At 44.3% G+C, this 72,089-nt stretch overlaps 1 protein-coding gene across 1 annotated transcript; it reads right to left on the bottom strand.

Annotated features, from left to right (window-relative positions):
* Positions 1 to 10,741: 10,741 nt before the first annotated feature.
* Positions 10,742 to 45,196, bottom strand: SLC38A11 (solute carrier family 38 member 11). Its single transcript, XM_056861539.1, has 11 exons — positions 45,151 to 45,196; positions 40,599 to 40,673; positions 35,732 to 35,866; positions 34,992 to 35,057; positions 32,505 to 32,611; positions 31,947 to 32,026; positions 23,703 to 23,773; positions 21,341 to 21,502; positions 16,757 to 16,869; positions 12,053 to 12,184; positions 10,742 to 11,034 (listed from the first exon to the last, which is right to left on the bottom strand). Exons 4-11 carry the CDS (start codon positions 35,053 to 35,055, stop codon positions 10,768 to 10,770), a joined length of 996 nt encoding a protein of 331 aa, XP_056717517.1. The 5' UTR covers positions 35,056 to 35,057; positions 35,732 to 35,866; positions 40,599 to 40,673; positions 45,151 to 45,196; the 3' UTR covers positions 10,742 to 10,767.
* Between the last annotated feature and the right edge of the window lie 26,893 nt (positions 45,197 to 72,089).

Genomic DNA, 72,089 nt, shown 5'->3' on the forward strand with positions numbered 1-72,089 from the left:
GATCCTCAGGGAAGGAAGGGAGGAAGGAAGGAAAACAGAGAAATGGAGGGGGAGAAAAGGACAGAAGGAGACAGACAAAGAAAGAGACAGGGAGAAAGGAGAAAGAGTGACAGAAAAAGAGGAAGAGAGAAAAGTCTTCCCCCACACACACACACACACGACGGCCCCACGCAACCGGGCCCCAGGTTCCCCACCTCCCCCAACACACACGGCAGCACACGCAGCCCCGCGTGACCGGGCCCCAGCCTCCACGCCCTCCCACCCCGAGTCCACAAAAGGCCCTCCAAGCCTGATCGGCTCCCGCACACATATTCTGCCCCTGGGAGCCACCGGCACTTCCCCTCTCCTTGCCGCTTGACAGGCGGCGAGAGGGGCTTAGTGTGCCACGGCTTTCCTGCATGCCGCGACTGTAGGGGGCAGCCTTGGAGGAAGCATCCCTCCCCCTCCCCTCGCTGACCAACAGTCGTCGAGAGGAGGTCCAAAGAGCACCACGGCCCCAGGAACACCCTCGGGGAGGGCCGCGCTGTGCTGTGCCTCCGCAGCTGAGCCCTGGAGCTTCCGAGCCACTGAAAATGTCCTTGGGGGCTGTATACGGCCCCCGGGCCGGACGTTCCCCATCCCTGCTGTAGAACAATGAAATAAGAGGTACGGAGGCACAAGTTCTCCACACTGCTTGGAATAACCCCCAACTCAATTGCAAGGCAACAGTAGTGGAATGAGATTTTTTTTTTCTTTCAGAACTGTACATCAAACTGGAACTCATTTCAGCTTCACTTTCATTTATTCAGTATCCCGCTGATTTATTCGATTTGCAAGAAAATGTTAATTCAGGGCGATATTTAATGTCACAAGCAATCAAATGAATAAAAACAGACTCCCAGGTTCCCAGAAGAACAAAACTAAGCACACAGTATGAAAGCCTGTAATCTTTAAAAATAACCACACATCCCTTAAATGCCACAGCCTTGCAAACAAAGAAAAGTACTGTTAAACTTTTTCCAAATCCTGAACAGCAGTTCATTCACCCTGTGATTAAGTCTGGTGCACCATCTAGTGGCCAGTTCCTGTACAAGCAACCAACCCTTTGAAAATTGCAGTTAATTTCGAAGGTTATTCAAAGTCAAAGGGTCATCCCGTTGGCCGTCTAAGACAATCGATGTTTGCCACATTTATGATTTTGGCTCAACATTTTATAAATCCAGTGTCAAGTGTGGTCTCGCCATAGATTTGTACAAGGGCAGTAAGAAACCAACTTTGCAGACCCAAATAGTCAAGTTCAAAGTTATAGTCAGGCAGGAAGCAGATTGTCAGAAATTATGACATCACATTAGATTCCAGCCACCATTAATTAATTAATGTTGCCAACTCTCCCAGTGCTGTTAGGTACTGTGTTTCCACTTATGGTGTGCTTGGCACAGATTGACAATTAACTTGGAAGAAAAGTTTTGATCTAACAAGTCAATGCATATATTTAAAAGGGCCATTACGCCACTATGTCCCACAACACCTTTAAAACGTATATCCTTTTGATCATGATGAGTCAATTGGACGAACACCCCAAAGCTGGAACTACTGCCAGCTCTCAGATGATCTAACACAAAGATACTAATCACTTTTCCCCAACCAAAAGGATTTAAAATGGATTATAACTGAGAACACTGTTGCCAGTATTTTCCAGCCAGGCCACAGACAAAACTGTTATATAGGGAATTTAGAGACCGTTGAAGAGATTTGGGAATAGGCCTAAGACACCTCTCTAATGAAATCTTCAATAGAAGGTTCAGGAATAATGAAAGTCAAAACTTTCTAAGTTGTCGTAGCAGTTCTAAGATTATAACACTGTGGTACATTGGCTGTCTGCTGTTTCACGTAGAAAGCTGATCCTTTCCCCTACCCTACATACTCATACAGAGTTTCACAAGCCTCCAGAAAGAGAATGCAATTCCAATTGTAAAATCTACTGGAGGGCAATGTCTTTATTAGGAATAATGAAAACTATGGCAAAAATAGAGAACAAGCTTGAAAGTTCTTCAGATCAGATCTGATCTCTTCTTTGGGATGTTTAGCAAAAAAAAAAAAAATACTAGGATGTGGGGGAGGGAGATAAAAGATGTCTCTGGGGATGGTGGAAAACCCCACTCTGCAAATTGTAATAGTTCCAAGATGGGAGGAGATGTTATGGAGACTTAATGAGGTTAGACGGGGCCAGGCACAACAAAAGATCTCAGGTTGCACCAAAGGCCACCAGAACAAAGACGCGATGCTAGCTCTGCCTTTGAAAATGTAAAAACCAGCAGTTATTCAGATCTTTCTGTAGACTTTCTGTTCAGGATAACAATGGTCAGCAACAAGCGCCAGTCACCTTTCAAAATCACTGTAGGCCCCTTTTCAGAAATGTGGGGCATTCCATATCAAAGATCCCTTGCGTTGTTGTTTAAAAAAACAACAACAACACTGTACATACACTGTGGAGGAAAAGATTAAAAGCATTTGTAAATTTGTCCACGTGATCATGGACAGGATAACATGACAGAGGGTCAGTAACTTTGAGAACAATATTCGCTGTGTTTTGAAGCTCTCAGCTCATTCCTAGCAAGTCAGTTTGTGGAATTCACTGCCAGCAGGCATAATAATAGCAATGAGGATAGGTGGCTTTAAAATAGGGTTGCCAACCGCTATTACAAGTGATCTCCAGCTGATAGAGATCAGTTCACCTGGAGAAAATGGCCGCTTTGGCCATTGGACTCTATGGCACTGAAGTCTCTCCCCTCCCCAAAGCCTGCCCTCCTCAGGCGCTACCCCAAAAATCTCCCTCCAGTGGCAAAGATGGACCTGGCAACCCTACTTTAAACGGAGGTTAGGCAGATTCATGGAGGAGAGGTCCTTCAATGACTGAGGCAGCAAACCTCTGAGCACCATCGTTGGGAGGCAACATCACAGGAAGGCCTTGGCCTCTGTGGTGTGTTCGTTGGCCCTCCAGGGAGAATGTTTGGTGAGACAGGATGTTGGTCTAGATGGACCACTGGTCCGATCCAGCAGGACTCTACTGACGTTCTTAAGTCCATATCATCCCGCCCAGTGATGAAAAGCTCTTCACACTGCTGCCTCTGATCAGAAATCTGGAGCGGCAAGAGAAAATTCTCATCTTCTGTCAGGACAGCACAGACCACACAGGCTTAGCAAGTGGGACACTGTGGTCAATTATGATTATGTTTGCCACAAAAAGGCCCTCAGGTTTGTCCCCTGTGCCTTCTCTCCACCAATTGATATACAGAGGTATACTGCCTCTAAATATTTTGCAATCACAGTCAATAGCTATTAAGAAACCTATCCTACATGAGCACTCTGAAACTCCCTTTAAAGCCATCTAAGTTAGTGGCCATTGATGCATCCTGTAGCAGCAAGTTCCACAAGTTAATTGTGCGAAGGAGCACTCTCTTTCGTCTGTCGTGGAGCTATCATCCAGCAACCTCACTGGCAAAGCCAGCATAGGGCCAAATTAGACACAACAAATTTTAAAACGTTGAGTTGAGGTTCCTCAGTCGGTTGACTGCTGTGGGCAACTATGGGCACGGGGCAGAAGGGCCTTCGGCCTTCCCCTGTGCACCATTTTCCTGACCCAAAATGGGTCTGAAATGCATTATTTGCCTGGCTCCAGGGCTGCTTGCACACCCTCCTCAAAGGTTTGTGAACAGACTCAGTAGACGGAATAGTTAAACTATCCTAAAGAGTAGCCCATGGCCTCGGGAGGAGGAAGTGCAAAGGTACGGGAAACATTTAAAGAGGAGTGCCAAGTCATACAAAATGACTACAATTAAGAGGTGTAACAATGAGAGCCGTGGTGCGGAAATACAAGAAGCAGACTAGAACAAGCTAATGACAGAGAGCTCCTTTTCAAAATGGCGACAGGGAGTATTTCAGTTGCCTCAATTTACTGGACGCCTAAGTGAAGTGTGAGTCCTGCATAGCCTCCTCAAATACGCCTTCTCGAAGTTAGTTCAGTATAAATCTTTGATCAAAAGTCATGATCTAAATCTTAAACTTGGCAAAACCGAACCTTTGCCGTGTTAATATAGGAACACAGAAAAGATTTTCAATCCCCCCCCACCACCACCACACACCCTGAAGCCATTTTAAATGTTCTTAATCTCATTCAGCCTGAAGGTTTTTGCTCGTTGTGACTAAAGCTTTTCGCCCGTCTGTTGAGGAAAATTACAATTTTGAGTGAACTGGGGTGTGAAATGAAAGGAGGTCAGAAACCAGACAGTCTTCTTTTTATCAGGCGCCATATGATCCCAAACTTGCCTTTCACAATTAACTAATTAGGTCTCTCTGGAGGTCATGACAGGCATTTGAACACATTCTGTGTAGTCTTTATGTGTTAAATATCCTGCTTCTATTCTTTTATCGCAGGAAGGATTTCCACCACCACCCTCACAAACTGGTATCGCAGGCTAGCAAAACTGGGAATATAGGTTAACTTTTTGTGCATTATGAGAAGGTGCAGAAAAGAGCAACCAAAATGATTAGGGGGGCAGAGCAACTGCCCTATGAGGAGCGGTTAAAACGCTTAGGGCTGTTTAGCTTAGAAAGAAGGCGGCTAAGGGGAGACATGATAGAGGTCTATGAAATTATGCATGGTTTAGAGAGTGGACAGGGAGAAGCTGTTCTCCCTCTCTCATAATACTAGAACGCTAAGTTATTTGTTGAAGCTGGAGGCCGAGAGATTCAATACTGATAAAAGGAAGTATTTCTTCACGTAACGCATAGTGAAATTGTGGAACCCCCTGCCCCAGGATGTGGTGATGGCTGCCAACTTGGAAGGCTTTAAGAGGGGAGTGGATATGTTCATGGAGGAGAGGGGTATTCATGTGGCTACTAGTCAAAATAGATATTAGTCATGATGCATACTTATTCTCTCCAGAATCAGAGAAGCATGCTGAATATATTAGGTGCGGTGGAACACAGGCAGGATGCTGCTGCTGCAGTCACCTATTTTGTGGCTTCCTAGAGGCACCTGGTTGGCCACTGTGTGAACAGGATGCTGGACTTGATGGGCCTTGGTCTGATCCAGCATGGCTTTTCTTATGTTCTTATGTCTTAAAGGCTTGCACCGAATGCTTAGAAGTCCAGTTTTAACATGGATTTGTTTTTTGCAGCCCACCGAAGCTGCAATGGCAGGTTCCAATTTGTAATTAACCGCACAACAATCAGACCAACAGCAATAAAAGATCTCCTGCTCTTACAACTGATCTCTAGCCGATAGAGATCAGTTCACTTGGAGGAAATGGCCGCTTTGGCTATTGGACTCTCTGACATGGAAGTCCCTCCCCTCCCCAAGCCCCACCCTCCTCAGGCTCCGCCCCAAAAACCTCCCGCTGGTGAAGAGGAACCTGGCAACCCTAAGGCTAGGATCCAGCAGCATCTCTAAGCTTTGAATATATGTTCCAGAACGGCCCAGTCTGACAATGATGGAGGAAGGAACCATTTCATTCCTCCACTGTTATTAGAGTGGCATCGAACTAGACCTTGGGGAAGCAGTTCCCACACAACATATTAATTGGGCCAACTCTTTAAAACTTACAGCAAAAAAAAAAAGTTATATGGGCAAGGAGAATATATTTATGGTGAGAGGCATCGCAATTCAACCTAAAATTTCCCCCAAAAATTCCTCACGAGGGTTCCTAATTTGTATTTCAGGAACTGCCAGCGATCTCTAGCTCATTTGCTGAGCTCTGGCTCTTCCATCTTGGCTTCTTTTCCTTGTTTCCGTCAGTTAAATCCCATTAAACGTAACAGAAATGTGCTCTATTTTTCCTTAACAGCGTTTCATGGCATGAGGAAGCTGCCTCCCGGGCTTTCATCTGATTATTTAGCCAGTGTGAGGGAGGGAAGCTGTTCCAGTCTGAAACAAATCTGAGAACGGTGCAGAAAAGAATCATAATGCTGGAGTTGCTCGGGAGGGGTGGGAAACGTGAAACTCTTAGTTTTTAGACCAACAATAACTAAAAACGCAAATGTAAACAATATGCTACGGATGATTCCAATTTGCGATAAGAAGTTATTTCCTGAAACTGTTAAAGTTAGGCTTGATTTTTTGAGGCTGACTTAAAAAAAATATTTATAGCGTTTCAGACAAGATTTCCTGTTTTGGGTTCTCTCTATGTAGCGCTGCCAGCTTTTACTTCTGCATTAAATGAATTGGAATATGTAACTGTTCCGTATTGTAGAATCTCTCTTTGGTGTTCTAAATGGGGGTGGGGGAGAAACAAGGCTGCGGTCCAATAATATTCCCTTTGAAATTATTATTATTTTTTAAACGAATGAAGCTCATTTGTGAGTTAAATATATGCTGGGCAAGGGACTTTGAGGCAGCCCAAAAAGAACCTAACATCAGCACATTGCCAATGTGATGCCCGCACCTCTAGTCAGCAAGGATCTTATGCCTGTTCTGCAGAGGGGAGGAAAAGTGACAAACACATCCTTCAGTAAGATGCACAAATTGTACCACAAATTGTACCCGAGTCCATAGCAACCCTGCCACAAGACACCAGTTATGGGGTGGTAGGCCACCAACACTGGGCTGACAGACAACCTGCGTCTGCTGATGTGGCCAGACACCCCTGTTATCAGGGCGCTGCTGGCTATACGCACAATATACCAAGGGAAGCAACAGATGGCACACACCCACCAACGGAAGGAGTGCCATCGGGTGACCCTGAGAAACCTTGCACTGAACATATTCCTTGGAGCTTTGCAGATGTGGACTTGAGACCCTGCCTGCCACCCTATTCCTTTTTACCAGGCACGCACGCAAGAAAGGAAGCATGTCTATCCACATAAGAACGTTGAAATGAATGGCTTAGACTGGAGTAACTCTCCTTAGGAATACACTGTCAGGAAGCGAAGTCCTCCTCTGCTCAAAGCACACCTCAGGCACCTCCAAATTCTACACCAGCAGGGCTTGCCACCAGCATATCTACTCCCCCAAGATATGCCTGATTGGGGTTATTTACTATCAGTCTGAACTGTTTGGGGAAGGGCTTTAAGTCTGTGCTGTATGTTTGTTCCTGACTGCTGCAGGGCCAGGGGCCAAAGAGCACTCATTCTTGCCCTTACTCACAAAAGGGGACATAACGAAATTAAAAAGACAAGCTGCTACCTATACAATGGAATTCTTGGCTTAATGGACTGATTGATAATATTAAACTACTGTCAAGTAACAAGCAGTCAATTGTATCTCAGGAGTATAATGACTTAGTGTTCTGGGTCTAAATATCCTAAATACCCAATATTTGACTGGTCAACTGACACACCAACCCTATGTTTAAAGAGACATTTGAAGGTAATGTGACAGAGGCAGCGTTCCACACCTTGAATGATCGTGTCTAATAAACAGGCCTTGCAGATTTTTATAACGCTAGGAAAACCTGCAGGACCTGTTGGACCAAAGATGGCCACTGACTATGTGCCTCATGGGAAATGATGCCTCTATCCTACCATGTCCAGTGCTCTTAAAAACTGTGGCCTGTCTCCAGTCAAGGTTCTGTAGAGGTAGCAGCAACCATCAATGCACATGTGGGATTTTTAAGAAGAAATGTTTGTGAGAACGAACCAAGATGCTGGGCTGGTTGGCAAAGCACCTTATGTGTTTGGTTCTTACAAGCTGCGACATCAGGCATTGGCACAATCTTGCCCTGGCAAGAAGTTCTGATAAGGAGACTTCCTACTATAGTTAGAGACAAGCGAGGCAGAGCTGTCCAGGTCTGACCTGCACTGAGTAGCACTTCTAGCTCTCACAGTTCAAGCACAGGTCTGGGACGCTTGTATCTTCGGCACCGCCACTTCTGGTACAACCCCCAAAGAACATTACATTTGTCAGATAACAACTTACTGGTGGTCCCCAGCCCTAAAAGTGTGTCGCTGTCCTCAACAAGAGCCAGGGCCTTTTCGGCCCTGGCTCCGGTCTGGTGGAACTCCCTCCCAAGCAACATCAGAGCCCTCAAATTGTTCTGCAGGGTTTGTGAAAAGGGGCTGTTCCACCAGGCCTACAATTGAGGACAGCCACGATGTCATCTGTGCCAGCCTCCCTACTTCCCCCCATGTTTCTCAATTAGGTTTATGATGTATGGGGGACTGTCTGGCTGCAATAGTTTTAGTGGTAACCATTTGTTTGGTGTCATCTCCTACTTTAAAATGATTATTTGTGAAAGTTTTAATGATGGGTTTAGTGTTTTAATGAATATTTATTGTGTCTGTAGGCTGGTTTTAATGTTGTTACCCGCCCCGAGCCTGGCTTTGGCCAGGGAAGAAAGGATAGAAATGGTGGATGATGGATTCTGATCTGGAGAACCGGGTTTGATTCCCCATTCCTCCACATGAGCGGTGGACATTAATCTGGTGAACCAGATTTGTTTCCCCACTCCTACACATGAAACCAGCTGGGTGACCTTGGGCTAGTCACAGCTCTCTTAGAGCTATCTCAGCCCCACCTACCTCACAGGGTGTCTGTTGTGGGGAGGGGAAGGGAAGGTGATTGTAAGCCAGTTTGATTCTTCCTTAAGTGGTAGAGAAAGTCAACATATATTCTTCTTCTACTTCTAATACATAAATAAATCTATGACTAAAGCCTTGGATAGGCTGACATTTGGGAAGGGGCTGAAGCTCAGTGGAAGGGCCTCCGATTTGCACACAGAAGGTGCCAGTTCTATCCCCGGCATCTCCCATTAAAAGGTTCAGGCAGTAGGCGATGTGAAAAACCTCTGCTTACGACTCTGGAGTTTCAGTCACTGCCAGTCTGAATAGACAGTATTGACCTTGATGGACCAAGGGTCTGATTCAGTGTAAGGCAGCTTAATGTGTGTTCAAATAGCCAGTATGTGCTACCTAACTGGTCAAATTATGGATGATAAAAATAGATAATTCAGTCTAAACACTCCCTCCAACAATCCAATGACATCCTGTAGTTTGGTTATTCGACTCATGGCGACCCTATGAATGAAAGTCCTCCAAAATGTCCTATCTTTGACAGCCTTGCTCAGATCTTGCAAATTGAAGGCTGTGGCTTCCTTTATTGAGTCAATCCATCTCTTGTTGGATCTTCCTCTTTTCCTGCTGCCCTCAACGTTTCCTAGCATGACTGTCTTTTCCAGTGACTCTTGTCGACTCATGACATGACCAAAATACGACAGCCTCAGTTTAGTCATTTTAATTCTAGGGTCAGTTCAGGCTTGATTTGATCTATAACCCACTGATTTGTTTTTTTGGCAGTCCACAGTATCGGTAACAATTTCCTCCAACTCCACATTTCAAAGGAATCTATTTTCTTCCTATCAGCTTTCTTCACTGTCCAGCTTTCACACCCATACATAGTAATAGGAAATATGATGGCATGAATTAATCTAGTCTTGGTGGCCAGTGACACATCCTTACACTTAAGAATCTTTTCTAGCTCCTTCATGGCTGCCCTTCCCAGTCTCAATCTCCTTCTGATTTCTTGGCTGCAGTCTCCCTTTTGGTTGATGGTGGAGCCAAGGAATAGAAAGTTTTGAACAATTTCAATTTCCTCATTGTCAACCTTAAAGTTGTGTAATTCTCCTGTAGTCATTACTTTTGTTTTCTTGATGTTCAGCTGTAGTCCTGTTTTGGCACTTTCTCTTTTAACTTTCAGCAGTAGTCGTTTCAAATTTTCACTATTTTCTGCCAATAATGTAGTGTCATCGGCATAATTCAAATTATTAATCACAATGTGATTGCGGTGTATCTAGTGAATGGTCAATTATTATAACTATTATTGTTTATTGTATTATATCACAGTCTGGCTGGACGGGCAGATTATTTTAACCTTTTGCTTGATTTCAATAATGTGGTATATTTTATATTTATTTGTATTGTATATATTCTGTATATTTCTGAGCCTGATAGGGGCCCTGGTTTGTTCATCTTGGGTTGGTGTGATTTGATTTTGATCGTGAGAATCTGTACGAGATGTCTTTTGAACTATGCCTATTAAAGGTTAATGATATGACATCAGGGGTTCTTCAGGTCCTTCCCTCATCACAGCCCTCCCCTCCCAGCAAAAAGCAGAGAAATCAGATCTCTGACATAGTGGGAAAAGATCTGCAAAACGTCTGGTGTGTATGGGGGTGTTTCAGAGCTATCGTGGTATAATGGTTAAGAGCAAAAGACTCTAATTTGGAGAAGTGGGTTTGATTCCTCACTCCTCCACATGAAGCCTGCTGGATGACCTTGGGCTAGTCACCGTTCTCTCATCCCCACCTACCTCACAAGGTACCTGTTGTGGGGAGGGGAAGGGAAGGTGATTGTAAGCTACTTTTGAGACTCCTTAAAGGTAGAAAAAAATCGGGGTATAAAAACAAACTCTTCTTAAGTTTAGGATGTTTTTCCTCTTCACATCGAAAGCCCCGTTTGTACACTGCACCCTTTTAACCAGAACAAGTAACAACACTTGTTCTGTGTCTGCACGGCACTGATATTTTTAACTACTTCAAGATCAAGGCCTACCCTGCCTCTTCTTTCCTGTTGCCAAAACATGTTAAAAGCACTTCATGCAGTTTCACGTTTCAGTATACAACACCCCCCCTTCCCTGGCTTTAACTTTTGTGTTTAAAAAAGGGTGGCAGCGCAAAATCTAGTTTTACACAGATCTAACCAACAAGTATTTTTAAAAAAACTAAATTTACAACAGGTCTTGCTAAAATTCACATTTATAACTGACCATCCCTGCTAAGAAGGCTTTGTTTAAATTCAGGGTTGATGAGCTGGCTGAGAAGATGGAGGTGTGTTATTGTAGAGGGAATAGTTTCCAGGTAAGCAGTATGGCATTTCTTTTCCGTGGCCACACTCCTGGGGATACAGGACAGTCATCACAAAGCCAACGATCATCACCAGCACGCCCACAGCAAGGATCAGTCCAGACAGAAGGTTATCAGGATGGGTCCATCGCTCCTCAGACAGCTTCAGGTAACAGGCTGCCGGCAGGATGAAGACCAGAGGAGTAGCACTGAGGACTCCCTGCAGAGGGGAAGAGGAAGTCTGAATGAAATTATGCAGCAAGTCTGGTGGGGGCACGCCACTGCAGTTAAGTATATGCAAAGCACATCCAAGCAAGCAAAACTAAAAAGGAAACACAACAGCTTATGAGTAAAAAGCCAATAGGAAATCCTTGCAGACGTCTGCAAGAGAAACAGAAAAGTCTTTGTGTGGAGGGAAATTAAATAAATAAATAAAGCACCCCGTTTTTGATTGGAAAAGCAACGCAGGAGAAGAGTTAACACACACACCCCTTTCCCCAGTGCCATGGCCCTGATCCAGATTGCCCCCACCCTGCAGATGGTTTCCAGGGGCAAACCACACCCCTAGAGCACCACGAGGCTCCGTCATCATGTATTGTTTGGCACTGAGAAATCATCACTGGCCCAATCAGCCACTGAGCTTCATAGTGGAGTATTTGGACCTGGCCCGCCCTGGTCTAAGCTGAACTCTTTAGCCCCTTACTACAATACATTTGATTTCTGGTTTCATGTTGTTACTTCAATAAGGCAAGGATGGCAGGCCTCGTTTATTCATGTATCTGAGGATCAAGAAAGCTGAACGTAAACAGTATTCTTGGCCAGTTAGGAGACTACAAGATTGGAAGCATCAGCTTTGCTTCAGCCAGCGTAGCATAGTGGTCAGAGTGTCAAGACTACAACCTGGGAGATCAAAGTTCGAATCCTCTGCCATGCAAGTGTCTTGAGCGGTCTGGGGCTGGTCACAAACTGTCAGCCTAACCCACCTCACAAGGCTGTTGTGAAGATAAAATGGAGGCGGGAGAGAATACTGTAAGCCACATTGGGTCCCCACTGGAGAGAAAAGTGGGGTATAAATGAAGTAAATAATAAAAAAGAAAATTCAGACTACTAGGTTCCTTGCTTCGGCACTTTGCAAGGCAGCACATGACACCTTCCTTGGTTACATTAAATACTCCACCTTTGTAAATTGATTTTTTTTAAGCGATTTAGTAGTTAGGTTAGCACTCGGGGCCACTTACGTTCAGCTCCAAAACAATTCCCAGGCAGTCATACGCTAAAGAGATGCTTGTAGCTACAACCACCACCACGATTGTCAAGGTGGCATGCCAAAGAGTCGTGAGTTTACCATTAAAAAACACGTTGGAGATGACCTAAAACAGAAACAGAGTTTTCAACACTGTTGTGACAGGCGTCTTATTTTAAATGAGTGGCATCTCTTAAACTTAAGAATTTGGTGAAATGTACCCCCCCAAAAAAACTATATAATTTCTCATAGTATTTCTTTTTTCAAATATTATTCCAGGATTGCACATAACTGGCTTTGACTTGGCCAAGCCTGGAGTCTTTTCATGCATCTGGAAAAGAAATCAATAGTTAGACTTTAAACACCTTGCTCACAATCCAACAGGGTGTTAACAGCATTTACACCCACTGAAATCAATCCCACTCAACAGTCGATTTCTATGAGTTTATCCAGATCGAGGCCTGTGAAAGGATTACTAAGAGATTCCTGCATAACCTTCATTTTTGGGGGGTTTTCAGCCTGGTCCTTGCAGTGTGTAGTTTGAAGTACCAGTGTGTGTGGTACTATGTGGCACACACAAGATACACAGCTGTTATTCACAGCTGTTATACTTAGCTAGACTCTCAGAGCTTAGAATCTGTGAGATTCCAGTACTAATCCTCACCCTGCCATGGAAGATTGCTGGATAACCTTGGGCCAGTCACACAGAGCCTAACCGGCCTCACAAAGATGCTGTAATGATAAAAAGAGGGGAGAACAATGTTGTAAGCTTCTTTGGGGTCCGCAATGGGGTACAAGTATAAATAAATAAATATTAGCCCAGATTTTTAAAAAAGCTGCCAGGGACAGAACATAAGAAAGGCCCTGCTGGATCAGACCAAGGCCCATCAAGTCCAGCAGTCTGTTCACACAGTGGCCAACCAGGAGCCTCTAGGAAGCCGACAAACAAGACAACTGCAGCAGCATTGTCCTGCCTGAGTTCCACAGCACCTAATATGATAGGCATGCTCTTCTGATCCTGAAGAGAATAGGTATGCATCCTGACTAGTATCCATTTTGACTAGTAGCCATGGATAGCCCTCTCCTCCATGATCATGTCCACTCTCCTCTTAAAGCCTTCCAAGTTGGCAGCCATCACCACATCCTGGGGCAGGAAGTTCCCCAATTTAACTATACATTATGTGAAGAAATGCTTCCTTTTATCTGTGTTGAATCTTTCACCTTCAGCTTCTGCAGATGACCCCGCGTTCTGGTATTATGAGAGAGGGAGAAAAGCTTCTTCCTGTCCACTCCCTCACACCATGCATAATATTATAGACTTCTATCATGTCTCCCCTTACCCGCCTTTTTCCTAAGCTAAACAGCCCTAGGTGTTTTAACCGCTCCTCATAGGGCAGATGTTCTAGCCCTCTGACTATTTTGGTTGCTCTTTTCTGCACCTTCTCAAGCTCTGCAATATCCTTTTTTAGGTGTGGTGACCAGAACTGTACGCCAGGGCAGTACGATAGCAGCAGATTTATTCATTATTCCTTGTCTAATTATGGCCAGCATGGAATTTGCCTTTTTCAGAGCAGCCACACACTGGGTTGACATCTTCATCGAGCTATCCACTACCACTCCAAGATCCCTTTCTTGGTCTGTTGCTGCCAGCACAGATCTCATCAGTGTATATGTGAAGTTGGGATTTTTTGCCCCAATATGCATCACTTTACACTTGCTCATGTTGAATCGCATTTGCCATTTTAATGCCCATTCCTCCCATTTGGAGAGATCTTTTGAAGCTCTTCACAATCTGTTTTTGATTTAACCATCCTAAATAATTTGGTGTCATCCGCAAATCTGGCCACCTTGCTGTTCACCCCCAGTTCCAGGTCGCTGATGAACAGATAGAAAAGCACCGGTCCCAACACAGATCCCTAAGGGACCCCACTGCTCACATCCCTCCATTGTGAAAACTGACCTTTTATTCCTACTCTCTTCTTCCTATTTTTTAACCAGCTCTCAATCCATAAGAGGACTTGTCCTCTTATCCCATGACTATGAAGTTTGCTTAGCAGTCTTTGGTGGTGGACTTTGTCAAAAGCCTTTTGGAAATCCAAATACACAATGTACACAGGCTCATTCCTGTCCACATGCTTACTGACACTTTCAAAAAAAAACTCTAAAAGGTTAGTGAGACAGGACCTACCATTTCAGAAGCCATGTTGGGTTTTGCTCAGCAGAGCTTGCCCTTTTATACGCTTGACAATTCTATCTTTAATAATGCTTTCCATCAATTTACTTGGAACAGACATTAAGCTAACTGGCCTGTAATTTCCTGGGTCCTCCCTGGAACCCTTTTTATAAATGGGTGTTACATTGGCCATTCTCCAGTCCTCTGGTACATAGGCTGATCGAAGGGACATATTACATATAATCGTTCGAAGTTCTGCAGTTTTCCATTTGAATTCTTGAAAGATGAATACTGTCTGGTCCTGATGACTTGTTAGTTTGCAGTATGTTTTTACATTCTAGAACTTCCTGCCTTGTTACCACAATTTGCTCCAGCTCCTCAGTCTCCCCTCCCCAAAACATCTGTTCAGGAAAAGGAATCTGCTCTATATCTTCAACAGTGAAGACAGACGAGAAGAATTCGTTTAGCTTCTCAGCAATCGCTTTATCCTCCCAGGCAACCCATTCCTGAGGGTAAGGGGTGGTTTATCCGCGGTGGCCAGGAGCGGTGCTGCTACACCACCTCCTCAGAGGCTTTCCGGCTGCCGCAAAGATTTAAAAAGCCTTTTTTAAAATAAAAAGGCAAAAATGGGGGAAATGCCCCCGTTGAAAACAGCAGGGCTATGACACCCAAAAAAAGTGTCGTAGCCTCACCAAAGTGGCGAGGGGCGTTCCTGGGCTGGAAGGGGTTAGGAAGCTGACTAAAGTCAGCTCCGCCCCTGGGAACACCCCGGGATTGTCCCTCCCCATGCTGGCGCTGCCGTTCTCTTCCTGGATTTAGTTCCCGGAGATGCTGTGCCGGCGGGGGAGCCCCACGCAGTCTGCAGCGCCGAGGCACTGATGGGAATGTCCCCGCGGCAGCATAAGTGCCCCTTATCCTGTGATAAGTGGTCATTTATACTGGCGTGGGGTCACACCACCTCCAAATGACTCCACCCCCCAGGAATACACTCTACATGTTCATTTACTCTCATTGTCATTCAATGATCCAACTGCTTCCCTAGTTGGTTTCCTGCTCCTAATGTGCTTAAAGAATTTCATATTGTTGGCCTTGATGGGTTTAGCTATTTGTCCTTCAAAAACCTTTTTTGCACTCCTAATTGTTTGCTTGCATTTCATTTGTGCAAGTTTGTGTTTGCTTTTGTTTGCCTCGTTTGGGCAAGCCTTCCAGTTTCTGAAGAAAGCCTTTTTCTCTCTCTAATAGCTTCCTTCACCTTACCCATTAGCCACTCTGATCCTGGCTTTTGCTGGGGAGGGAGGGGTAGAAACTTAATAAAACAAACTAATAAATAAATGGTGGTGACCTCTTGGACTTTATACTACCTTTCCTGACTTGCGGTATACAGTCCAGCTGAGCTTTTAGTATTGAGGACTTGAGTAACCCCCAAGCCTTTTCCAGAGATTTAATCCAAACTGTTCCTTTTAACTTCCTTTTTACCAGATTCATCATTTTAGACAAGTTCCCTCTTTTAAAGTCAAATGTAACTGAACATGAAAAGTTGTTTACAGATCAGTAAAAGAACCATACAGCTAGATATTTCTTTGGAATTCTCACGGAAGCACCTTTTACTCCTGAAGAAACCCCCACCCTAAAAATGTGCTCCTTTAGGAGTGAAAACTACTGTTCAAAAAGCTTCAAAAGAGAGCTCAAACTTTTAGATATGTAAATTACTTCTTTGGATTGTAGTCATTGCTTCAAACTAGGGTAGAAACGCAGAACTGGGGGTTGTGGGGTGGGGTAATTTAAGTTCTGCCCAATACATTTAATTCTGTATTTTAGCCAATGATGGAATACATGTTGTGAATAACATTCTACAAGAGAATCCATCACATCCAATATCACTGTGTATTGTAACAAAATTGCAGTCATTTATAGCCGTGTGGACCAGGATGAAGAATATTAACTGTGTAGAATTGTAATGTTTAACCCTAACTTTCTGCAATTATCACAATGCATTGTACTAGGATTTTAAACCTGTCAGGAAATTAGGATTTTAGAAGAACTGCTGTAGTGTAGTAGTTAGGAGTGTTATGCTAGAATCTGGGAGACCAAGGTTCAAATCTTCACTCTGCCATGAAATCTCGCTGGGTGACTTTGGGCCAGTCACACACACTCAGCCTAACCTACTTCACAGGGCTGTTGTGAGGATAAAATGGAGTAGAGGAGAAAGATTTGTAAGCCACTTTGGTTCCCCGCTGGGGAGAAAACTGAGGTATAAATGAATTAATTAACACACGAACACATGAAGCTGCCTTATACTGGATCAGACCCTTTGGTCAGTATTGTCTACTCAGACTGGCAGCAGCTCTCCAGGGTCTCAGGCAGAGGTCTTTCCCATCACCTACTTGCCTAGACCCTTTACCTGGAGATGCCGGGGATTGAACCTGGGACCTTCTGCATGCCAAGCAGATGCTCTACCACTGAGCCACGGCCCCTCCCCAAACATGGTACAATGCATTCTAAGACATATGAACAGTTAACGCTCACCTCTCTGGTAACAAAACATTCTAGCGGGAAAGTCAGGATGACTGTGATGCCATAACAAAACCTTCCGAAGGTAGCAAGGTCATCGTCACTGCAATAATTTTCAAATATGTCTCCTGGGGAAGTGGAGGGAAATGAGATTAATTTCACATGCATGACAGACACAGGGCCTGTGCAGATGATCCACCAAACCTGTGTGTGGTGCACTGCATGTGAAGGAAGCCGTACCTCAACCCTGCCTCCAGTGCCAGCAGGTATCCACATGCACCGTGTCAGTCAATATGGTGTGGGTGGGCCCCACTGTTACCATAAGTAGGCAGTCTCTGCTTTAGCTGGGGAAATTAGCTGGGGAGACGGAGTGAGAGGGGCTAACTGGGATCGATAACCTGTGCATACCAGGATAGTCCTGGGTGAAAACTCAAATGAGCAGGCAGTTGTAGAATTAAAACATGGCTTTTATTAAGGAGTAAAGTAAAGGTAAAGGTCCCCTGTGCAAGCACTGGGTCATTCCTGACCCATGGGGTGACGTCACATCCCGACGTTTTCTAGGCAGACTTTGTTTGCGGGGTGGTTTGCCAGTGCCTTCCCCAGTCATTTTCCCTTTACCCCCAGCAAGCTGGGTACTCATTTTACCGACCTCGGAAGGATGGAAGGCTGAGTCAACCTTGAGCCGGCTACCTGAAAGCGACTTCCGTCGGGATCGAACTCAGGTAGTGGGCAGAGCTTTTGACTGCAGTACTGCAGCTTACCACTCTGCGCCACGGGGCTCATAAAAAGAGTAAAATAAGAAATATTTTAAGCAATGAACATATGCGCACAAAGCATACAAGAGCTGACTAAGAGAAAATAGAGGAAGTTGGATAAGATTTCAGGGATGGGTGATAGTTAGCAGTCTTGAAGGGATGTCCAGGAAAAGTAGCACTAAAGAGGAAAAACGACTAGCATTTCCAGGAGGAAAGAGCCAACATGCAAGTGGGGGTGTGTGCTCACAGATCCTGAACACACACACACACACACACACTATTATGAATGGCCAAAGGACCAATATTTATACCCCAAAATGGGTCCTGAGGCAGTGTGAGGTAAGTTGGCAGGACGAAGAATTGACGTTTTCCTGGGGCTCCAACAAAAAGATAGAGAGCACCCAAGAGAATGCCTGGGCGATTATCTCGAATGCTGACTGATTGCCGGGATGGGTGCAGATAGGGTAAGTAATGGTCTGCTCGGAGCGCTGATTAAATCACCTTAGGGTGACACAATGAGGATTAGCTAGCCCCATTGTCCAGCCAGGCACACCTTAAGGCCAGGGGAAAAGTTCGGTGGTCAACTGCCTTCCTGCCCAGGCTTGACACATGAGATGGATCCCAAAACCCTCTGAGAGGCATCCATTTTGTGGGCAGCAGTGTCTTGCTCTTATGCTGGACTTTGGCCCCCGTCCCCCTGTGGCACACCTTAGTAGGAGAAGTGGTACAACTGCTTACACTACTTGTGTGATCAAATCCTAGGTAAAATGCAGAATTTAAACAGCATGCAAGTCACACGAACACATGAAGCTGCCTTATACCGAATCAGACCCTTTGGTCCATCAAAGTCAGTATTGTCTACTCAGACCAGCAGTGGCTCTCCAGGGTCTCAGGATGAGGTCTTTCACATCACCTACATGTCTAGTCCCTTTAACTGGAGATGCCGGGGATTGAACCTGGGACCTTCTGCATGCCAAGCAGATGCTCTACCATTGAGCCATGGCCCCTCCCCTCTACAGTCAGCCTGCAAGTGCCAAACTGGACAGTACAGCAATACGTGCAGCCTGCTGGTGCTAGAAGTGAGGCCAGCCTGCTAGGTGGGTGGAGGATCTCCCGTGCCCCCTTTCCTCTGTAGGCATAGGGCTGATGAATTGTCTGGCCTGGCCCATGGCTAAAAAGATAAACAGTATAAGTTGGGCATGTTTACTCAGAGATAAATCCCACTTTGTTCAATGGGGCTTACTCCCAGGTAATCATGCACAGGATTGCAGCTGACATTTTACTGATACAGGCATTCATGAGAATTATTTAAGTACTGCTAACTCAATCTTGGTGGTTCAAAGTATCCTGTAACTCGATAACCACAAACACTCTTCAGAAATTGCTATTTGTTATTCATGGTAGGAAAAAATATATCTAGCTCTTAAAAAAAAAATCATTCCCAGAATCAGATGCTGTTGACATACTGTGTGTTTGCATTCTTCATGCTAAGATAACTTTGTAGAAATATTTCTGGCATTTGTTTTTAAGCCAGCGTGTGAGCCGGCTTAACAAGAAAAACATATGCCTGAAACAAACAGATTTCCTTTTTAGCTGTTATTGTTAGGACAAGAACAATTGCTTAAGGAATAGTAGAGGGGGACATCTGGGGAAACACGCTTCCTATGCAGCCGGATCAGAGCTGAACTGGAGGACTTCAGGTATGTATTAACCACAGAAGTCTTTGTAAATATATGATTATACTATGAATCATCAGGTTGGATCCCGCCAATCACTTCTATGCAGACGTGGGCGATTTCCCCCGATTCCTGTCTTGCATGGCAGATATCCAACTCTCCCCCATGGTGCTCCTGGGGGGGTCTCCTGCATATCAGGGTGCATTTTGGGATTGCGTCAGCAAAGGAGGAGAGGCAGACAAGTCACACTCCATGGATGGAAATCCTTCCATCAGTGGAGATTTTCATCAGCAGGAACCAAGCCGTGACCTTCATTTTAGAATACTATCACGGGGATATTCACGGTCGACAAACTGAAAATTGCAATGTGTTGTAACTTCAGCAAAAGGCCTGAGATGCAGTGCCACTTAAGAGGTAGTTTTCTTAGAGCAGTCTGCACAAGCTGCTTCCTTTTCAACCACTGCTTCCTTTTCAGTTTCTCAAGACACAGATAGCACATCCAGATCCCCCACACACATGGAAGCCATTAAGGCTGTAATCCTGGGGGGTGGGCAGGGGTATCTCCATAGAAGCCAGCATGACCCTGCGCTGTAGGTGCCACTCTATCATGGGATAAAGTGGCAAACATGCTGGCGCGGGGTCAAACACGCCGGCGCCCAGGAGTCCCCACCACCAGTGCAGCAAGTCCAGGAACTAAATCCTGGAAAAGAACGGCTGTGCCGGCGTGGGAGAGTCATTCTCAGGCACAGAGATGCCTTTGGGCAGCTTCCTGACCCCATTTGCCCCGGGAACGCACCCTTGAGCGGCGGCGGGGCTGTGCCACTTTTTTTGGTGACGCAGAGTTGCTGTTTTCAGTGGGGAATTTCCCCCTATTTTTATTTTTAATTTTTTTAAATACCCTTTTCCCCCCTTCGTAGCAGGTGGGGAGCCTCAGAGGAGGCAGCATGGCTCTGCTGGTCCCAGCCACTGTGGATCTACCCCCCATTCAGGAATGGGCTGCCCATCTGGGAAAGGCTGGTTTTGGTTCTCCTTTGTTTCATCTACACATACAAATAATATATTTTTTCCTTCCAAGCCAAATTTACTATAGCAGTAAGAAGCTATGGGGTATTACGTTTCTGAAACCAATAATCTTTGGTGAATTTCTGAGAGAGAAACCTGAAGTGTGACTCTAAGCGTCCAGAAGAACTAGAAGTTCTTTTAAATAAAAAAGGGGGCAAATTTAGATTCTCGGTATCACAGCATTTATTTCTCATGACTCGTGTCAGCCTAAACTGAGTTTTGACAATGAGGAAATTGAAATTGTTCAAGACTTTCTATTCCTTGGCTCCACCATCAAACAAAAGGGAGACTGCAGCCAAGAAATCAGGAGGAGATTGAGACTGGGAAGGGCAGATATGAAGGAGCTAGAAAAGATTCTGAAGTGTAAGGATGGGTCACTGGCCACCAAGATTAGGTTAATTCATGCCATCGTATTCCCTATTACTATGTATAGGTGTGAAAGCTGGACATTGAAGAAAGCTGATAGAAAGAAAATAGATTCCTTTGAAATGTGGTGTTGGAAGAGAATGTTATGGATACTGTGGACTGCCAAAACACACACACACACACACACACACACAAATCAGTGGGTTATAGATCAAATCAAGCCTGAACTAACCCTAGAAGCTAAAATGACTAAACTGAGGCTATCATATTTTGGTCACATCATGTGACGACAAGAGTCACTGGAAAAGACAGTCATGCTAGGAAAAGTTGAGGGCAGCAGGAAAAGAAGAAGACCTAACAAGAGATGGATTGACTCAATAAAGGAAGCCACAGCCCTCAATTTGCAAGATCTGAACAAGCGCTGGCAAAGATAGCACATTTTGGAGGACTTTGATTCATAGAGTCACTGTGAGTCGGAAGCGACTTGACGGCACTTAACACACACACAAACTGAGTTACGTCCTTGTAAGGACATTGGTTTCAAAAGGCTTAGAAGGGTCTAACACAGTTCAGGGTGGCACTGTGAATTCTGTACCCAATATACAAAACCTATACACAGTCCAGGTGATTACTAGCAAGAAAATTGAATCCAAGATAAAAGGGTTATACTGGATGTTTGGAGTGGAAACCCTCAAGAGGCCAAGTAGATGATAAACACAACATTTGTCAGAACAACTTACCTTCAGTATATCCTCTGAATGTCACATAGCCACAAATAGCAAACACCAGGCTGACAAACACAGCAAAGGAAACAGATACGTGTGTGACGTGAGCCCAGTTGCTTAACGTGGGTTCTTTCAGAGAGCCGTAAATTAAAAAGCTGTTGTGGTGGCAAATGAATGCTGAAAGAGACATGGTGGTTAAACACTAATCATGTGCCATGTACATCTTGAGTAAAACTAAAGCAGGAACAAATATATTGCAAAGCCACAAAAATGCCAGTGTGAGAGGCTGAAAATCACGGACAGGCTAATCTTAAGCAGTACTGACTCCCACTGAATACCGTGGGAGTCTTGATCCCATGTTTAATGGGCTCCGGTTGCTGAAATCAATGCTAAATGAGGTATTATTCCTAACCACACGGCTATCTCTAAAAAACCAGCCATGCATTTCTATCAATCTAACCATTTTTACCCTGCTCTTTTCTCCAAGGAGCTCAGGACATGTCAGGACATTCTACTAGATATCTCTAGAGATGGGAAAACCTGCAGATGCATATTTCCTGTAATCTCTAGTTTGACCTTTAAAGTACTTAATTGACAGACCCTTCATAAGTAAGGAACAAACCACTCAAGACGGCTAGTCATCTAAACCTTTGAAACGCTATTTCTTTCATGTGACTCTCAACCTTCACTGTGTTATCACTGTTGTTTTTCTCCTTGATAATTTATTGCTAGCTGTCCCGTCCCATCTGAGGCAATTCTGCCTAACTGCTCCCTTTAGCTTGTGGCAGAATAAAACAGAGATATGGCAACCTCTGGAAGCAAGAATTTATTTTATTTTTATTTACTTAATTTATACCCTACTTCCTCCCTCCCAATGGAAGTCCAAAGTGGCTGACAACATTCTCCCCTTCTCCATTTTATCATCCCAACAATCCTGTGAGGTAGGTGAGGCTGAGTACATTGAGTGGTCCAAGGTCACCCAGTGAGCTTCCAAGACACAAGTCTCCCAGATCGTAATCTGACACGCTAACCACTACACCACACTGAATTTTCAACTAAACCAATTCAAACATTTTTACCTCGCCCATCATCCAACGAGTTCAGGGTGGCATCAATGGTTCTTCCCTCCACTACCTCACTCTCACAGAAACCCTGTGAGGTAGTTTAGACTGAGAGGTTGTGATTGACCCAAGGTCATCCAGTAGGGTTGCCAGGCAACTGCCCAGAGATGGGGACAGGTGAGAACTGAATCAGGGGTGTGTGTGATTGTGACCCCAGAACAATGATTCAACATCCCGCACGGCCCAGAAGTATTATCATCCCGCAATGTTCCAGCACTCTCCTGAAAACTCTAATTTTTTTGGGGGGGGGTGCTAGAGTGTCTCCCCCAGCACAATGATGTCACTTCTGAGTAGCAGCAGAAGTTGCATCATAACATGGGGACAATGGTTGCACCTCCCATGTTTGACCATCCAGTTTCCTTCTGCTGCCCAGCTGAGCGGTGGCAGGCAGTGGCAGCAGGGAGCAGGAGATCTCCCTCCATAGGCAGGCAAATGGGAACCCTATCACCCAGTGACCTTCATGGCTGAATGGGAATTTGAACACAGACTTCCCTGATGCTAGTCCTTAGTGTTTTTTAATTCTTTCTCGGAGATTCTGGCTACCTATCTCCCCATGTACTGATCAAAAGGCCTTGTACACGATGTGGCATTTCCCCTCTCACTAGAGGTAATTTTGCACAATTATATGTAACCGAGACCAACAGAACAAGTGCCCCATTAGGACTTAGCTTCAAGAACACTGGAAAGTAGAAAATCAGATCTGTGGGAAACATACAGAATCATCACCCACTTCTATTTTGCCCAACCTAAATAGCAAATGTCATCATTTAGAGAGCCAACGTGGTATAGTGGTTAAGAGCAGTGGTTTGGAGCAGTGGACTCTAATCTGGAGAACCGGGTTTGATTCCCCACTCCTCCACATCAGCGGCGCTAATTTGGTGAACTGGGTTGGTTTCCTCACTCTTACACATGAAGCCAGCTGGGTGACCTTGGGCTAGTCACAGTTCTCTTAGAGCTCTCTGAGCCCCACCCACCTCACAAGGTCTCTGTTGTGGGGAGAGGAAAGGAAGGAGATTGTAAGCTAGTTTGATTCTTCCTTAACTGGTGGAGAAAGTTAGCATATAAAAACTACTTCTTCATCAAATATTTTTCTTACACACTGAAAACCCATTTTGAATTGTTTCAGCGTATACATGAATCACATCCCACAACCGTCAGCCCTCAGATGCTGAGGGATCAGAGAGATGGAAAAAGGAATCTCAACATATTTTCATGCATTGCAGACTGAGAAGAAATGTTGTTGAGCGCACACTTACCAAATGACATCACCCCGACAGCTTGGATCGCATTTGGCTTTGCAAACACCCAGTCGTTTTCTGTTTCGGGTCTGGAAAAGAAAACTTTGTTTAAAGTCAGCCTGCAACCTTTCCCTCGACTAGTCCAAGAACTTCTCAAAAGCTGTCAATGAATAGCAACAAGGGTCAATACCACTTGGAAGACAAATGTTAGCAGGATCTTGTGATCCTCCAAACTGGAAGGCAAAAAAGACTTATACCTCTCCGCAATTTTATTGCTGGTAAAAATGACATATGACTTACCAAGCATCAGTCAAACCTTGTTCACTCACATCTCTAGCCCAAATGATCTCTAGCCCAAATGATCCCAAAATGCTGATCCTGGAGGACAGCATGAGCAAGAAATTGGAGGTCTGCACAGGGAGGGGGCAAAATTGGCAGGATTCAAGCAACTCCCTCCATTCTTCACAAAGTCTGCTGGAAAACCAAATGAAGAAATAATCCTTCCTTCCCCTTCCCCAATCTAATTCAGTTTAAGTGAATTCTGCAGGTATACACCTGTATTTTATAAACGTGCAATTTGAAAAACTTGCTAGAGGACAGAATTTGGATATTTATTATTTTAGTAAAAACACACACTGGTGATGGAAAGTGCTATCAAGTCACAGCTGACTTATGGCGACCCCGTAGGGCTTTCAAGGCAAGAGACGTTCGGAGGTGGTTTGCCATTGCCTGCCTCCACATCACGACCCTGGTATTCCCTGGAGATGTCCCATCCAAATACTAGTCAGAGCTGACCTGGCTTAGCTTCCAAGATCTGAGCCTACAATTCTATTATGTAAAATGAAACATGCAATCTATAAAACTCATTAAAAGATGAAATATCCCCTAAAAGATAATGATCAAATGAAAGCAGTAAAGCAGTGCAATCCTATGCAGAGTTACACCCTTCTAAACCTATTGACTTCAATGGACTTAGAAAGGTGTACTCTACTCAGAACTTCACTATAAAAGAAATTCAAAGACCAGCCGCCAAAACAGTGACAGCCAGTACAGTAAAATTCAGCGGCTCCAGTTTGAATTCCTGGGGGGGGGGGGGAGGTTGCTGCCACCTGCTGGCTCAGCTGTTGTATTCCCGGGGAGCTCAAAACAGCTGGGCACAGCTGCCAAGCTGCTTCTGCCCACAGAACGGTGCACAGCTGTCCTTCTCAGTTTCCACAGCTGACAAATTAGCTTTTCCAAGCACTGTTTACCTTGCCTGATACTAGCAGAGGTTTTAATCTTGCCTTTCTAATCCAGAGTATTTCTGTAATCATCAAGTCTGAAGCGCATCGATATTCTAAAGGGACAACTATCCTTAATGAGATTAGTTATTCCATTCTGCTTGTAAACACAAAATGGTGTCATTTAGAGGGGGGAAACAAGAACTCCATGGCCTGTAGTAACAAGGCATGTATATTTTTCTTAGTCATCTACAAAAAACGGATTGTGCGTGGGGTGGGGGGGTACATGATCTTCCCACATGTTTTAGCTCAGGCAGGATGCATATCATACTGATCAGGGCAGTAAGGTGACTCTCACATCCTTTACATGAGTTTATTTCCTCTCAAAAGACAATTGGAAAGTAAACAAAGTCAAGTCTATTAAGTGGCTGAACACATGTAGTATTAAGAGTTCACTTGAATGTTCTTTTTTTTCTGAAACAGGAATTCTATGAATACCTTATTGTGACTCCAGCCAGATTCTTGATTTGAATCATGTACTGCACATAATTCCGTTTAGTGATTTCAAACGATGGCAGGCTTTGCAAATATTTGTCCTGCTAGCCAAGTGCAAGGCCAATCTAAAAGTGTTTGGAAACACGTCTACTTAAGTTCAATGGGACAAATGCCCCGTAGTTATGCGTACCACACCTCCCTGTGTCGTTGGATGTTCTGGCAACAACACTGCCCTGTTTTGCTTTCTCTCCCCAGAGACCCAAGATATCTTTATCATATGTGCTTTAGTTATTTGGATATTTATAGCCTACTTGCTTCCCCAATAGGGATCCGAAACGGCTTACCACATTGTTCTCCACTTTATCCTAGTTAAATTGTGGAAAGGTTAAATTGTGGAACTCCCTGCCCCAGGATGTGGTGATGGCTGCCAATTTGGAAGGCTTTAAGAGGGGAGTGGACATGTTCATGGAGGAGAGGGCTATCCATGGCTACTAGTCAAAATGGATACTAGTCATGATGCATGCCTATTCTCTCCAGGATCAGATGAGCATGCCTATTATAGTAGGTGCTGTGGAACACAGGCAGGATGGTGCTGCTGCAGTTATCTTGCTTGTGGGCTTCCTCGAGGCACCTGGTTGGCCACTGTGTGAACAGACTGCTGGACTTGATGGACCTTGGTCTGATCCAGCATGGCTTTTCTTATATTCTTATCCTGGCTTGCGACAAATGTCCTGTGTGGTAGGTTAGGCTGAGATATGGTGACTGGCACCTAGGAAGCGTCTGTGGCCGAATGGGGATTCAAACCTGGGTCTCCCAGGCTGACACTCTAATATACTTCACTGTTGTAATAAAGCACAGATGGAGAAAAAGAGGCCACTCTATAGACAGATCGGCTACACCCCAATGAGAGACCCTCACCCCAAACTGGTTCATCATCAGCCAACACTCACAACCATTTCTGGCTGCCTTTTTCTTTCAGTCTGCCCCTGCTTCATTCAAGAACACAGCTATCAACAATCTCCAAAGTGCCCACGGAAGAAACATCTACAGCCACCATGGGATGTTAACATAACTTTGTCTAGGGATTCAGTGCCCGTTTATGCACGGGAGGTTTTGCCTTGGATTTGCTGCTCTGTAGACGCACATTTTTCCCATCCAGATTCTCAAAACTCTGCATGGGAGCTTACTTTTGAGTTCTGAGAACTCAGATGAGAAAAATGTGCATCTACAGAGTGGCAAATCCAAGGCAAAACCTCCCGTGCATAAATGGCCAGTGACAGACTCATTTATAGATATCTCCCAGACACCAAATCTACGGATATCTCCCAGTACCAAATCTATGCTCAGTATCGAAACATATCAGACAGCAAGCAGAAGCAGCAGGAGCCGGTGCCCAGCACCCCCCCTTCTGTGGAGCCTTGGCGGCTGCGATGGACAGTCCTTGGCCGCGTGCTTTATTTCAACCGCCTTCCTGAATTTTTAGGCTCACGTTTTGCATAACTGTCTTGAGCAATTGAAATATCACAGAAATGGCATCTTAGGGCCTAAGTCTTTATGTCGTCACCAGCGTGGCATAGTGATTAGAGAAGGGGTGTCGAACTGAATTGTTACGAGGGCCGGATATGACATAAATGCCACTCATTCGGGCCGGGCCAGCCCTCGCCAGCCCAGATCGAGAGTGTGGGGTGGTGGTTGCCTCAGCTGCCTTGCGGGCAGGATAAGAGGTCTCGAGGGGCCGAATCCGGCCCCTGGGCTTTATGTTGGACACCCCTGGATTAGAGTGTCAGATTAGGATCTGGGAGACCCCAGTTCAAATCTCCACTCTGCCAAAGAAGCTTGCTGGATAACCTTGGCCTAGTCACACACTCTCAGCCTAAACTACCTCACAGGGTTGCTGTGAAGATGAAATGAAGGAGAGGAGAACATGTTAGCCACTTTGGGTCCCTATTGGGGAGAAAGGCAGGGCATAAGTGAGGTAAATAAAATAAATTCAGTATTGAGGCAGAGTCAAGAGCGCTCACTCCTGCCCTTCTGCAATGTTTAAGAACTCAGTTGAGCTCTAACTATGTTTTCCTGGTGCCCCTTCTCTATTCAAATTCTAAATCCTGAGGCCCAGTGCTACAACAACAACAACAAGACGACGACGAAGAAGAGTTGGTTTTTATATGCTGACTTTCTCTACCACTTAAGGGAGAATCAAACCAGCTTACAATCACCTTCCCTTCTCCTTCCCACAACAGACACCCTGTGAGGTAGGTGGGGCTGAGAGAGAGTGACTTGCCCAAGGTCACCCAGCAGGCTTCATGTGTAGGAGTGGGGGAAACAAATCCAGTTCACCAGATTAGCCTCCGCTGCTCATGTGGAGGAGTGGGGAATCAAACCCGGTTCTCCAGATCAGACTCCACCGCTCCAAACCACCACTTTTATAACCACTACACCACCTTCTTTCCCCATCTTTGGTAAACTAGGGAAGAGGAAGGAGATGACAAGGAGGGCACCAGGAAGGGAGAGAGATAGAGAGCCATCCATATAAGATGGCTCACAAGAGTATCCACAGAAATAATTCAGAGAGGGGAAGGTCTATCAACTGTAACTGCTGATCATCTCAACTGTGATCACCAGTAAATTAAGAATTTGGGGAGGCCTGTGTACCCCTTGCCCCCTCCACATGGACACCCATGTACTCCCACAAACATCTTCACCTACCACTCCTATGGTATGCCCTCCGCTAGTTCAAGCATTTAAAAAGGGGACAAGACTAAACCATCGGAGAAATCAACGTTTTCATTTGCACCGTTACAATGACGTTTTATCATTCAGAGAAAAGGCTGATCTAAACCTAAAAATGTAATAATACGTTTCAAAACCGCCATGTCTCCTGCTTTAATAGATTATGCCTAGGCGTAAGTTAAAAAATCCTGGCTATATCTGTTCATAAAATAATAATTATGGTTTCCTTTTTAATTACAGACACGATTACAGGCACACCACACTGAGCAGCAGTACAGTTCAAATAGGAGGTTATCATAGCAACGAAGTCATCATCAGGAGCTATTATGTACATCTTTTCGGATAGCGTACTTAGCAATCATGCTTTCAAATATGCAGGCAGCAATCTTTCGCAGAAACTGCATCTTAACAGAATGCTACAACAAAGCAAAAGGAAGACTCGGAGGAGGAGCGGTGGGAAGGGAAGCCGACTATCAGAACAAACCATGAAAAAGATTTAGATTTTCACTGCAACACTATCTTCATGGTTTTTTTTTTTTTTTAAAGACTTTTTTAAAAAAAAGGTGGTGGAAAATGCCCTCAAGTCACAGCTGATTTATGATGACCCCGTAGGGTTTTCAAGGCAAAATATGTTCGTAGAACTGTGACTGGCACAAGGTCACCCACCAGGATTCATGTGGAGGAGCGGGAAATCGAACCCGGTTCTCCAGATCAGAGTCCGCCGCTCTTAACCACTACACCGCCTCTCCTGGTATGCCCTCTCTAGGAATAACAACCTACTAGTGGTCCCAGGCCTATAACTGAGGGCAGCCGCGAGTTGTCCATCGTTGCTGGCCTCCCCACCCCACTTTTGTAATCTGTGGGGGTTTAATGTGCTTGCCCGGTCCATAGTCGCAACTATCCTTTTATCTGAATGCCATCTTGTTTGACAGCTGTTTTATAGTTACTATGCTTGCTGTGTTTTAATCTTGTTTTTTTTTTATGGTTTTATGCGGTTTTAGAGGTTGTTACCTGCCCTGAGCCCGGTTAGACTGGGAATGAGGGCAGGCTATAAGTGTGAAAAATAAAATAAAGATACCACGCTGGCTCTCTCAAAGGTTTATAAATAGGTACAATTACTGGCGCTTGCAGACCTGGGTTTAATTCACTGATGGAAGAAGCAGGGGGGCTGATTCTGCCCTCTTCCTCCTCCTCACTGCAGCCTACCAACTCATGTTGCTATTAGGCTATGAGGTCCACAATCTCAGAATTCCACATCCCTGGGGTTGGAAGGGGTGCTGGAGGGAGGGAAAATGTTGGTGGCCCTTGCAAAAGCAGATCACTGGATCCAACCCAAGGAGCTGAAAGGGACCCGTTTTGGCTCGCCTTCCCATGCTCTCGCGATCCAAGCTATGCTCCAGACTGTAACACAGCACAGCTTGAAGCTTCTCGATCTTTAAAAATGTCTTTTTTTTTTACTGATACAAAATATTATCTACCAAAAAAAAAATTATGTTAGGAAAGAGAAGGAGCATCAATAGAAAATGTGTGCCGGAGAAAAGCAGCAGCTTCCTACCCAGCAGTCACCAACAGAATGCTGGGAGATGAACTGTTATTTTCCAGCAATTCAGTTATCAGATAAAGTGCTTGGAAATAGCAGTGATATTGAGTGCTTGGAGTGGGGAGGGGATTGTGTGGCTCAGAGGTATAGTGTGGTATGATGGCTGGACCAGGACCAAGGAGCCTGAGCTTCAATTCCTTGCTCAGTCACAAAATATGCAGAGAGAGAGAGGAGGAGGAGGAGGAGTAGAGTTGGTTTTTATATGTCGACTTTCTCTACCTTTTAAGGAGAATCAAAATGGCTTACAATCTCCTTCCCTTCCTCTCCTCACAACAGACACCTTGTGAGGTAGGTGGGGCTGAGAGAGCTCTAAGACAGCGGTGACTGGCCCAAGGTCACCCAGCTGGCTTCATGTGTAGGAGTGGGGAAACCAACCAGGTTCTCCAGATTAGAGACCACCGCTCTTAACCACTACACCACGCTTGGGCAAATCACTCTTGCTCAGATCAGTTTACCTCATGGGGTTGTTGCAAGGATAAAACAGAGGACAGAAGACCTGCATCTGCTGCCCTGAGTTCCTTGGAGGGACAGAGCACATGCTTGGCACACAACTTCCATGCCTGGTATCTGCCCCTAATGAAGGACAGATGACAGGTGCTGGGAAGGACCTTTGCCCAAGACCTTGGAAAGCCATCAGCACTCAGAGTAGGCAATATTAAGCTTGGTTGACCAATTCAGTTCAGTTTATTTCGATATAAGATCAGATTGAAAGGTATTATTGAAACAATAAAAACAGTCATGTACAGTACCAAGACCAACAAAGAAGACTTATATGTGCCATTGTAATCCAACATTTCAGAATTCTTGTACACATTTCACAATAGGGGGAGTCAGTCATTTGAAGACTCAAGACTCAACCATTTGCTTTCATACTGAAGGAGAACAACAGTTGGTTTTTATATGCCGACATTCTCTACCTTTTTTAAGGAAAATCAAACCAGCTTACAATCACCTTTCCTCCCCCTCCCCACAACAGTCACCTTGTGAGGTGGGGGGGGGGTTGAGAGAGTTCAGAGAACTGTGACTAGCCCAAGGTCACCCAGCTGGCTTTATGTGCAGGAGTGAGCAAACCAACCCGGTTCCCCAGATTAGCGTCTGCCGCTCATGTGGAGGAGTGGGGAATCAAACCCAGTTCTCCAGATTAGAGTCCACCGCTCTTAACCTCTACACCATAATGGCTCACTACATGTGCCATTATGCACAATTTTGTCACATTACATGTAATTTATTTAGAGAAGTCTGAAAGGAGAAGGAAGTATAGAACTGTGCTGATCTTCCTGGGGAATTTATTAAAATTGGCGTAATATATTGGGAACGTATAGCAGGGACAGTGTAATAATACATGGTCAACTGCCTCTCCCATTTGAAAAGGGTAAACCCATTGGGAATAAGGAATGCAAAGATATTTGCCTTCCAGAAAAACTGAGGGCAAGGCATTGAAATGTGCCAACGTGAAGATTCTTCGGTACTTAGGAATCTCTAATGGTGTATTCCTAAAGAGAGTTACTCCAGTCGAAGCCTATTCATTTCAATAGGCTTAGACTGGAGTAACTCTCCTTAGGATTGAACTGCTGGCAAAAGATTCTTGGTATGGTGCAATACAAAAGGGTACCGCTGAAACCAGGTCCTGTCTGACTGAAAGGCCAGATCCCAGATCCGTTGCTTAATTATTATTATTATTGGTTTTCTAGAAGCCTAGATGTAACAAGGATGGCCGGGGTGGGGTGGGTGGCAGGGAGAGAAGCCCTGTTGACCAATATACTGACTTACTGCTGCTCCTGGCTGCTGTGGATTTACTCCCTTCAGGAATAGGCCCATATAAAGAAGCTTCATGAGCTTCCTCCCAAAATTAAGTTCTTGTCAGGACACTGTTGGATCATCACTCAATAAATGCTGGTATATACTCAGTAACCTCAGTGTATTACATTTCCTGAACAAAAGCATTCAGAAATATCTGAAATACGTAAGCACATAAACAAAACCACATTGAGTTTTTTATAGCACATCTTTCTTTGACATTGGTCTCATTTAATATAGCTATTAGTAACCTTAGTTCTTGTTTACGTACGTTATTATCATTGTTTTAAATATGTTTTAAGCAGTTTTGAATACTTGGAATGGAAAGATATACATAAACAAAGCCTCTCAAAACTGCTTTCAATTCCCTGAAAAATTACTATATGTGAGTTTTGGAGAACCAAAAATACGATTACTCACATCTGAGAACTAAACGTAATTGTTCTTATAATTCCGACAACCAGGATGACGACTGTTAAAACCAAAGAGAGAAAAGAAACCTGAAAATAAGAGAAAGAAACTGGTTTACCAGATAACAGCCATACTTTTAACATTTAAAAACTCTTATTTTTAAAAGAATGGGGTGCAGCTTGGGGCAAAATCCTGGCTTAAATCCACATTCTATCCCTCCTTCCTCTGCACATGTAGCACAAGTGAAAACTTCTTGGATTTGGAAAATGTCCAGTCGGACACACAAACCAAGAGTGGACTTAAACACTGCTAAAACAAGATGAGGAAGGATGGGAAGAAGCAAGAAATATACAAAGGAACTTCCTAGGTTAGAACACACAACATATAAAGAACAAATCAATGAACATGGAGGGGAAGAGAGCATGCTACTGAGTACACTGGTCCTGCCTCCTGAACATGGACATAAGAATGTAAGAAAAGCCATGCTGGATCAGACCAAGGCCCATCAAGTCCAGTAGGCTGTTCACACAGTGGCCAATCACAAAGTCTGCTTCTGCAATGACTTACCTTCCCCAGTTTTGATATATTCCGATAAAGAGAAAGAGGAAGAGTGAAGACAATGGTGACAAACACAATGATGACATGGCGACTAATAAGTAAACTCTCTTGATCAACTGGAGAGAGAGAGAGAGAGAGAGAGAGAGAGAGAGAGAGAGAGAGAGAGAGAGAGAGAGAGAGAGAGAGAGAGAGAGAGAGAGAGAGAGAGAGAGAGAATTAATAGGTACATTCCCATAAAAATTGATATTTGTTGATTAAACTTCAATGAGTTTTCAGTGTGAATATTCAGAAATTTGAAATCTGGGAGGGCTGGGTGTTTAAAAGAAACAAAACAAACCTATAAACAGAACAGAAAGGCAACATAAACTAATAGCCATGCTACATGTTACAATTGACATGTGACTCCCATGGGGACTGAGAGTCCGATGAGTTCCCTGTTGACACAAACATGCAGGCCCTGATTTAGATCGGAATGACAGCAAACAAGCTTCTACCTTCCTCCCCGTGCTGTTTAACCAACCTCAAATACCCCTGGGAAGGTGGTATTTGCCCCCTTGGCAGCTGCACTGATGGGCTACATGTACAGCTGCCAACAGGGCAAATAATGTCCCTCAAGGGGCATTTGAATTTTGAAAAATGGCTCAGTGGGGGGTTGGGAGGCAGAAATCCCTTATCCCCATGCATTGCAGCCCTGCTCAGAATCAGGGCCCTACGAGCTTGAGAAGTGAGCACCCACGGGGAACTCAAAGTTGACGTCTGCCTGTAAATCCCCAGAGTCATCATGTGTCAAACGTAACGAGCACTTCAAGCGAAGAAAAACTTATGCTAATAAGATACACTACATGTGCGGGCACACACACACACACAAAATGGAGTGCTCAAACACTATTTTTTAAAGTCTTTTCTGTAGGATCATTACTTAGATCTGTTTTCAAAAACTATGAAATCATGTTTAAAACATTGCACTGACAAAGGAATGGCATCAAAGTGGAAGATAACATCAAGCACTGCTTTTAGAAGACACCTTTTCTTTCATTTTTTAAGAAAGGAAATGAGACAAGAGAAAATTCTCCACCAACAATACCCAAACTATACTCAGAATAAATTTACAGAAATTGAACTGATGAAGCTGCCTTGTACTGTCACCAGACACGGTATCACCTGCCTGACTGGCAGCAACTCTCCAGGGCCTCAAGCAGAGAAAGCTCTTTCCCAACACTGGCAAACCACCTCTGTTAATCTCTTGACTTGGAAACTCCATAAGGGGTCACCATAAGTTGGCCGTGACTTGACAGTGTTTTACACACACACAAAACACCTACTAAGTGAGATTTGGGGGGGTGGGGTGGAGTTGTGAGGGATGTGTGCTTCTTCATTTTTTCATGAACGGTCTCAATTTTTATGCTTCACTCCAACTAGAGCATTTATCGTTTCTGTAACATTTGTATATTTTTTGCAACAAACAGGGGTGGCAGGGGCAGAGGAGTAATTGAAATGATGAGATGGGGGTTATGTAGAGTTGCTCGAAAGCGCCAGCTAGTAGGAGATACCATGCATTTAGCCCTGCAGAAGCTCCACCCCAAGAAAACCCCAATTCCACACCCCAATTATGGAACTCCGTGCCCCAGGATGTGGGGATGGCTGCCAACTTGGAAGGCTTTAAGAGGGGAGTGGACATGTTCAGGGAGGAGAGGGCTATTAATGGCTACTAGTCAAAATGGATACTAGTCTGATGCACACCTCTTCTCTCCAGGATCAGAGGAGCATGCCTATTATATTAGGTTCTGTGGAACACAGGCAGGACAATCCTGCTGCAGTTGTCTTGTTGGTGGGCTTCCTAGCGGCACCTAGTTGGCAACTGTGTGAACAGACTGCTGGACTTGATGGACCTTGGTCTTATCTAGCATGGCCTTTCTTATTTTCTTATCTTCTTATGTTGACTATGAGCCCAACTGAGTGACAGCTTTGCCCAACTTCCCTAAAACTTCAGCAGGTGCCACATTGGGGAGCCATTGAGTGAATAATACTGCCGTACAGGCTACCCAAATCACCAGTGAGGAAGAACAGAATAAAAAAGGAATAGCAGTAAATGAAGCCAGAGATTCTCAGGACCCTGCGCAAAGCCAGATTTTGCGTGTGCATATAAAGTACCATCAAGTCACAGCCAACTTATGGTGACTCCATAGTGTTTTCAAGGCAAACAGAGGTGATTTGCCATTGCCTTTCTCTGCATAGCAATCCTGGACTTCTTTGGTGGTCTCCCACACAAGTACTAACCAGTGCTGAATCTGCATGGCTTCCAAGATCTAGCCTGGGTCATCCAGGTCAGGGCTCAGATTTTGTACTAGGTACCAAATCAGCAAAGAATGCCAGATGTCAGTATAAAACAAGCTTCTTAAGAGTTAAAAGCTCTTTGAGCAGCCAGTTCATACAGAGATATTTTTGACCAACATTCCTAATTGACAGCAGAAAGAACAAAGAAAAAATTATACTCACCACCAGGAATTCTCTGAAAAACTTTTGTCAGCGTATCTCCTGTTATAATGTTGTAGCTAATCATTGCTTTAAAAAATGCAGAAGGTTCTTTGTTACTAATGTTTTTTTAAAAAGGTAAAGAAGGTCCAAACACACATTTAATCTACAAAATTACATGTGTCAAGCTGTGCTTTCCCCATGCTTGCAGTGTTGAGTATTATAAGCTGCTGTTTTGTGCTCGCTTACTTCAAAGTAAGACACAGCGAACTCTATGGAACTTAATTCCAAATAAACATACAAAGGATCAGGCTGAGATTCACAATACCATCCTTCATCAAGCAGTTCTTCACAAGCCCTGATGTCAGTTTCAGCCTAGTTTTTACAAATGGAATCCTTTTAAATATTTCTGCTTTTTTTTTTTACAGCAGTCAAGAAAACCTGAAAAAGTAATCAAAGCAGTTAGATCAATCTTGTTGAATTCTGTGGTTGCCTCAGAACATTTTTTTTAAACTGCTTTTAAATTGTGTCACTTTCAACCCAAATCAGGAACATTCAAAGCTTTAAGATAGCTTCCAAGAGTCTAGAAGTGCTGAGAAACAGTAAAACTCCTGTAATTTAACTATAAACCATCTACAGTCCAAGCTTATCCACTCCCTTACAGAACAAGCAAATACTTCCAAAACTGAACTAGCCAAAACCTATATAGTTTTCTTTTTCCATGTTGTGCAAAATGGTTTCTTAACATTGAAACAGGACCTTACCAATAAAAGGGTATAAAAACTGGAGAGCTGAAAGAAGCAGGTATCCTATAAAGCCATATGTTTTATTGACCAGCGACTGATAGCTGTTTGCACCAGATAGGTTCCCTCCTTTAATCAGCAAGATAATAGAATAGTCTGTAATGGAGACAGAGATGATACGGTTCTATTAGTAGCAACCTCTTTTTGGCACTATTTTTTTAAATATAACAAAGAAGCAGACTACATGTGACGCAGATCAGATGTGCTTCTGAGGTGGTGGTGGTGGTGGTGGTGGTGGTGGTGGTGGTGGTGGTGGAAAGTCCCACATGACTTATGGCAACCCCATAGGGTTTTCAAAGCAAGAGACATTCAAGATAGTTTGCCATTGCCTTCCTCTGTATAGTGACCCTGGTATTCCTTGGTGGTCTCCCATCCAAATACTAACCAGGGCTGACGCTGCTTAGCTTCCGATCTGACAAGATCAGGCTAGCGGTGCCTATCCAGGTCAGGACATCCTGGGTACCATGCTTTCCCTCTCCTACCAGCAGGGTGGAGGGATCAGTTTTGATTGACAAAACTGCACAGGGTCAAAATTCCAGGGTCATCCTGGAGGCCCAAAGAACCAGGAAAGTCATATAATTGTAAGGAATGTCAAGAGGGACTATTTGACTGGGGGCCCAAGCTGGCCATCAGTAGCCCTGGCAGGGAAGAAGGTCTCTCCCCCCCACAATACTGTGGGTCAATATAGGGGCCTTATGCAGCTGCTATTTCATTTTTAGAAGATGCTGAGAAGACCCATGCATGGATCTCTTGGTATCCAATCCACGCTGACCTGACGTGAATATTTCCTTTGAATTTTCCCTTGCGAAAAACGAACAGGAACAGCAGGAGTTTCCACTCAAGTATGATACTGCAGAGCTTGAGAAGGTGCAGAAAAGAGCAACCAAAATGATCAGGGGGCTAGAACAACTGCCCTATGAGGAGCGGTTAAACGCTTAGGGTTGTTTAGCTTGGAAAGAAGGCGGTTAAGGGGAGACATGATAAAGTTCTGTAAAATTATGCATGGTATGGAGAGAGTGGACAGGGAGAAGCTTTTCTCACTCTCCCATAATACTAGAACGCGAGGTCATCTGCTGAAGCTGGAGGGTGACAGATTCAAAACAGATTAAAAGGAAGTATTTCTTCACACAACGTATAGTTAAATTGTGGAACTCCCTTCCCCACGATGTGGTGATGGCTGCCAACTTGGAAGGCTTTAAGAGGGGAGTGGGCATGTTCAGGGAGGAGAGGGCTATCCACGACTATTAGTCAAAATGGATACTAGTCATAATGCATACTTATTCTCTCCAGGATCAGACGAGTATGCCTATTATATTAGGTGCTGTGGAACACAGGCAGGACAATGCTGCTGCAGTTGTCTTTTTTGTGAGCTTCCTAGAGGCACCTTGTTGGCCACTGTGTGAACAGACTGCTGGACTTGGTGGACCTTGGTCTGATCCAGCATGGCCTTTCTTATGTCCTAATCAGGTCCAACCTTGCTTAGCTTCTGAGGTCAGACAAGATTGGATAAATTCAGGGTGGTGTGGTCTGGAGCTTCTTGCTACACTTGCACTGCACGAAGCATTTAATAATATCTTCCGACAGCAGTGACTAATCCACAGTTCTTTCTAGAGTATTTTATTTTATAGGTCAGAAATAAGGTGGCTCTATTTGATCAGCACATTGCTGGACCAGAGGGTCATTCTCCCAGGCCCTGTCAGTCCTGCAGGTTGCATCAGTCCTCTTTGATGTGGCGTTAATGAACAATTCATATATCTGCATATTGTCACCTTTCCTTTCCGTTGCTTCTTCGCCAGGAATGCAATGCATAATGGAAATGGGTGCAACTGGTTTGTCGTGTGGGATTATATTGTTGCGAGGATATTGTATTGGGATGTGAGACTACCCAGTTTGGTCGTCACTCAGACAGACAATATTTTACAATTCTGTGCACTTGAAATCTATTGTTGCGCTGTGGATTGAATTGGAGGATGTGTATGTAAATCTGAATAATGTCACTATGGCTTTCAAGTTCAGTTCACAGCGGAATTCGTTACAAGAAGCTAAATCCCTGAAGCCCATGGAATTTCTGCATGGTAGATAAGGCAATTCTGTCATAATTGGCAGCACAGAGAAGCTTTTCAGAAATGATGTTGTGTTCTTAACAGACACTTGGTATGATGTGTACAGTTTGAAGCACTTGGGAACTGGAGAGCTGAGGGGGTAATGTATTCTGGAGGGGTACAATTGCCATCCCACACTGCTCTGATACCATTTTGAATGACATCCGCTGGGCAGATGATGTGGGAAGTTCCTATGCCTTAAGCTCTGGCTCCCAGGACGACGTGGTGCTGATGTGGGAACTTCCTGTATCTTTGGAACATTTTTATGTCATTACCAGAACCATGCTAACCTGATCACAAGGAAGTGACAAGCATGCCTCTCTAATAATGTATAAATTTGGAATTTGGGAATATGTATATTTCTAGAATATTACTTTTACAGTGCAGGAATCAAAACAAAAGGTGGCTATTCTAAAAATATATCAGGATTGTTAAATCTTTGTAGTTGGCCCTAACCCGTATGGTCCAGGCCAGCCGGATCTCGTCAGAAGTTAAGCAGGGTCAGTCCTGGTTAGTACTTGGATGGGAGACCACCAAGCAAGTCCAGGGTTGCTATGCCGAGGCAGGCAATGGCAAGCCACCTCTGTTCATATCTTGTCTTAAAACCCCTACGGGGTCGCCGTAAGTCAACTGCAACTTTACGGCACTTCTCACAACCAGTGTAGGATGCAAAATAAGATGGCTGTTCTGAAAATATATTAGGATTGTTGAATCTTTGTAGTTTTAGAATCAAAAGACAGCTCTTTCTGTAATACTAGAATCTGAGGGTCACCCAATGAACCTGCTTCTGTAGATTAAGGACATGCTAAAAAAAATCCCTTGCAAAATGTATCAGCCATGCATGGAATTCACTGCTTCAAGGTCTGGTGATGCCCACTAGCTCAATTGGCCTTTAAAGGGGACTAAACAAATTCATGGAGGAGAGGTATATCAATAGCTATTAGCCAAGATGGCTAAGGGGAACCATATCATAGAATCATAGAGTTGGAAGGGACCACCAGGGTCATCTAGTCCAACCCCCTGCCCAATGCAGGAAACTAACAACTACCTCCCTCCCCCCACATCCCCAGTGACCCCAACATATCTTTGGAGGCAGCAGTAAGTGGATACCATTGGCTTGATAGCAATAGCAAGGCATGGCTAATTCTTTCATGTTCTGCTTCTGCATTTCTAGAACCATTCCTTTAGCAACTGTGGGAAATAGAGTTGGTGGTTTAGAGGCCCCTTGATCTGATGTAACTGAACATCTTACGTTCTAAACAGGCAGGTTGACGTTGAAGGATTTTGAGACAGTAAGGACTGGATGCTACTGATTTTTTTCCCACTTGGTCTCACCTGCTTCCCCTCCGCCCTCCAGCCCCTATCTCAGGGGGCTTTTATCTATGCGAGTCGCATAATCACCAGCACAACTTTTTTGCTGGTCAAAAGTGAGCCCTCCTCCCTCTTTCGCCAGTGGAAAAATTAATAGGATCCAACTCGATGCCTGCTAACATTGAAAGCTATACCTATAATACTTATTTGGAAACCCTTTTCTTGCTCAGAATCCTCACTGTAATGAATCCTAGAGCCCCATAGCATGCACAGACCATATGTTGATCACCTTTCTTTGAAAGAGTGGACGCAGCACCATTTACTTCAATAGTATATGTCCAAATAAAACCAGTGGGCCTATAGCAGCAAGCTACTGCTGCATTTGCTGCTATGCCTGCTCAGGAGCTCCTTCGAACATCAGAAGCACTCTGTCTCCCTGCAATGGGAGAAGCTAGAGGAGTCGTGCTGTTGCTAGGGTATTCGCTTTGTTGAGAGCAAGCAGTTGGCAGCAAGGGCAAAACTTCACTGTTGCAGAAGGTGAACTAACAAGCAAAAAGATTGCCGAGAGACAGGCTGTTGCTTCTAGGGATACAGGCAGCCTTGCTAGTTTTGGTAACAGTTAAAAGAGCTGCATGATCCCTGTGTGCTTCACTAGGGTCCATAACATGTTTGGGGAAGGGGCCACAGCTCAGTGGTAGAGCATCTGCTTTGTATACGCAGAAGGTCCCAAGTTCAATCCCTGGTATCTCCAATTTAAAAGCATCAGTAGTAGGTGATTAACCTGAGATCCCAGAGAGCTCCTGCGGGTCAGAATACACAATAGAGAGTAGACAAATCAACAAACAAATACTTTTAAATAAATACAATCTCAAAAGATTAGTATCAATAAAGACTTATTACTGATTCTTGTAGGTTATCCGGGCTGTGTGACCGTGATCTTGGTATTTTCTTTCCTGACGTTTCGCCAGCAGCTGTGGCAGGCATCTTCAGAGGAGTAACACTGAAGGACAGTGTCTCTCAGTGTCAAGTGTGTAGGAAGAGTAATATATAGTCAGAAGGGGGTTGACTCAGCTCAAACCCAACCCCCTCCTGACTATATATTACTCTTCCTACACACTTTGACACTGAGAGACACTGTCCTTCAGTGTTACTCTTCTGAAGATGCCTGCCACAGCTGCTGGCGAAACGTCAGGAAAGAAAATACCAAGACCACGGTCACACAGCCCGGATAACCTACAAGAACCAATGAACTCTGACCGTGAAAGCCTTCGACAATACTTATTACTGATTTCACTAATCTCTTATTACTGATTTCACTCATTCCTAGATCTAGTTCTTTTGTCCACCGCTACTGATTTTCGAAAATCTGTATTATACATTTTCACCTTGTAACGACAATAGCTTTTAAAAGGTACCTGTGATGTAGGCCACACCCAGCAGCAGCAGTATTCCTAAGGGAAAGCCAGCTTCCCTCAAAGAATAAGGCAGGCCTGTGAAGACAAAATTAGATGAGAGGGGTCTTTTTTTTTCTTTCAAAATTCTTGCTGCTCATTAATGTGAATCATAGAAAGTGTGACTTCTCTATACCTAACAGCAGTAGAGTAAAAAGCACATCTCCTAATACTCCACTGGGGAGAAAGGTGGTGTAAAATGAAGTCAAATAAAAATAAATACAACTCTTCTTTCCCCCACTCCCCCCGTATTAAGCATGCCTTCCATCGAACAAAACATTTCCTCTGACTTTTTTTGTTCCCATCGTCCAAATATCCTTTTACTATCCATTTACTAGTACTGGAGATCTCTTGAATCGTTATACAACGTAATCCCTTATAAAGTTTGGTTTACCCATTTTTCCAATAGGTAGGTGAATTCCAACCAGTATCTGAACATCATCTTTCCTCATCTCCACGGAGCCTGGCCTTTACAGACCTCTTTGTGCTTCCCTCATCTAGTTTTCTTTCCCCTCGCAAATGCCCACTCTCTGGCCTTCCTGTCATCCTTCAAGCTATTTTATCGTCTAACCTCCAGTCTAAGGATTTCATTCCTCCTTCGGCCTCCCTCCTTTCCCTAAGTCTCTGTGTCTTTGGGTCCTGCCACTTTCCAGCCTCAGTGCAATTCAGACAATGGTACTGAGTGACTGCCTTGTTCCCAATGGGACATTTAAGACAACTCAGACAATTGCTGCCAAGGTTTTCATCACCACAAACACCACCACCTAATTCAAGGTGCTGGTATTGGCCTATAAAGCCCAATACAGCTTGGGACTAGCATATCTTAAGGACTGCCTGCTCTCATAAGGACCGCCTGCACCCATCCACACCAGTCAACTTTGGGTGCTCCTGGCATCTGAGGCTAGACGGATGGCAATCCAAGAAAGGGCCTTCTTGGTCTTGGTGCCAAGACTCTTAAACTCACTTCCCAGGGGGATTTGTCTGTCTCCCTCAGTCATTGTTTTCTGCCATTGGGTGAAGACTTTTTTTGTTTTCTTTGGCATACCCTCCGATAACTGTTACCGGCCGTCCTCCTTGGTTTTAGTGTTATGTGTTTTTATTCAGTTATTTTATGCATACTTTATTTTTAATGCTGTTTTAATGTTTTGATGTTCACTGCCTTGAGGGTCCTGTTGAGGTAGAAAGACCGCATAGAAATTTTTTCAAATAAATAAATATTAAAGAAAAGGGACATTTTTCTTCAGGCCACTTGGCAACCTTATATTTCTATTTTCTAGTCCAAATTGCATAGGAACCCCAAGGGCAATATCATGTGCCGTCTGTTCCACCCTCTTTTCTAGACAAATATAAGCAAATGAAAATATAAATTGATGCAAGTTTCAATTATTATCTCACTATGTACTAGCTGAGAGCCAGCGTGGTGTAGTGGTTAAGAGCGGTAAACTCTACATCTGGAGAACCAGGTTTGATTCCCCACTCTTCCTCATAAGCGGTGGACTCTAATCTGGAGAACCAGGTTCGATTCCCTACTCCTCCACACGAAGCCTGCTGAGTGACCTTGGGCTAGTCACAGTTCTCTCCGAACACTCTCAGCCCCACCTACCTCACAAGGTGCCTGTTGGGGGGGAGGGGAAGGGAAGGCTATTGTAAGCTGCTCTGAGACTCCTTAAAGGTAGAGAAACGAGGGGTATAAAAACCGACGCTTCTCTTCTTCTAGTTGGAATGATTTTTTTTTTAATTTAGTGGATTTGTTTTGTTGCCCCCCACGGGTTCCATTTGTTTGGGAGAAAAGTAGGCTTTTAAATATTTAAATACAGTAAAATTTATAATGACTGAGTTAGGCCTTAGTACTCTTATGACGTGTACTACAATAAAATCGGTATAAATTACTACTACTAATAATAAAGCCAGCAAAATAATAAATTTTAGGGGACATATTTACCTATTATACCAGAACCTATGATAGAGTTGATAATGTTAAAAGCAGCTGATGAAAAGTTACTTGTTCCTTGTTTATTCCTTGGTTCGTAAATCAGGCTTGTCCTTTCATCTGTTTCCTCCTATTTCAACATAGCAAAATTGATATCAGGACTAAAGAGTTAGCTCACACGCACACAACAGCCGAGTTTCCCACTGTCATAATTTCCCCTGAAACAGAGCCAACCTGAATTTCATGGAGAACCCAAAAACTGGCACTTGTGGGTTTAAAACCGAAAACAAACCAGAAAAGAAATTACGATGGGGAATCCACCAGGTATTATAATACCATCACAGTCATATTTAGAACATCAAGGCTGAGATTCTATTAGGGTTGCCAGGTCCCTCTTTGCCGCTGGTGGGAGGTTTTTGGGGTGGAGCCTGAGGAGGGCAGGGGTTGGGGAGGGGAGGGACTTCAACGCCATAGAGTCCAAAGCGGCCATTCTCTCCAGGGGAACTGATCTCTACCCGCTGGAGATCAGTTGTAATAGCAGATCTTCAGCTAGTACCTGGAGCTTGGCATGCCTTATTTGGAGGCGTGGGCAGCGTTACAGTGCAATGGTAAGCATGCTTACTTGGTAGTCACCCTCACTTTCTCCAACGGGGGAGGAGGACTCCCGGATAAAGTGTGCGTAGCATGGCTACCCTGCCTTACAGATAGACCCTGGGAGCTCAGTGATATTCCCCCACCACCACCATTCACAGAGCTTCCATTAAGGCTTCTCGGTGGTCCCAGTGCTGCAATTCTAAACGTTCTCGGGACCCTTAAGATTGCAACGTTACAGCCACCGAGGGGGTTACTGCACTTGTATTCCCAGCGATGTATTAAGAGTTTGAAAACGTTATAAAAAATACTGTTCACACTTTGTTTGGTTGTTTGTTTGTTTAGCTGTGAAGACGTTTCCCAACCATTTATAAGCCGTAGTATCCAAAAACCCTTTTAAAGCGGTGTTTTTGATAACATTTCCAAACTCTTGAGACATCGCTGGGAATACAAACTGGTAACCCCCACAGCAACGTCGAAGGGACGGCTCTGTCCTGCCCTTGGGGCTGGAGACTCCTCGCAGGCAGGTTATTAAAAACCGCCTGGCCGAAACAGTTAAGTTTAGAGCAGCAGCCGCAGAATAAAAGCGAAGCATAGAATGGGAAATATGAATTGTATTAAGTATCAAGTATTTAGCATTGCTTTGATAGATAGCCCAGAAAGTAGTGGAAATATGGATAAAGGATTTAGATAGATTATTGATGAAACAAATGTCCAGTATGACATGAGTGATTAATCCAAAAAGAACTCCCTGAAAGATTGCTCACACTGTATGCATCTGAATAACTGAGATTGTTATAGTAGAAAAGGGCAAGAGTCCAGTAGCACCTTAAAGACTAACAAAAATATTTTCTGGCAGGGTCTGAGCTTTCGTGAACCACAGCTCACCTCTTCAGATACAGCTAGGATGTGAATCCATCTGTCTTTAAGTAGAGGAGAGTGAATTCAGACAAGCATTAGTATGTCAATGTGAATAGCAGGCGTGATGGGATTAGGGGTGGTCTGCAGAAGAGTCTGTGATGTCCAGGGGAGAGATGGGTGTGGAGAAATCAGCATTGCTCATGAGCCAGGAATGCAAGGTCTTTATTCAGCCCAGGTAAATGCATTGACTTTAGTTTGAATATCAACTGTAATATAAACTGCTGAATTCTTTCACCTCCAAAGCATAGCTGAATTCTGAAGATAATTCCCAGTGGGTCGCCGTGTTAGTCTGTCTGCAGTAGTAGAAAAGGGCCAGAGTCCAGTAGCACCTTAAAGACTAACAAAAATATTTTCTGGCAGTGTCTGAGCTCTCGTGAGCCACAGCTCACCTCTTCAGATACAGCTAGAATGTGAATCCATCTGTCTTTAAGTAGAGTGAATTCAGACAAGCATTAGTATGTCAATGTGAACAGTATATCTATGTGAATAGCAGGCGTGATGGGATATGGGGTGGCCTGCAGAAGAGTCTGTGATGTCCAGGGGAGCGATGGGGGTGGAGAAATCAGCATTGGTCATGAGCCAGGAATGCAAGGTCTTTATCCAGCCCAGGTAAATGCACCGCCTTTAGTCTGAAGAGCAACTGTGATTCAGCCGTTTGAGATTGTCGTTGAAAGATTTAAATGAAAAAGCGTGTTTGTTTGTGAAAGTTTCAAATAAAAAAATTTTTTGTTATTATTTTTAAAATTATTTTTAAAAATAATTATAAAATAATTATAAAAGTATAATAATTTTTTATAAAAACAATTATTTTAAAAATTATTTTAAAAACAGTTATTTTAAAAATTATTTTAAAAAGTTATTTTAAAAATTATTTTAAAAACAGTTATTTTAAAAATAATTATTTTTAAAATCATTTTTAAAATAATCATTTTTTTAAAAAGCGCCCGGCCGTGCACAGCACGCGCTTTGTCCGCAGCATGTGCAGACGAAGAATCAGGTTGCCACGAGCCGGTTCGGGGCGCTCCCGACCCAAGTTGTGCCTGCGGAGCAGGGAGAGCCAGGCCAGCGGCTTACCTGGCGCGCAGGGCTGGGCAAAGGCGACGGGGGGGGCGGCGCGCGCTCCTCCATGGCGGGTCTCGCTCCGGTTCCGGCCCGCTGGGGGTTGCGGCTGCTCTCCTGGGCAGAGCCGGCAAGGGGCTTCGCGCTCCGAAGAGGCTCTCCGGACCGAGAGGCGGCGACAAAGGGTCAGCCACGGGCCATCGGGGGTTAACTTGGCCGCGGGGCGGCCAGGCGCTCACGTGGACGGAGCCGACCGCTGCGGTGGGAGGGTCGCAGCCGGGCAGAGAGAGGGAAAGACCCCAGACCCAAGCGAGAAGCGGGGGGCAACAGCAGTGAGCCACTGGGAAAGGAGTGGAGCTTCTTTGAAGAAGAGGCTAGGTGGCCATCTGTCAGCGGTGCTGGTTCTATGACCTTAGGCAGATGATGGGAGGGAGGGCGTCTTGGCCATCTTCTGGGCACGGAGTAGGGGTCCCTGGGGGTGTGCGGGGGGAGGTCGTTGGGAGTTTCCTGCAGTGGGCAGGGGTCTGGGCTAGATGGCCTCGGGGGTCCCTTCCAACTCTACGATTCTATGCTGGGCATACTCTGGACTCAAGAGTAGAAAAGGGCAAGAGTCCAGGAGCACCTTAAAGACTAACAAAAACATTTTCTGGTAGGGTGTGAGCTTTCGTGAGCCACAGCTCACTTCTTCAGATACAGCTAGATACAGCTCTCTGAAGAAGTGAGCTGTGGCTCACGAAAGCTCATACCCTACCAGAAAATATTCTTGTTAGTCTTTCAGGTGCTCCTGGACTCTTGCCCTTTTCTACTACTGCAGACAGACTAACACGGCTACCCACTGTGAATTATCTGAACTCAATAAGCTGCCTTATAGAGAGTACCAAACTGTGATCTGGAGAGTCATATATTATGGAGGACAGGATGGGGTCCGGGGAGAGTAGGGTTGCCAATCTCCAGGTACTAGCTGTAGATCTCCTACTATTACCACTTATCTCCAGCCGAAAGAGATCAGTTCACCTAGAGAAAATGGCTTCTTTGGCGATTTGATTCTATGGCGCTGAAGTCCCCCCCTCTCCAAACCCCACCCTCCTCAGGTTCCACCCCCAAATCTGCAGGAATTTCCCAACCTGGAGCTGGCAACCCTAGGGGAGAGACTCCCTACCTTGTGTTCCCTTTAATCCAGGCTTAAAGGGCTTTTGTTTCCCCCTTGCCATGAACAGCTCCCCTTCCATTTCCCAACATTAAGCCCCTATTAAAGGGGTAGGACATTTTTTCTCCAGGACAGATGGAGAAAGTGAGGGTGACTACCAAGTAAGCATGCTTACCATTGCACTGTAATGCTGCCCACACCTCCAAATGAGGCATGCTAAATGTTCCTGCCCGTTTACTCGGTGGTATGTGTGTGCGTGCATAGAATTCAGGGTTTCCAAGCTCCAGGTACTAGCGGGAGATCTGCTATTATGACTGATCATCAGTTTCCCTGGAGAAAAGGGCTGCTTTGGACTCTTGCTTTAAATAGGTAGTAATTTTCAAAGTAAAATCTGGCTGATGGTACCTAGTAGGAAGCAAATAACTGATGGATGTGCATATTTATTTTATTTATTGATAGAATCTTTCTCCTCTTCCTTTCTGCCCTTACTAGGGTTGCCAACCTCCAGGTGGTGCTGAGAGAAATATGCACTAGTACTAACTATTGTTAACATGCACTTTCACTGAGCAACCCTGTTGGGAGCAAGGAGAGTCTGCTTGAGAAGCATGCTTGTAAGAAATTTCTGAATATACATTGAAGGTAGGAAAGTTGTATCTATGTTGTTGTTTAATATTGTTTTAAAATATTGTTTAAAATACTGTTTAAAAATAACGTTTTTAAAAAATAATGTCTTGTAGCACATTGCAGAAATCTAAAAAGGTAGAAGACTAGAAAAGTTTGTAGTATAGTATATATTTATTTTTGCAGGAGAATTGTTTCTATTTCGAACGGAGAGCTGAAGAAGCCGCCCGTGGGGGCGGCGAAAACGCAAGGCATCTGGACCGCTTTCCGTCTCCTCCCGACTTCCGTTCTTCCTAAACAAGCAAAGAACATATTTATTATGAACTTTTGTAGAGTCCCAATGACCTTTCAATGAATTATATTTATTGACCTAAACATATTTATTAACTCTTAAGATCATCGTTGTTAGATTTTTTGATGTTTCCTTTTTAGCACTCTCTGCACTTTCACTATTGTAATTGTCAATACATGTTTTTGCAAATGATTGATTGAGCCTTGTACTATTGTTTCCTCAACCTCCAGGTGGTGGCTGGAGATCTCTCGCTGTTACAACTGATCTCCAGGCAGCAGAGACCAGTTCCCGCAGAGAACATGGCTGCTTTGGCAATTGGACTGTTTGGCATTGAAGTCCCTCCCCTCGCCAAACCCTGCCCTCCTCAGGCTCCACCCCCCAAAATCTCCAGATATTTCCCAACCTGGAGCTGGCAACCCCGCTAGGGCCTCATATGGTATATAAAATGGTATTATCCAGAACAGGAGCTAAATTCTTAACCAACTTGCAGCACTGACCACGTGCATGTGCACTCATAGAAGCAAATCCTGCACACTTTGGTGGGGCTTACTTACAGGTAAGCATGCACAGGATTGTAGCCCTGAACTACAGGTTTGTGAAATTAAACTTGAAAACACCACTGTATATCCATACATGCAATGAACTTTCAAAGCTTATACAAGAGGCATCACCAGTCTTCATTTTCTAAAGTGCGATTGGGTTGCTATGACAGTTTTTCAGCAGACACTTGATAACCTCAGGAACCAGTTCACAAGCAGCTGGATTTTGTACCCTGTGCTGTTATTTCAGCATCTGAAACAACATGCGTGGTGAGGGGAAAGCACCTGGAAGGAAGATGAGTGGGCTTTGCAAACAAACTGGTTTGGTTATCCACACAAAAGGCTTATGAAGTTGGGCTGTGGTTATTTAACTATTAACAAATGTACAAAGAACTGTAGACATAACACATTAATGGCAATCCACGTATTCCAATGCAATCCTATGCAGAGTTACTCCAGTCTAAATCTGAAAACAATGGGTTTAGGCTACTGTAACTCAGCCTAAGATACTTTGTCTCTCATGTTTTGTGTTAGGATCACTTTGATCATTCTTGCTTTAAAAATATTTTATTGCATATATATTTCATTCATTCATTTATTCATTGTGCAAAAGGCTTTATGGAGAAATCCCTGAAAAGATTCAGTAACATTGCTTAGGGGTGACATTGAACCTAACATGAATATGTTCTTGGCTTGTCAGATACCCAAATACAAAATATCTGGGCATTACACAGAGAAGGAAAAGGCTTCCTGTTTAGTACATCTTTTTCAGGAGAGTTGACAATCATTTACATGTGTTAGATGGAGCCTTGTGAGGATTATGAATTATTAGCTTAGTACCGATGCACCAGATCACCAGAATTCTAGCTAGCAGATAATTTTATACAACAAAATTGCTACATTTTCTGTGAGTTAAAGTATAATCATATAATAAAATCATTAACCCCCCTGCAGCAGCAGAAGAGTTGGTTTTTATATGCTGACTTTCTCTACCATTTAAGGAATAATAAAATTGGTTTACAATCACTTTCCTTTCCCCTCCCCACAATAGACACCCTGTGCGGTAGATGGGGCTAAGAGAGGTCTAAGAGAGCTGTGACTACCCCAAGGTCACCCAGCTGGCTTCATGTGTAGGAATGGAGAAACCAACCCAGTTCGACAGATTAGCCTCTGCCGCTCATGTGGAGGAGTGGGGAATCAAACTCGGTTCTCCACATTAGAGTCCACCGCTCCAAACCACTACAGCACGCTGGCTCTCACAAATGTGTATAAATTCACCCTTATTCATAGATACATTCATGGATCATTTCCATGGCCTTTGACAAATAGATGCTCAGTAGGAGAGAGAAAAGGATTCTTGGTTTGGGCTCTCGCTTTTGACAAGGGCAGAAAATTCCCAGCATCAGATCGCTTTGCATAGCTGTCTGCTGTGGAGGATTTGTGGCCCTCATAGCAAACTCTTATCTTATTTGTATGGATTGGATTGGAGTCGGTGAGTATGTCATATTGTTTTCCTATACCACTAATGGGTCAGTAGTTCAGAAAATCTCTAACTAGTGATATTTAAAGCTACACCCTAAGCTACATGCGCATGACCCATCAGCTGACCAGACTCATGCTCAGAATGAAGGAAACCCTTTAGCTTGGCGGCTTTTAAATGTTTCCCCCCCCCCCTCGGACTGAATAAAGATTCCCACTGTAATTATACACGGATGGCTTATAGTAAACCATAGAGGTCAAAATGGTATTGTTCAAGGCAAACGAGATGGCTTTAAAGCAGTATACATAGTTCTTTCCCCTTTTATACTCACAATAACCCTTTGAGGTGGGTTAGACTGAGAGAAAATGACTGGACAAAGTTTACCCAATAAGCTTCATGAGGATATGAACTTGGCTCTCTCTAATTCAGCTACTACACCACAGTGGCTCTGAGCTTTCCAACCTAACCACATTTCATCCTCACCCCTAAAACATGAAGGGCCATTGTGGTGAATCAAAGGACTCAGCACCCTTTGCACATTTCCATCTGGACTTGTTTGCTCCCTTACAGGATTGAATCAAGTAATAATGTGAAATAGGAAGTAATTGGCCTGAATCGGAAGGCAATGGTAAATTATGCTTACAATGAACTCAGAAGTGGATAAGGTAGTGGGTTTTTGCAAGGTACATGGATGTCTACAGCATGTTCCTGACACCAAAACCATGGTTTGGCCATGCTAGGGTTGCCAGCCTCCAGGTGGGAGGAGGGCTGTAGCTCAGTGGTAGAGCATTTGCTTGGCATGCAGGAGGTCCCAGGTTCAATCCCCCGCATCTCCAGTTAAAGGGACTAGGCAAGTAGGTGATGTAAAAGACCCCTGACTGAGACCCTGGCAAGCCGCTGCCGGTCTGAGTAGACAATACTGACTTTGATGGACCAGGGGTCTGATTTAGTATAAGGCAGCTTCATGTGTTCATGAGATATCCCATAATTATAAAACTGATCTCCAGGCTAATGAGATCAGTTCTCCTGGAGGCAATGGATGTTTTGGAGGATGGACTCTGGCATTATATCCCAATGAGGTCCCTCCCCTCCCCAAACCCTACCTTCCGTAGGCTCTACCCAGAGCTGGCAACCATTCTTATTGGAGCGGTGGAGTGTGATCTGGAGAACCCGGTTTGATTCCCCACTCCTCCACATGGGAGGTGGAGCTAATCTGGTGAACTGGATTTGTTTCCCCGCTCCTACACATGAAGCCAGCTGGGTGACCTTGGGCAAATCACATTCTCTCAGCCCCACCCATCTCACAGGGTGTCTGTTGTGAGGAGGGGAAGGGAAGGTGATTGTAAGCCGGTTTGCATCTCCCTTAAGTGGTAGAGAAAGTTGGCATATAAAAACCAACTCTTCTTATGACATCTTAACTAGGCTATGTTATTGGGCGTGGGAACTACAGGTTGGATTCTATGGCACTGTTCTGCGAGGGGCAAAGCTTTCTCCTACACAAAGAGTCTTCTGCCAGTGCAGGAAGTTAAATGGAGACCCAACCCCATACTTCATTGTCAACAAAAATATTCAGGGCACAATCTTGTCAAAGTGCTCACACTTTGCAGTCCACTTTCTTCCACAGTGCAATCCAAAACAGCGCTTAGAAGGATATAACTCTGGTAAGAGCAGTACTGCAAATCTCTCCCATTGGCACTTAAGTGCTTCATTTTGGCTGGGTCATGCCCTCAAGTTGCTTAAAGGTAAAGGTAGTCCCCTGTGCAAGCACCGGTCATTCCTGACCCATAGGGTGACGTCACATCCCAATGTTTACTAGGCAGACTATGTTTACAGGGTGGTTTGCCAGTGCTCTTCCCCAGCCATCTTTCCTTTACCCCCAGCAAGCTGGGAACTCATTTTACCGACCTCAGAAGGATGGAAGGCTGAGTCAACTTTGAGCCGGCTACCTGAAACTGACTCTCGTCGGGATCGAACTCAGGTCGTGAGCAGAGCTTTTGACTGTAGTATTGCAGCATACCACTCTGCGCCACGGGGCTCTACTGATTATTTGTACAATAATTATTGTGCATCCAGACCATTTACATGGTTCCATAGACCGGAAACGTAACACAATCTGCACAAAGTTGCAATACCACTCTGTGCACTTGTTCTTTGCTGTGCATTGATAAGCTTTCGGGCTGCTTATGCCCTGATCTGGACAGTCCCAGGCTAGCCTGATCTTGTCAGATCACAGAAGCTAACTAGGGTCGATTCTGGCAAGTATTTGGATGGGAGACCTCCAAGGAATGCCAGGGTCATGACGCAGAGGCAGGCAATGACAAACCACCTCTAAATGTCTCTTGCCTTGAAAACTCTACCGGGTTGCCATAAATCAGCTGTGAATTGATGGGGGAAAGGGCCATTTATGTCCAATGCAGTACACTCAAATACCTTTGGAGCTGTTGGACTTATCAAGGAAATGATTTTTCAGGACCAAAGACATACAGTTGCTTGGTGGTAGGTGCATTGAAGTATCCTACAATCCTGAAAAGAGGACTTCTTAATGCTAACAGCTCAGAAATCTTCTGGCAGAAGTAATTGCTATTTTTTTTAAAGCTGTGCCCTAAAGGATAGCAATTTCAGATAACATGTGACCCAAGAGCTCAGAGGATTTCCTTGTCAGATTATCCAGGATAAACAAATCCTCTCAGATTGGTCGTACCGTGGACAACAATAAATCCTCTCTGGATGGTTTTTATAGCCCAAGTTTATTGATTCATAAAAACCAAGTGTTAAGGCTTTTCCTGGACTTTATCACTTCGGGCTGAAGGTGGGAGTTGCATATTTAAATAGTTCCCCTCGTAACAAAACTTGTGCTCCAAAACCTAGAACAGGTCAAGGAAAAGACTTCTTCCTACCAAGCTATTATTTCCTGTATCTAGGGAGGGGCTTCTGTCTTGTGTGTGAGCAGTGCCGGATTTACGTATAAGCTAAACAAGCTATAGCTTAGGGCCCCACTCTCTTGGAGCCCCCCCCCCCAAAAATTTTTTTTAAAAAAGGAAAATGTGTGTAATGTCTGGTGCCTATTCCCAGTAGCCCCTGTTTATGTGCATTTTCCATCCAGACTACAAAGATCAGTTCACCTGAAGAAAATGGCCACTTTGGAAGGTGGACTCAATGGCAATAAATCTTATTTTATCTGGAGTTACCTGGAGTCAGGCATAAGTCCAGGAAAGAATTATCTGGAGTTACCTGGAGTCAGGCATAAGTCCAAGCAACTCTCACACACATATACTGCGTGGTGTAGAGGATAAGAGCGGTGGTTTGGAGTGGTGGAGTCTGATCTGGAGAACCCGGTTTGATTCCCCAGTCCTCCACATGAGCGGCAGAGGCTAATCTGATGAGCTGGAATGGTTTCCCCACTCCTACAAATGAAGCCAGCTGGGTGACCTTGGGCAAGTCGCACTCTCTCAGCCTCACCTACCTCACAGGGTGTTTGTTGTGGGGAGGGGAAGGGAAGGTGATTGTAAGCCGGTTTGATTCTCCCTTAAGTGGCAGAGAAAGTTGGCATATAAAAACCAACTCCTCCTCCTCCTTCTTCTTCTAAACTGGGGCTCCCAAATCCCAATCTGACACTGTAACATTTTGTCCCCTTCTGAGACCCCTTATATCTAACACCTGTAATGGCACCAGTGTATAGTGCTCTGAATTGTCATGTGCCTCCTCGACTTCCTTAGTGTTCCCTAATGATTTTCTAAACCACCAAAGGCTCCCACCTTAGACCTCTTCGCTTAAAATCGTGGAACTCCCAGCCCCAGGATGTGGCAGTGGTTGCCAACTTGGAAGGCTTTGTGTGTGTGTGTTAAGTGCCGTCAAGTCGCTTCCGAGTCATGGCGACCCTATGAATGAAAGTCCTCCAAAATGTCCTGTCTTTGACAGCCTTGCTCAGATCTTGCAAATTGAAGCCTGTGGCTTCCTTTATTGAGTCAATCAATCTCTTGCTGGGTCTTCCTCTTTTCCTGGAAGGCTTTAAGAGGGGACATATTTATAGCGGATAGGGCTATCCATGGCTACTAGTCAAAATGATGACTAGTCATGATGCATACTTATTCACTCCAGTATCAGATGAGCATGCTTATTATATTAGGTGCTGTGAAACATAGTCAGGATAATGCTGCTGCAGTCATCTTGTTTGTGGGCTTCCTAGAGGCACCTGGTTGGCCACTGTGTGAACAGTCTGCAGGACTTGATGGACTTTGGTCTGATCCAGCATGGCTTTTTGTTGTGTATGTATATAGTTGGGGAGTAAGCAAGGGAGACTTAGGAGCTTGAGTTCTGCACGAAGGATCCTAAACCCTGCTCTCCCTATTGGTCAAGCAAACAGACCCCATTGACTCTAAGCCAATATGTACCATTGGTCACCAGGAGGTTATGTCCCCCTATCACGGATCAAGGGGGGAGTGGCCGCAGGCGGCCAAGGGGGCATATAAACAGGGGTTGCTCATTGTGTTAACCAGTTCTGTTCCTGTAATCAATAAACGCGGTTGTTGTTGAACTCCGTCTCCGACCTCGTGAATCCTTCCCACGCGGACTTAACACTTTTCTTATGTTCTTAACCCCGAAACAGGATGGCGTAGTTATATTTGGTAGAATAGTCAAAGTGTAGAAATGGCTGTGAGGTAAAAGGTGGTCCTTTATTCTAAATTGAACAACTGTTTTTACTTAAACAGAAATATAGTTGATTAAAAAGTATAAAAGCACAATGGTTTTCTTTATATTACCAGCTGCTTGGTTGCCAGCTCTTTTTATTTCTTTCAGCATGCAACCCAAAGGAGGGAGGGATGGCTGGAGCCAACTGAGTGATGGACCTGGCAGCTTGGGTCAGTAATGGGGAGGAGCAGACCAGAATGAAGACTCTGTTCTTGAGATCCACTCCTGGCTCCACCCCTCCAGCCGACCCCTGCTGCCAACAATTGGCTGGCTGGGAAAACAACTGGACTTGCACCTGGGAGGCTCGCCACTGCAGCAACGATGCTCCAAGCCGCAGCATTTTCCCCAGCCCCACTCTCCACTCTGGGGCCACAAAACAGTCCCAGGTAAGTTCAGGGCAGTTGCTCCTTTTGTAAAGCTCCATAAAGAGACCTAGTCACAAAGACTTCTCAGGAACAGCAAGTTCAAAGTTATACCTGGACAAAAGGATCTGTTTGTCTCCAGCAGATTCTCATCCTTCTTGTTGAATGTCATATACATTCTGCAGCTGAAACTAAAGAAAGCTGCCAATGGCCTGTGGAGCTTCTCAGCACAGGAAAATGTAGTAGCTGCTTGCTGCTCTGAAATATCACAGAGCTTTGTAGGTATGACAACATAATCGCTGTCCACATAAGAATGAGGCGGGGGGAGATCACCAAGAATAGTGATGATATTTGGGCTCATGAAACATACTGAAATCAAGCCAGGAATGAATCCTTCTGAAATCCGACATATTTGTATATTTAGAGAATACCAATGCCTTCCTAAGCAGAGCTATACCATTCTAAGTCCATGGGCTTACACGGGTGTAATTCTGCTAACGGCTTATCTACCCAGCAGTGAGTGAAGTTCAGATTTGAATAGAAAGGTGAGGCAACACTATATCACACAAAGACTATCTTCTTCACCAAATCTCACATATTCCCTTTGTGGTTTTAAAAAATCACCACTAGAACATTACACATTTTACAATTAAATTCAGCATTGCTAGGTCTACAGCAGGCAACACCCGCTTAATTAAGTGCATATTGTTTTACTCACATACCCTCCAACTGCACCAATTTAATAGATACCATATATTTTCTTTCCTTTGCTGCTAGTGAGTGCTGAATTAATACTGTGTATTGCAGCTAACTTGTTCTGGCTTGACCAAGTCTTGTGAATTTCTTCTTATTGCTTTGCTTATAGCTATTTGAGCCTTTGTTCTGAAAAAGTATACAAATGAGTAACATTTCAATTCAACAAAAAATTGCATACTGTAGTATAAGGAAATATATAAATAAAAGGTACTGTTCAGAACTGCTTTGAAGCATTCTACCTGTCCCTGTGGAGGTGGTCATGCTAGCATTTGGAGTAGATGCTATGCTGGCTTGTTGTTTTTGAATTGCTGTTGGTGTCCTATAAGAGTACCTCCCCCCCCCCAAAAAAAGGCTTCTGTCCCTTTCAATTAACCAATATGTTTTATTATGAACTTAGACAAATGGCTCATATTCTGTTTGACTAGAAATCGTGGGGTTTCCCTTCTGGCTGGTTAGCACATTGTGGCCATTTACACCTTGGCATCTGCCGTAAGGTGTAAACCCCTATTGAATTCAAATCCCTGCATTCTAGGGGACCCACATTTTAGGGCACAATCTTTAAAAAATATTATTAATGAACGTTCTGCCCCTTAGCTAAAACGAACAAGCAAAGATGACTCCATGGTAACTGAGGGGCTCTTTTCAGCAATACACTGGGAACTGGGTGGTTGCAGAGATGTCATATGATAACGGCACGCGCTGTATAGAAATGCTAATTATCCCTGTGTTGTTCATTCACTTCAAAAAGCAGGTCAGAGAGAAAAGGAGGTCTCTGTCCTTTTTTATGTGAGATGCATCACATGGCAGGGTTTCTCATGACACATCTTGATGTGGCTTGTTGCCTTTTTATTTGTCTGCCTCCACCTCTTTTATCTCACATGCATCTTCAGACTTTCAGATCTTCAGAGTAACACAAACAACTCCATTATTGATATTTTACCTTCTTTTAGGTTTCCTCCTTCCTCCCCCCACCCCTCTACTTCGTCTCTGTTAACAAATTCCTTGCTTGCGACTTCCACTGATTTCCCTCAAAAAAGCAACGTACCATGACAAATCTTCCAGCAAAGGTACAACTTTTTGGCCTCCCCTACCCCGACTTGAAATGGCCCCGGAGAAATGCTGTTTGTCCACAAGAAGAAACTTGTACTGATGGACTACAAACATGCTGATGGGCTACATGTAAATTTCCCCAGCAGGGCAAATAGTGGCTGCCCAGAGACATTTCAGGTTGGGGGAAAAGCATAGGGGAGGAAGGCTTAAGAACTTTCCCCTGCATACTATGGCCTCAGTCTGAATCAGACTCCCACACACCTGAAATTTCAACAGGGAACTCCTAGCACACATCTTATTGACAGGACATGGCTTAAGGGGCAGACTTGTAAATAGTGTACTGTATAGTTAGGCCCTCAGGCTGACCTATCTCATAGGTTCCTGTAAGGATGAAATGAAGGACAGAAGTATCTAAGCTGCCCTGAATTCCTTATAGCATGGTGTAGTGGTTAAGAGTGGTGGTTAGGAGTGGTGGACTCTAATCTGTAGAACTGGATTTGATTTCCCCACTCCTCCACATGAGGGTCGGACTCTACTCTGGTGAACCAGGTTGCTTTCCACACTCCTACACATGAGGCCAGCTGGGTGACCTTGGGCTAGTCACAGTTCTCTCAGAACTCTCTCAGCCCCACCTACCTCACAAGGTGTCTGTTGTGGGGAGAAGAAGGGAAGGAGGTTGTAAGCTAGTTTGATTCTCCTTAAAAGGTAGAGAAAATTGGCACATAAAAACCAACTCTTCTTCTTCTTATAGGAAGGGTGGCATAGAAAAGGTAATAAAGAAACAAAAGCTTCCATTTAATGAAAATAGACTGCAAGACGTGTAGGATCCCAATACATGTAAGGCTGCCAGGCCCCCACTGGGGTGGGGGATGCCCACCCTTAGGCCCCATCTAGGGATGCCAGCCTTCAGGTGGGATCCCCAGAATTACAGCTCATCTTCAGACTACAGAGATCAGTTCCCCTGCAGAAAATGGATGGGTGCCCTCTATGGGATTGTATTCCACTGAGGTCCTTGTCCTGCCCAGACTCCATCCCCAAAACTCCCGGAGTTTCTCAACCTGGATCTGGCAACCCTACCCACCATCTTCTGCCGGTTGTCAAAGAGGACCTGGCAACCCTATACCTTGTAGCCAATCCGCTGGCTGACATACTTACTGTTGGGTATTAGAGAGCGAGCTTTGTTACATGTCAGACAGTTAAAGGGTTAATATTGTAACTGACCATTTGGTCAGTGTAGTGGCCATTGCAGTCGTGCCCCGAGGGTCACGTATACAACTACTTTGCATGTTCAACTGCTTTCGATTTCTTTGTTAGAAGAGAAAGTAGTTGATCACTTTCTTCTTGCTTGACTGCTGAACAGGCAGGATGGAGAGAGGCTCTCCTTTTGCTAAGGGTGCCTACTCGTAAGTAAGCTTAGTGCCTTGCCAAAGGCTTTTGGCAAGTATAGGAAACATAGAATGTAGACAGATATTATTTGTTTTGTATCCCAGTGACTTTTTCCCTACCCTGAGTTAGAGTAAAGATTGTTTTACTTCAAGACAAATGCGTCTTGCCTCTTTTGTGCGTGTGTGTGATCTCAATTCTCATAGTTCAAGAGGAACGATCCATTCCCTCTGATTTGGTAGCAGATAAATTAAAGATCGGGGTTCCCTTTACAGGAACTGGGGCCCCGATCCCCCAATAAGTGGTAGCAGAGTACGCTTGGTTTTTATTTTGGCTATTGAGATAGGATCACACCGCACTCCTTTTTTTTTGCTTTTGGGATCTTCACTGGAGACGAAAGGATTTACAAACGCCCAGAGGGAATTTTTCCTGTGACGGAGCCAGCAGCCTGGTCTGCAAAGGACGGCAGGAAACTTAACCCCGCGCGCCACGCTTGGATCCTGTGAGGAGGAAAGCAGCCCTGAGCCACTGGAATGAGCAACGATAAGGAAAGTATGAATTCCAAAGGGCCCCAGTCCGTTTCTGTCCCCCATATCACCCAAGCCTCCTTTCCAGTATGGAAGAGAATGGTGGAAAATGCTTTAACAGCAATTGGGGTGAATCACGTTTTGAATGAAGACCCGCCAGCTGACACAGATAGAGAAGCCCTTAAGAAATTTAAGATTTCAGATGCCCAGGCAATGAATTTGATTTCCAATGCGATTAATCCGGAAGAAACTGCAATAATTTTGAATAATGATAGCGCCAGGAAAATGCTAAATGCACTCAATGAGAAATTTGGAACTGTGTCAAAAACCCAGAAAATGATTTTAAAAACTAGACTGTATGCAAATAAAATGTCTGGAGATATGACCCTCTTGCAACACCTTAAGAAAATGCAAGATATGGAATCAGAGTTGAAGGCTGTAGGAGGGGAAATCGGTGAAGAAGAGTTTCTTGTACTATTTCTGGGAAGTTTGCATTTTAAATATAACGCTGAAAAAAGGAATCTTTTGGGTAGAGAGGACTTAACCCTTACTAAGCTGGTGACTGCACTTAAACAGTTTGAAGCAGACAGGAGCCAAGAGAGGGAATTATCTCGTGGAGTGTCTGTACTGCGTGTAAATGACAAATCCACAATCAGATGCTTCTTGTGTGGAAGGCATGGTCACCGGTCGTTTCAATGTGAGAGACGTGAAACAAAGGGAGAAATTCCCCCCCCCTCTCGCCGGGAAGAAAAGCCCGCCAAATCCTCACAAAGGGAGAGGGATGGAAATGGGAGGCAACAGCCCCAATCGTCCACAAGAGGGAGCCCAAGTACAAGCCAAGGGAAGCCCAGATGGCACAGTCACCCAAAGGCTTATCTAGTCTCGAATACAGCTTCAACCAAAGATTATTTAAAGCGTGTAAATACATTTGTTCTGGACAGTGGTGCAGATGTACATGTGTCTGGCTTGAGATCAGCTTTTGACTTTCTAGAGCCTTGTGATGAAACATTAGTTATGGCTTGTGGAGAAAGATTTCTATGCACTCAGAAAGGAGAAGTTTCTATTGCAATTCAAAGCTATTGTGGAAATGTGATGCATTTGACCTTACAAGACGTATTCCTAATGCCTAATTCAGATGAAAATTTACTGTCCGTGAATAAATTAGTGGATGCAGACTTTGAAGTGTCTATAAAAAGAGACAAATGTCGCTTATTTGATTCTAAAGGAAGAGAATACCCAGTGCTATCAGTAGGCTCGCACTATTGCCTGGAGAATGTTGCAAGTCAATTGGAGGAATATGCTTGTAGTGATTTTGAGAGCAATGTTGATTCTGATGAAAGTGATTTTGATGGAAATGAAGATAATGTTGAGGAAGAATCAAAATGCCTAGTTGCTTTTAATAAAGGATTGACAGAGCAGAAGGCTGCAGAGTGTAACCACAAGGACTGTTTGTACCAATGGCACGTGAAACTAGCTCATAAAAACTTTAAGTCAGTGAAGCAACTGCTGATTGATTGTGGAATGCCAGTTAAGGAATGCTTTAAGGACAAAGAACGTTGTGAAGTGTGTCTCAGAGGAAAGGGAACAGCGCCTAAGCACGTGCAGAGGCCAAGCAGTGTTAAGGCAGAGATTTTGGAAGAAGTGCACTCAGACTTGATTGGCCCACTCAAGGCTTCAGCAGGAGGGGCAAAATATGTTCTGCATTTCATAGACAGCGCTTCAAGATTTGCATATGTGTATTTGTTGAAATCAAAGACTGAAGTAGCTGAAAAGTTTAAAGCTTATGTTGCCCTGATGAAGAATAAACATGACAGAGGTATACAGTTATTGTTCACTGACAATGGAAGTGAGTACATTAATAAAGAAATGAAAGAAATTCTTGAATCTGAAGGAATAGAGCATGCAACCTCAGTTGCATATACCCCTAGGAACAATGGGTTGTCAGAAAGGTTTAACAGAACTCTGATGGAAAGTGCAAGATGTTTAATGCTACAGGCAGGCTTGCCTTACCCCTGCTGGGGAGAATGTGTAAATACAGCAGCTTACCTTTACAACAGGACAATTTCAAGTGCTATCAACATGACTCCATATGAAAGATGGAATGGCAGGAAGCCTAGTCTGAAACACTTGAAAGCATTTGGATCCCGTGTGTTTGCATACATCCCAAAGGAGAAAAGGGGAAAAATGGATCCTACTACAGAACTTGGAATTCTTGTGGGATACCACCCTTTCTCAAAAGGATACAGGATAATGGACATTAAGACTTACAATTTACAAATATTGAATGCAGTATATATAGATGAAAGAAATGTTATTAATAATCAACAAATTAATAACTTTGATGATCCAGAGGTTTGTGAAGAGGAAACCATAGAGATTCCATTTACAGCATGGGATTGCAATCCACCTGCTCCTGCGGAACAGCAAGAGACTGCAGATTCAAAAGGGGTTGATCCCGGTGCTGATGGAACAGCGGAACCCTCTCAGACCTTAAGGAGATCTACAAGGACTACAAAAGGAATACCAGCAGAGAAACTGAGTCTTTTCACTAGAATTGACAGCCACGTGGAACCCTCAAGTTGGGACGAACTGCAAAAGTTGCCCGATGGGGAGCGGTCAAGATGGCTGAAGGCAATTCAAGAAGAATTAGACTCACTGCAGAAGAATAATACCTGGAAACTAACCAAACTCCCACCAAACAAAAGGACTGTGGGATGTAAATGGGTGTTCAAGGTCAAGAAAAATTCGGATGGAACTGTTGACAAATACAAAGCAAGACTAGTTGCAAAAGGATTTACCCAGAAGTATGGAACTGACTACACAGAAACCTACGCACCTGTGATTAGTCACACGGCTATAAGGACTTTGCTGAGTATAGCCGCCTCCAGGAATAAAGTGGTACTGCAACTCGACGTCAAAACAGCTTTCCTGAATGGAGACTTATCAGAAGAAATATACATGGAACTTCCACCAGGATTAAAGGACTGTGATACTAAAAATCAAGTTTGTAAACTTGAAAAGACTTTATATGGGCTCAAACAGTCAGCTAGAGCATGGAACCACAAACTAACCTCATTATTGAAAGCTCAAGGCTTTGAACAAGGAAATATAGAGAAATGCTTATTCAGAAGGAAGAAAGATGATGGATGGGACTTTGTTTTGGCCTTTGCAGACGATCTTCTGATTTGTTCTGACACTGAAGAAGCTGCAAAAGAAATTGCAAACAAACTGAATGAATCAGTAGAAGTGAAACTACTTGGAGAAGTAAAGAACTATCTTGGAATGGAGATTGAAAGAAACCAAGACAATGGATTTTCAATCAATCAAAGGAACAAGATACTGGAATTTCTACAATTCATGAATATGAAGGAGTGCAAGACCAAGAACACTCCACTTGACCCTTCATATATGGATCTAGACGGAGGTGAACTATTGCCTAACAATCACAAGTACAGAGAAGCTATTGGAAAACTTCTATACTTGAGCAACGTTAGTAGACCGGATATAAGTGCAGCAGTTGGAATCCTAAGTAGAAGGACCAGCACACCTGCAGAACATGATTGGAATGCAATCAAACACCTCACACAATACTTAAAGAAAACTATTGATTTGAAGTTGAAGATAACTCCAAATACTGAGCTGAAACTGATAGGATACATGGACGCTAGTCTGGGTGGTACTAGAACAGACAGCAAATCTACAAGTGGATATCTGTTCTACTTTGGAGAAAACCTGATCTCCTGGACCAGCCAGAAACAGCAAGTTGTGTCAACATCTTCAACTGAAGCAGAATGCATAGCAGCCAAGTGCGCATGTACAGAGCTGGAAGAGATAATTGAACTGCTACGCGACTTTGGACTAGATGAACTGACACCTGCTACAATGTTTGAGGACAATCAATCGTGTATAGCACTACTGAATGGCGAGAACTCTAAGAAAGGGAAGAGACTTCTTCGACTCAAAATGGACTCAGTAAAGGACAAACAAGAAAGAGGTCTCGTAGTAGTGAAGTACTGTGAAAGTAAAGAGATGGTGGCCGACATCCTGACGAAGCCACTGCCTAGACAACAGTTTGAATACTTACGTGATGCATTGTGTTTATATGTCTGAATGTAACTAAACCTCGAAAAGGGGATTGTTGGGTATTAGAGAGCGAGCTTTGTTACATGTCAGACAGTTAAAGGGTTAATATTGTAACTGACCATTTGGTCAGTGTAGTGGCCATTGCAGTCGTGCCCCGAGGGTCACGTATACAACTACTTTGCATGTTCAACTGCTTTCGATTTCTTTGTTAGAAGAGAAAGTAGTTGATCACTTTCTTCTTGCTTGACTGCTGAACAGGCAGGATGGAGAGAGGCTCTCCTTTTGCTAAGGGTGCCTACTCGTAAGTAAGCTTAGTGCCTTGCCAAAGGCTTTTGGCAAGTATAGGAAACATAGAATGTAGACAGATATTATTTGTTTTGTATCCCAGTGACTTTTTCCCTACCCTGAGTTAGAGTAAAGATTGTTTTACTTCAAGACAAATGCGTCTTGCCTCTTTTGTGCGTGTGTGTGATCTCAATTCTCATAGTTCAAGAGGAACGATCCATTCCCTCTGATTTGGTAGCAGATAAATTAAAGATCGGGGTTCCCTTTACAGGAACTGGGGCCCCGATCCCCCAATACTTACCAGTGGCAGAGGGACTTCTTGGTAGTGGGGAAACCTAGGCTGACATCAGAGCGATGTCTCAGGCAATGTGTGCTCTGGAAGTGATATCGATGATATCACCAGTGTCATGGGACACTGTGGTATTTGGGCAAAAACTCTTATGGTAAAAATGGCTTCTACCATAGAGTTTTTGCTCAGATACCAGAGCATCCCCTGTTGCCGGCAACACGAGAACATCACTTCCAGTGCGTGCTGGAAGTGACGATAATACATTGCCTGCAAAGTCACTGCAATACCAGCCTAGGCCTCCCCCTGCTGTGAGTCACTCCCCACCCCCTGCCGGTTGCCAGGAAGTACCTGGCAACCCTAAGCACATGGAGCAAGCTACAGCAGGTTGTATTTCAAGAAACAAAATTGCCTGGAAAGAGAAGGTATTATGCAAACAGGGTTTACATTGCAGTAGGGTTGCCAACCTCCAGGTACTGGGTGGCAATCTCCTGCTAATACAACTGATCTCCAGCCGGTAGAGATCAATTCACCTGGAGAAAATGGCTGCTTTGGCAATTGGACTCTATGGCATTGAAGTCCCTCCCCTCCTCAAACCCCACCCTCCTCATGCTCCGCCCCAAAAACCTCCCACCGGTGGCAAAGAGGGATCTGGCAATCCTATGTTTCAGGCAAATTACAAATGATACTTATGATTTTAAAGAATAAAATGTGGGGAAAGTGCCATTTAGCTTGGTGCAAGCAAGGAAAAACCACAAGGTAAAGGTAGTCCCCTGTGCAAGCACCGGGTCATTCCTGACCCATAGGGTGACATCACATCCCGATGTTTCCTAGGCAGACTGTGTTTACGTGGTGGTTTGCCAGTGCCTTCCCCAGTCATCTACACTTTACTCCCAGCAAGTTGGGTCCTCATTTTACCGACCTCAGAAGGATGGAAAGCTGAGTAAACCTTGAGCCGGCTACTTGAAACTGTCTTCCGTCATGATCGAACTCAGGTTGTGAGCAGAGCTTTTGACTGCAGTACTGCAGCTTACCATTCTGCGCCACGGGGCTCTTACTAGAAAGGATTCTTAACACATGGTTTTATTCTTCTGTCCTTCTTACTGCCCCTGCTCTACTTTGTCCTCCATCCTTCGTTTCTCCTCTTACTTGGCCCTTTTCGTTTCAGTATGGAGGGGTCTAGTCCGCCCAGCAACAGCCTATGCCTTGGTTTCCATAATGGGACAAACTTCTAAAGATCAACAATGAAACAATCTACAGCTATTAAAAGACAACATGACAGCAAGCCAGTGCAGACTTCATCTTTGTTTGCTACTTGTTATGAGTTTCCACCACAAGTCAGAGCTGAAATACATACTAACAATATCTTTGGTTTTCTCCTATAGCATAGTGACAATGTTAGCCATGTTGGAGATCTGTCTTCCTTTCTCTCTGAGTCACTAGGGGGAGACCTTTGCTTTCTTATTTATCAGCAGCCAGGACACTTGAATGAGCAGATCTAAAGCTTCCAAAACTCACGTAATTTTATTCAATATCATTTTTAAGATAGTCAAAGGACTTATATATGCATAACTGAATATTGAAAACAATCTTCCTTGTGCAGACAAGCACAGAAGAAAATAAAACTAGGTTGCCTGGCAAATGAATGTCATGTTGTTCCACATACTGTTGAACAATATTTAATAAATATCCAGTATTTCTGCACTGCAGTTGCAATAGCATTGCCAACATTTTCTTCCAGCACTGCTTCTGGTCCTCTAATAGTAGCCCAAGAAGCAGACACTGAGCAGCTGGCCAATGTGGTGTTACAGTAGGGTTGCCAACCTCCAGGTACTAGCTGGCGATCTCCTGCTATTACAACTGATCTCCAGCCGATAGAGATCAGTTCACCTGGAGAAATGCCATTGCCGCTTTGGCAATTGAACTCTATGGCATTGAAGTCCCTCCCCTCCCCAAACCCTGCCCTCATCAGGATCCGCCCCAAAAACCTCCTGCTGGTGGCAAAGAGGGACGGTTGCCAGGTAGGGCCTTTAACCGGTGGAGGACTTACCAGTGCTAGTGTTCCTCACCCATGTGCATGGGAGTGATGTCAGCATGTTGCTGGTGACACCAGGATGCTCTGGCATTTGGGCAAGACTATGGATTAGAATCATCCTGGAGACCAAGGTTCAAATCCTCTCTGCCATGGACCTTTGCTTGGCTGGTCAGGAACTTTCAGCCTAACCCAGCTCACAGGGTTGTTATGAGAATAACATGGAGAAGAGGAGAGTGTGTCAAGCTACTTTGGGGGCCCATTGGGGAGAAAGACGGGGTATAAATGAAGTAAACAAATAAATAAATAATTCTGCCACCACATTTCCATACCAGAAAAAGCTTGGTTTGCTAAATTGCTACCTGTCAGGTACTGTTAAACTCACAGGAGTCCTCCCAGAAAAAAAGTTGACAACATCAGTGTGGGAGGCAAATAACTCTTGAAATGGAACAGTGTGCCTGATTCAAAGTACTGCACCTGACATAAGCTTTGAAGCCCATAGGCTTTCAAAATTACATACATGAAATAAAAGCACTTTACTAGTTTTGAAATGCTGCAATTAAAACCAGAATTTTAAAGGCGTGAGCCCACTGTTATCACACTGTGAACAATTCTTCATGAAAAATATACATACGAATAAGTCTCCCAAATGTCTATTTAAAGGCCAGGGGAGACTGGTTTGTTTTAATTTTAAAACATTTTAATATTTCTAATGGTTGGATTTAAATATGATACCTTGGCTGTGGTCTGATCTGGTCTGGGAGTATTTTTTTTTACCACTTCCTCTGACATTCCAAAAACAGTAACACACATATAGGTTTGTTCTTAAAGCAGCTCTTGCATTGCTTGGATAATGTAAACCATACCAACAAAGTGTCTGGTGGGTGGGTGTGAATTTATTAAGGTGAAAATCAGCCAAACCTAGTGGGGAGTTTCACATAAATGGCTTCCTGTACCCCGGGGCCCCTGGCTTGCTTTCTTGGCAACTTCCAGTATAACAAAAGGACCAATTAATTTCATGTTACTTCCCTTCCACGGTTGTTGTGGAAATAGCCTTCTCCATTATTAGAAATGCACTTGGTCTACCACTTGTACCACATATGCAATAATTAAGGTTGCCAGGTCCCTCTTCGCCACCAGCGGAAGGTTTTTGGGGCAGAGGCTGAGGAGGGTGGGGTTTGGGGAGAGGAGGGACTCCAATGCCATCGAGTCCAATTTCCAAAGCGGCCATTTTCTCCAGGGAAGCTGATCTCTATCGGCTGGAGATCAGTTGTAATAGCAGGAGATCTCCAGCTAGTACCTGGAGGCTGGCAACCCTAACAATAATGCACACTTTTTCTAGCTGGGGCTTTATTGGAAGCTGCTAGGGAAGCTGTGTAACCTACTTTCTTGTGCTTGTGCATACACAAACCTCACATACTCCTACATGTGGCTAGGGACTGTGGCTCAGTGGTAGAGCATCTGCTTGGCATGCAGAAAGTCCCAGGTTCAATCCCCAGCATCTCCAGTTAAAGGGACTAGGCAAGTAGGTGATGTGAAAGACTTCTACCATAGACCCTGGAGAGCCACTGCCAGTCTGAGTAGACAATATTAACTTTGATGGACCAATAGGGTTGCCATCCTCCAGGTACTAGCTGGATATCTCCTGCTATTGCAACTGATCTCCAGCCGATAGAGATCAATTCCCCTGGAGAAAATGGCTGCTTTGGCAATTGGACTTATGGCATTGAAGTCCCTCCCTTCCCCAAACCCCGCCCTCCTCAGGCTCTGTCCCAAAAACCTCCCGCCGGTGGCGAAGAGGGACCTGGCAACCCTATGGACCAAGGGTCTGATTCAGCATAAGGCAACTTCATGTGTTCATGTCTTTGACAGGAGTAGGATTGAGCACATGTTGAACATGTTTAATTTTTCCCCCCTTTCACTCTATTCACTGTTTCACTGAGAAGTGTATAAATCTGATGTTTGTGTGAGTTCTTGCCTCTTTGTTTCATTTGCTTCCGGTTGAATAGAAGCTGCCCCATTTACAGTATAAGCCCAATGTTAGCGCCGCAGTTCTGCAATAACTACTCACTGCGTATGCAGGGCTGTCAGCCGACATAAAATGATTAGCTAATCAAAGCCATCCTAGACAGATCTGAGAGCGCTTTCATCATCTTAAGAGGGCTGCACACAAAAAAGGAAGGAAGTGAAGTTTTTGAAGAACAAGTCATCTAAAACAATCAAATTATGATTGGCTTCATAATTTGTTTTTTTAAAGTGCTTTTTATATTCATGAAAAATGCTTTTTATAGCCAGACTGTAACTTAAAAAAATTATTAAGAGAAAATTGATGCTCTTTTTACATATCTTGGGTTTTTTTCAGAAGGACAAAGAACTTGATGGGACTGAGGAGAGTGAGGAGACAGAAGGTGGTGGAGTGGACTACCCCAGTACAGACTGCAAGTCTCCACAAATTGAAAAACCAAGCAAAAAGAGGCTGTAGAATCTTTCTTCTTCTTGTGCATATTTTCTATTTGTAGGAAAGTGGTTTTTTCAGTGTGAAGGGATATGCAAAGCTGTTACCCGCCTCCTGTACTCCAGTGGGGCAGCCCATTCTACCACCTCAGGGCTCTGCCACCTCATCCTTCTTATGTGAAAATCAGGCTGGAATGAGGAGATCGAATGGACTGTGCCATTTTGGAATCTCATGGGGGGATTCACAGTTTTTGCAATGTTCCCCCAAAACACTGGGAGGAAAGAAGTAGCACAGCGGGGAGCTTTTTTATTTACAAGGACTTGTTTCTTTTCTTCTCTTTTTTTGCTTTTGGATGGAGGAATATTTTTAAATGGCATCTCCTACTTGTAATGTTTAGTGGTTTAGGGCTGCCCACTCTGGGGATTTTCGGGAAGGGGTAGAGTCTAGGGATGGAGGGTTTTGGGGAGGGGAGGATCCTCAGCAGGGATGTGAATGCTACAGAGTCCATCCTCCAAAACAGTAGTTTTCTTCAGGAGAACTGAACTCTGAAAGGGGTTTTCAAACCTCTGTTTCCCAGATTCTAGTCCAACACTTTAGCCACTATACCACTAGGGTTGCCAGGTGCCTCTTTGCCAATGGCGGGAGGTTTTTGGGGCAGAGCCTGAGGAAGGCGGGGTTTGAGAAGGGGAGGGACTTCAATGCCATAGAGTCCAATTGCCAAAGCGGCCATTTTCTCCAGCGGAACTGATCTCTATCGGCTGGAGATCAGTTGTAATAGTAGGAGATCTCCAGCTAGTACCTGGAGTTTAGCAACCCTATATACCACTCTGGCGTCAGATCTCAGAAGCTACGCTGTGTCAGTGCTTGGATGGGAGACCTCCAAGGAAGAGTTGGCAGAGGAAGGCATGGGCAAACCACCTCTGCTTCTCACTTGCCTTGAAACCCCTTTGCTGGGGCTGCCATAAGTTGGTTGCAACCTGGTAGCACTTACATACATATGGGCACACTGAAGGTTATAGATACGGGCTCTATCTTATCTGATTTAATGATGCATCTTTAACAGATGATGGTTTTGGTATTGTATTTATTTTTTTAACCCACCTGGGATTCTGATAGTGTTGAGAGAAAGGCAGAGTATATAAACATCCTAAATAAATGAATGGTATCTCTTCTACAGGTTATAGCCAAGTTGTGGGCTACAGCCACATTTCAGCATTGTTGTTTGTCTTGTGGTAACTGTTTGGGACGTGATCCAGCTTCAGTCAAACACTTTTAAGCCCCATTGATTTCAATGGAAGAGTGAAGCATGTGCTTTTGAAGCATCAAATGACTGTCCAGCACAGGGCTAGCAAATTGTTGGGGAGGGGGGTTGATCTCAGATGATTACCCTTCCCACTTGCAAAAAATAAACACACCTGCCATAGCTGGAAACACAATTTATTTCCACCCGAAGATTATTTCTAATTGGTTTATAATAGCAGTTTCGATTTCATTTCAGTCCTGATCCATTGGGAGAAAGCTTTGCGTGGGAAGCCATCTGAGCAAAGTTAGAACTTGTTAATGCGGCTCTTAGATGTAGTTGCTAAAACAGAATGCTATGTAGGAAGAACCTGTAATTTTCAGCACTATCTTTGGGTTTGGAGAGATGCCCAGGGTAGTGACAAGCAGAATGTCACAGGGAAAAATTGAAAATCAGCTTCATTAGCAATAATGATTATATGGGCATTACTTTTGATAGCTACATTACAATCCGTTCAGAGTTTTGTATCTAGTTAAAAAAAACGTTGTGGATGATTTCCCAGTCTTTTCCCCCTCACATCCTTTTGCAACAGATAATACACACTATAAGAACTATTACCGAACTGCTGGCTGTTATAAAGACTGAGGCCATTTTTGCATTGTAATTAGCAGTGCGTTCCAGGCTGAACTGCCCCGCATATATTTTTTTTAGTTTTGCATGCTGAACCGTCATTCAGGAAGTGACTGCGAAGCCAGCGCATACCTGCTTCTCATTTCTTAAGAGTCCCTTTAACACGACCTTTGCTGTTTGCTCCGCCCCTGCACTGAAGAATCTCCTGAAGGAACCATGCAAAATGACAGCCGCGCGTTAGCTATGCAAATGGTAGTTGACTAATGGAAGGAACAAAGGAGCAGGTGAGTGGGGGTGGTGGAATTTCTCCTTTTGCATTGGAATCATGAATAAGCATTGTAAAGGTCGCATTTTAAAAAAGAGCTTTGAGCGAGCATCAAAATTGACCCTGTATAAATGGCCTGGGTTCTCTGAGAGCTGCAGCTTATGCTGGGCTAGATTGACTAGTGGTGTGACTCGGTGTAATGCAGCTCTAAATGTTCATAAATAATACATGGAGGATGATTAATATCTCTCACTTTGTTATTTGATTATTGTGGTTATTAAATTGTGTTAGGATTTGGTCCGGATAAACATAATATGGAATTGCTTATAATTTATTTTTAAAATATGAAATTAGTGCTGATGGAGAATACATGGCTTGTTCACTGATACTGCACTGACCCTGGCTTCCTTTTATAGATCCTAAAAGTATACATTAGCTATCCAGAAAATATGTTGTTTTGTATCATAGTCCTTTGGATAAATTTTTGGTTCTTGTATCATGATCGCATGTTAGTTTTGAATTAGTCTCAACTGATTGTTGATGTTAGACTTTCAGTATCATACAGTGACTAATTGGTGTAACAAAACCACTTCCAGTGTAACCCAGAACTGACATCACATCAGATATGTAATATGCCTCAAAACTATATGGTTAAACCATGGAGTTTGGGACAAATGCTAGAGTATCACACCCGGCACAATGATGTCCATTCTGAGTCAGACTAGAAATGGCATCATTGTGCCAGAGATACCAGTCATGCCCCCCAACCTGAAGTCCCTGCCTCCCTCATCTCCCACTGGTTGCCAGGCCATGCTGGGCAATCCTAGAGGGAGAGCCCAACCAGCCAGAAGCCTCTTGCTACAAGCAGGCAACTGGCATCCCTATTTGAAGATCTCTATTAAACCCCATGGCGCAGAGTAGTAAGCTGCAGTACTGCAGTCCAAGCTCTGCTCACGACCTGAGTTCGATCCCGACGGAAGTCGGTTTCAGGTAGCCGGCTCAAGGTTGACTCAGCCTTCCATCCTTCCGAGGTCAGTAAAATGAGTACCCAGCTTGCTGGGGGTAAAGGGAAGGTGACTGGGGAAGGCACTGGTAAACCACCCCATAAACAAAGTCTGCCTAGAAAACGTCGGGATGTGACATCACCCCATGGGTCAGGAATGACCCGGTGCTTGCACAGGGGACCTTTACCTTTATTAAACCAAACATGGTTTGTCATAGAGCACGGCTCATTCCATATTCCCATGATTCCACAGCACTTTCTAGTTTTTATATCAGAAGTAATGTTCTATACTTTGACACAGATTCTGCTGCACAGATTTCCAGATGCTCCAGGCATTCAGTAAGGTCAGTTACTGAATAATTAAGGCCAGAACAGTTGTGTTTTCTAAGAAACCTGTTCCCAGTCCTTCCTTCTTTGATCAGCTTTCAGTCCACATAGAAGACTGCACTCCTAGAAACCTGGCAAGATATTTCCTATAATACATGGTAAATTGTAATTTAATGCAGTGCTCTCATTGCTTGAAGTGTATACTCCTGTGATAAGCCTGAAATATATTTAGCTGTGAATCTATTATAAGTAATATCTGTCCTGATTGACAAGATTCCTTGCCATTTTAAAAGTACCAACCTCTGTTTTGACAGACAGTGAAGTTGCCAAATAAACCGCTGCAGGTTGATATATGTATTCTTTGTTATATGGAAAGCAACAACTAGTTGTCCAGTCATCCTTAATTACTCTTAAGTATCCCAAAATATTCTAGAGCAGGGGTGGGGAACCTTTTTTCCGCCAAGGGCCATTTGGATATTTATAACATCATTTGCGGGCCATACAAAATTATCAATTTAAAAATTAGCCAACCAAGCCCCAAGCAGGCAGCTGCCCTAGATGACCCCCCCCCCCAGCACAGGCAAGCATGCAGGAATCCAACCGGTTGGCGCACTCGCCTACTTGGTGGCACAGGATGGTCTGTTGCACCAGCCGGGCGTAGCCATCCAGCCACGTGCTGGAGGTGCTCCTGCTCTGCATGGTCGGGGCCAGATTCTACAGCCGGCTCCTGCTACCTCTGCCTGCAGGGGTGAAATGAGGCTAAGGACTCACCCCCCCCACACACATTCTGGCCCTGTCCCCTTTAACCCCTCCATTGTCACCATTTCCGCCCCCAGCCCTCTTGTAATACAGAGGGAATACATTTCTCCATGGCCCGGGTGGGAAAGGTTTACCACAGTTTCTTGGGCAGTCCTGGCAGCTCCATAGCTAAAGACTCTTCTGCAAGGGGGGGGGGGAAAGGTTCCTTTTCTCAGCAAAACAAACTCACATCCACCTTGAACAGAGGCTATTCCTGTCCGCGGGAGGGGGCGGATCACCAGTCTTAGATCCTTCTGAGCTAGAGATCTGCCAGGACCCACAAAGTGCCAGACCAAATGATTTCGCAAGCCTTAAACGGCCCCCGGGCCTGACGTTCCCCACCCACGTTCTCAAGGGAGCTGGTCTGACTCTCCAGAAAGGGATAAATTAGCTGTTTGGGGTATAGGGCTACCAACTCTGACTTGGGAAATTCCTGGAGATTTGGGGGCAGTGCCTGGGGAGGGTGGAGTTTGAAGAAGACAGGGAACTCAGTGAGGAGGTGATGCCATAGATTCCCACCTCTGAAACCTCAATTTCTTGCCATTCCTCCAAGGGAACTGATTTCTGTAGTCTAATGATCAGTTGTAATTCTGAGAGAACTCCAGGCTTCACGTTGAGGTCGGTAGCCCTATCGTATTCCCTGGACCAACGGAATTGTCTGGCTATTAGATAACTTAAGTTGAATTACCTTTGCTTGCATGGAA

The sequence above is a fragment of the Euleptes europaea genome, chromosome 15, assembly GCF_029931775.1.
Source record: "Euleptes europaea isolate rEulEur1 chromosome 15, rEulEur1.hap1, whole genome shotgun sequence".
Taxonomy (NCBI): Eukaryota; Metazoa; Chordata; class Lepidosauria; order Squamata; family Sphaerodactylidae; genus Euleptes; species Euleptes europaea.

Coding starts and splice junctions, on each gene's coding strand:
- SLC38A11 (XM_056861539.1), bottom strand. CDS start 35,055: ATGATTAGCTACAACATTATAACAGGAGATACGCTGACAAAAGTTTTT. Junction 21,503..23,702: donor TGTCGGGGTGATGTCATTTG/GTAAGTGTGCGC, acceptor TGTCTCTTTCAG/CATTCATTTGCCACCACAAC. Junction 12,185..16,756: donor AATGTTTTGTTACCAGAGAG/GTGAGCGTTAAC, acceptor TTTCTGTTTTAG/GTCATCTCCAACGTGTTTTT.